Consider the following 72,089-nt stretch of genomic DNA (forward strand, 5'->3'; position numbering starts at 1 on the left):
ACAATAAGTTGCCAGGTGTGCTATATTGGGTGACCAATGAGAGGTTTATCAGGTTTTCACCAATGTGAAAGACGTGAAACCGTGTGTTACTTTTTCGCGAATTAGACTGTTGTAAGACAGACGACACAGAGCAGGATTATTTACCAGCTGCAGATCAATGGAATATCGTTCTTGTATGTGGATATTGATGGATACATTCCTGAACAAGGTAGTAGCCTGACATTGTTCTATAATATTAGTCTGTTTTACATTCATTATTTGCATTTTAATTTATTTGTTGTAGCATTCAGCAGAATCTATTTGACAGAAAACACACACTAGATCGCGTATGTGTGTAAAATAGGATCCACACTGGCAATCTATACAATGTATAAACGTTGCGGTCATGTTAGAAATTTATATATAAGTTTGTATAAGCAGACTGTGTGTTCTTTCATTAAATTTCAAAATCAAACAAATATGACAGTAAACTAATTAGGGTTATGAGACAAAATTTAGAGACGTGTTCAAAGTGTTTCATTTGTTTTCATAATACCTTTGTATTGAAGTAAAATTACTTGACCTTAGTTGATCTGTCTATAATTAAACTCTCAGTTGCGCATACGGATTGCGCAGCAGAGGTCACGAACCAGTCACGAATTCTGGGATATCATCCGGGTACTCACGGGAGAAAAAAAATAACAAATGTTTACACCAGTCCACGGAAATTGCTCCGCATCAGTGCCCCTTTAAGTTCTACTCCGGAAAAGTGCACAACCACCAAATTCAGTTGAAGTAAAACTTGTTGCCATAGGAATGCAAAACAATATTTCATTCAGAATTCCAAAACAACTAAAATGAATGAGTACACCACCAGACCTATCCATGTGCCAAGTTTGGTTAAGAAACTGTGAGTAGTTAAAGTTTGTTCCAGAAAAGACAAATGTGCATGGATGCATGGATGGATGGATAAACATTTTATTCATAAAAATAAGTGTATTCCAATGATTGGCAAGATTTAACACAACATATTACAGAACTGAGAGGCATTCTAGAAATAATAGGAATAGGCTTTTATGGATGATCAACTTCTTCATTGTGCAATAGTGAGATTTCAGTATAGATACTTATACCGCTTTCAAGTGTGATGCTTGAAAACGGTATAAGTATCTATACAGAAATATAGCTATTGCACAATAAAGAAGTGTTGATCATCCATAGAATTGTCGTTCCTAACATGTTACAGTTTCTGTACGCATGACTGATGGAAACATCACTGTTTAAATGCACCAGTCAAGGCAAATTTATAACAAAGCCTTATCAGGAGGAGTGATTGGGGCTTGAAGAAAGAATATCAAATTCAAAATTGAAATTATCATGTTGATCCTGACTACTACAGTTGATTGAATTGCATTGAATTTCATTATAAAAAACTGGCAGAGTTATATATTTTTTAAAAACTTATAAATACGGATGTTAGAGACAATATACCAGATAGTTGTCTGATTTCAGATTACATTACTTTTATTTATTTAAAGAACATTTTACAACCTCATTTCCACATTTACATACCTGATATAAAACTACTGATGTGACACTGATATGTATTTATGTATTTATCAAAAGGATGACACTCCCTGAAGTGACAAAACACTGTCCTGATTCAGGAGACTGTTCTTGATTATGAACAAAGTGAACATCTACAAATCCAAAGTTCCATTCTAAAGTTGTACTTGTATGTAAGAGGGCTTGCCAAGACACAAATAAGATTAAGTCTCTGTTGGATAATGCATGGATGGTGGATCTCTTCTGAGGCCATTGTAAAACTTCTATTTACTGAATGCACTCAAGGCTACAATATCAAGGCAAATACACTAACACTGTCTGAACTAATCATTTTTAAATCCAACTGTAATACGGAATGTGACTATGATGGTCTGTCTTTGGTTTGCTGGTCCAGGCGAGCTGCTTCAATACTGGAAAATGTTGGTAGGCCATGTGGCAATGCCAACATAACATTTTCTGTGTTCATGATGCTATCAGCCTCTCCTGAAATTTATAAAAACAGTACTGTAAAATGTATATTAAATCAGCTATGTTCCTCTTAATCGGTTAAATTTCAGCATTGTCAGCCAGTTTCATACAAGATGTTTTTAAAGTAGTTCTCGGTTTCCATGGAAGCCATGCCACCATGTCTTTTAAGATATGCTGTTTGTGCCAAGGAAGGGCATCCACTGACATGGTGTTGGACAGTCTCTGTGAATTCATTCCATAATCAACATTTCTTGTTAACATTTTGATTAAGAAGCCACACATGATGCAGTGGCTTCTCAGAAAGCTTCTCCACAAAGGACCGACTCTGGGCAGACTTGGTGAAGGACTTCACCTGGTTTACTCCCATTGCTGTACCGTCCAGTAAATACATCGCCATCAACAAAATCAACTTCAAATTTCAGATCGTGTCCAGCAACCTTGGCACACTTAAAATAGCTGTGGAATAACATGCTTTCATCATGAGTCTTGACATGCATCACCAGAGAGAGGATCATCAGATAAACAAATATGAGCGAACATACACAACAAAATTCTATCAGGAAGAGCTTCCACATTAATCAAACCCCCTATCTCCAAAATTGATTGGCATATATAATGATTAAGAGAGAGGAACGAGGGTGGTGTGCTCTGTTATCAGACATGATCCTTCTGGTCAAACGGTCAAGACTCTGGATGTCTTGTTTTGTCCAGTCAGCAACTCCAAAGGAAAAGGACAGGACTGGCAGTATTGGTAAATGTATTGGTGGCTTTCACCTTGTTTCGAGCATGTAGCTCTGAGCTCCAGATTTTCTTTAAATGAGATTTATTCTCGGCCCGAAGTTTATCTTGAATCTGGGCATTCTGGATCTTTATTATTGTATTTTCCATGATTCAGGTGAAATATTTAGACACACATCTATAATCTCATTCTGCATTTATCTAACTGATAAATCTCCACTATGCCCTGGGATGCATCTATGGCTCAGCCTGATAATTTTATTACCTCCCTTTGCTGGCTCCACATTCTCACAGTAGCCAATCAGCTAAGCCACTGTTATAAGTGCGCTTACCAGTGTCAACAAAGATAACAGTCACAACTGTCAGGTTTGTTCACAGTGAGAGATTTTTGGAAATCATACAGACAAATTGACAGGTTAAAAAAAATATATGCAAGAACTCCTTCTACCTCTTTCAGGGTACATCTGCATGATTTGTGTTGCCAAGTTTAATCAGATAATTAAAGAGGCAAAAATGAGTTGTGACTGGTATGCTCAACCTCCCAGTGTAGACATCTGCTTAAATGAAAAGCCAGCCAAGGGAGGTAAGAAAGGGCCGTAAATGTATCCTGGAAAAAGTGGAGACTTATCGGAGCGTAACCTGGAGACATCAACAATGTGCTCAAACACATGTCAAGGAATCATAGATGATTTTTGCATCAAGTCCATGTGAATGAAAAAACACCCTGCTGACAAACTAGTAGAGTTACTTTAGTACTTAGGGGCCATGAAAGTAAAGCAGTCAAGAAATCATCTGCCATATCATACACAGCCAAGTTGGTTTGAGTGTGAGTGTATTGCAGCTAAGAACATTAAGTATCACCATCTGAATGTTTTTCGGAGATTTTGCTCAGCAGAAAACCTAGTAAGGTACCTAGAGGATCCTACCATAATTTTACAAACATGTCCCTTTTCTTATGCCATATTTGGAACTTTTGTCTATTTCTGTATTGGATACTTGCATCTTACCAGACAGTTGGAACATAGGGATGATAATCCTGCTTCATAAAATGGTGATATGTCTGATCTGAACAGTTATCATGGAATGTCATTATTAAACACAATGGGTAAACTTTTCATATCTGTATTTGAAGAACACAGGATTAGAATATGGCTTGAACGACATGAACTGCTACATGAATCTCAAGCAGGTTTTCACAGTGATTACTCAACTGATGATAACATATTCATTCTACAGTCCTTTTATGATCTCATTTCACATTTACTGATTCTAAGATGGCATTTGACTTTTGAATAGAGACAAATTACCTTAAGGTTTATAAACAAAGGAGAAGATGTTCTGTCTTTTGGCAAATATGTATGAAAAGGTTTCTGCTTAGTTTAGAGTCAGTAATGTTAAAACTAAAGCATTTACAACCTCATCTGGAGTTTGCCAGGGTTATATTCTAAGCCCTGTCCTCTTATCTTTTTAATGAGTTGATTGAAGAAAACAAAAGCTTTGGATTAAGAAGGATATTTGTGAGAGATGGAGCTGATTATATCCTACTACTTTTGCTTGCTGATAATTTAACATTATTAGATGACACTGTTATTGGTTTGCAGAAAAAACTTGATTTGTTAAGAACATTTTGTGAAAAATGGGGCTACCAAGTAAACCTGGATAATCATGTATTGTCAGGTTTACAACTGGAGTCTATGTTAAATACAGTGGGGAATGGACATGGGAAAAGGTTAACGTTGTATCATATTACTAACATTTAGGAATAATTGTCTCAAGACTTGTGTGGTCAAAGGCATCTGAAACATTAGCCCTTCAAGGTATAAGGGCTTGTTTTCCCATTTACAAGCTTTTTAACAAATATCCTTAAATCCCATTGAATATAATTATTTAAGTATTTGATACCAAAATAACACCAACACTTTCATATGGTTCTGAAATATGGGGTTTTACTGTAAGAGATAATACTGAAAGGATACACAACTCAAGAAATATCTTGGAGTCAGTAAATTTGTGTCGAGTGCTGTTAAACCTGTTGAACTTTGAAGATCAAAGCTATGTATTAACTATTTTAACAGATGTATTAAATTTTGGACTAGGAAACTAAACTTAAACCAACCTTGGAACAAACCATTATCCAAAGGCATGATAAAGTATTTATTGCTTAAGTCATGTGACGCCCAGGGTGGTGTCATTTGGGTGTGACATGTTTGTACCATGTTAATGCAGTTTATGTATGGATCTCCCAAGTTTGTGGAGATATAACATGTTTCTGCATTGTTTTAAACAAAAATATAAAGATTATTCTGGATTAAATATGGTAAAGTAAATTAAGCTCATCACCATTTCAGCAAAAATAGTCTTATGAGACTGTTCTTGAAACAGAGCAGTACATTTTGACACTTATTCAGGTTAGAGACCTACTATGCAGTCTCTGAAAAGTTAAATACATGAGCCATAAACATAACATAGAGCATCATCAATATGATAAAAACTGAAGTGTACAAAATGTACTTATAATGTCATCCAAGATGAATTTCATTTTTTTCCCCGCTTGTCTATACAATGATGAAAACAGAAAATGGTTGTTACCAAGTTACTTTATGCTTAACTTTTTAAATGTAATTCCCAGAACATCAAATTCATTAGGGCCATTCATTATCCAAATCCTGACATAGTTTATCTCCACAACCTGCTTTGATCCAATGCAGATTGCGTTAGTTTTAGTCCTGACATCGTATGAAAGATATAATTCTGGGTTAACTGTACTGTGTTTGACGAAATGGGGACGTATACTGGTGGCTATATCAGCTACGGGTAGGCAAAGCCGATATATAACGTTAAATCTGTGGCTATATAACCAAAGGTATATATCCCTGATTCGTCAAACACAGTACAGTTATAGTCATTCTCATTCAACTCGTTTTATGCTGGTTTTCATGAAAAAAATTCATTATTTAAATCAGGTCAAAGTTCCTTAAAGGACCACTAAACTCAATTTCTTGGTACTCTCTTTATCACTGCATATGAAAGACTTTTGGTTAGTCATAAATGAAACACCATTTTCTTTTAAAAAAAACTTGTGGTTTTAAGTGCTTAAAAGTTGCTAGAAAGCCGTCTGTTTCTCTCTCGCCCGCAAACGAAACCTCAGACAGGTTACGTAACTCTGTCGCCAGAGCCCTACAGTGATGTCATAGAAGGAATGTTTTCCAGTTAAATGTATAGAAAATGTGTAGGAAGCTCTTCATTTTGCTGATTTCTCGATGTCACCAAAGACATGCCGAATTGTTGTGTTGCCGTCAATTGTTCCTTGGGGTCGGGTGATGGTGTCACTATGCACAGATTTCCACCAGACTTCCACAGTTTGTGCTTAAATTGGTTGTTAGTGTGTGCGAAGTGAGCTTTGTGGAAGCTTGTGGTATATACTAAATCGGATGGTTTGCCCCCTACCATGCTTCCGGGATAGAAAATGGCGTTCAAGTTTCATCGAGTTTATAAAATCAAGACTGCTTACTACATATTGCTGACCAAAAGGATTTTGCATGAATATAACGCTTTCTTCCTCGGAAACGAGGTTGTGGTCCAAGTGACAATATTATTGTAAGTAATATTATACTGACCCCTTATATTGACCGATTATGAAATTGAAATTGTTATGTTATAAGCAGTGTCATGTAAAATCCTAATGTCCATCAATAAAATACATATTTTACTACCAGTAGAAAGTAATTTTGATTTTGTAAGTCGGTGAAAACAAACTGAAATAGCATTCATCCTCAGACAGGGCGCCGCCAGTTTTGAAAATCGTGAAGTCACAGGCTAAAGTCCATTAGAATTATTGAGATTATGATTTGTTCTCATCCAGTTAGAAAATCAAAACTACTTTTTTCTGGTAGTTAAATATGCATTTGAATCATGGCCAAAAGCAATTTTTACTACCAGTAGAAAGTAATTGTCCTTTTGTAAGTCGGTTAAAACAAACGTAAATAGCATTCATCCCAAGACAGGGCGCCGTCATTTTTGAAAATCGTGAAGTCAAATCAATTTGAATTAATGAGATTATGTATGGTTTGTTCTCATCAAGTTAGAAAATCAAAACTACATAAATATGTATTTGAATCATTACCAAAAAGAGTTTGCATGACACAACCTGTTACATATCCTAAGCGAGGTCGAGGTCGAAGTGAAAATACTCCACAATAAATTTCTTCACTTGCTAAATTTACTTGGTTTGTAACGTTCACTCACCAGTATGTAGACACTTGTCAATATACATCTTTATAACTGGTCTCATAATCCTAATTACTTTATAATCATCTTTGTATGCATGTACAGGAATGTAATATGTAGACATTTCATAGTTTTCCTATATGAATCATAATTCGCACGCATGCCCTAGTGTATGTCGTCTGCACCATTACACTTAACGACAAAAACAATGATTCTGTTGAAACCTACGACAACTTCTTAAAAACAAAAATGCAAATATTAAAATTAAAGTTACAGGAGCAATGTCAGGCCATTACCTGACAAAAACAAGTGATACATAATTCATTATGATTTTCCAAGTGATGTGTCTTTTAACAGTCTAATATACGAAAATGTGATGTACCATTTCAGGTTTTTCACACTGCTGTATAGTTTCATTGGTTACCCAAGACAGCACACCTGGCAACTAATTGCATAATGTGTGTCATTCTTTTTAAAAAGTTATTTAGTTAGCCAATAATCAGCAATCAATCAATGTATTGGCGGTTAATCCTTTCAAAGAAGGGTGTTGTTCTACATAGACACAGACACGACAGAGTGTATTCAGTATAGATTAGTAAATGTACATACATAAACACTACCTTTTGACAAATCCCCCATTTAAATCCACATAAAACTAATTAATCAATCAGCGTGTTATCGGTTAATCCTTTGATCGATCCAGATACAAGAAATGCCAAATGGGGGCCTTTGGCAGGTAATCTAAGTGGGGTTACCACTAATTATACCTGTTATAAATTCATTAACTGAGCATCAAGTGAATGATGACAAATAACGTGTAGGTTTATACCACCTAACACGGATTACAACCTATTGACACCAAGTGATTTTGACAGAATCGTCTATGAAAACAAGGGTTGTAACTCGAAAACTATGCAAAGCAGGAGACAAAACTAAATGATAGTAGATTGTGAAAACATATAGCTTTCATTTTTCTCAACAGCTTTTGCGATTTCAGGTTTGTACAAACCTGTAAACGAAATAGTTTAACCCCTGAAATGTAGATGAATACTGCATAGACCCTCATTTCTATACCCACCATTACGTCAAAGAGACGCACCGCTTTGATTGATTGAAATTTTGTTTGCGGCTGAGAATTGTGCACCGTTGACAAAAAATTTGATTTAAGGTAATTAAAGATCAAAATGAGCAGTTTTAATGATGGGGTTTCATTTATAACGATGTCAGCGAGTGATATTGCATTTGTACCCTATTAGAGTATATGTGACCTTTAAGATCCAAGGTTAATCATATCACTCTTTGAACTTACACAATTGCCAGAGAAAAATGGTTCCTTGAAACACATTTGTTATGTGCACACTGACTAATCTTGCAATGATGAATAAACCATAGTGTTACAGCTAAAATGAATGGAATTAACATGAAACCGACCTGTGGTTATTAGAAATGAGCAGGAAGCTGCAAATGATCATTAACAGTTCTGTTGTCAAATGAGGTCACAACAGGTGAAGTCACACTCCACAGTGACAACATAAATCTTGTTCCATGATCTAACAGTGTTAGGTTGACAGCTCATAAGTTACTTGATCTTACAACTAAATTTATGATACTGTTCTATCTTTTTAACGCAAATTCCATCCATTTTAGAGAGATAGGGGAGTTAACTCACCTAGGGCTTCTGTGAATGACAATGTCTGGAAAAACAGTGTTACTCAAGTAGTGTAGGGATATATTGAAAAGTTTTGGTGAATTGGTCTTCAAACTGCGACCATATAAGTTGGATAACTTATACTCTATCCCTATCACATTTGTGAATAACATATGTCTAAATCAAATCAGTGGATCCCCTTCTTTACAACCCTGCTCATTTAAAAAGAAATCTGAGAGATGTCCATTTTGAATAACACAAGGTGTTGTATCAAAACTGGTATTTCCGTGCTACCTTTGAGTACAATAGTAAAACATCTTGGGGTCATCACAGACTCAAATCTGTCTATGGAGGACCATGTCACTAATGTTTGTCGCACATGCAACTTCCATGTGAGGAACATTGCTAACATCTGTCACCTGTTGACATGTGATGCATGACACCATTTGGCCTGGGTAATCAGGATCTTGTCACCAAATTACAGCGCATTTAGAATGCAGCTGCACGGACCATCACCAGAAGCAGGAAGCAGTTACCCATCACACCAGTCCTTGTAAAGCTCCACTGCCTGCCAATCAAAGCAAGGGTAGAATACAAGATCTTGTGTATCACACACTGCTGTATCAATGGCTCAGCTCCATCCTACCTGACCAACTTAAGAGTGAAAGAGTATGTTTCACCTCTCTGCTTCAGGTCAGCCAACAATTCACTGCTCTCTATTCCCACAGCCAACAATTCACTGCTCTCTATTCCCACAGTCAACAATTCACTGCTCTCTATTCCCACAGCCAAACTGGAAACCTTCGGACACAGATACTTCTCTCTCACATCTGCATCTCTCTGGAATGATCTGCCCTTCTTCATTAAAAAATCTAAAACACTCTCTATCTTCCAGTCAAACTTGAAAACTCTTTTCTCCTGAAAATATCACCCTGATGCTTAGTCTAGCTGTCTTATCAAAAGCACTGTGAGCGATCTCTTGATGTTTCAGAACTTTTTTAAATACCAAACTGATAAAATTTTCAGAAACAGTATCAAATGCCTTTCTTAATTCGATCAAAGATTAATAAACCAGGATTGTCACTGTTTTTATCTCAAATCTAACGTCACACTTATCATATGTTTTCACTTATATTTCTAGCAGGTATAAATCCAATCTGATTTTCATATGTAAGAGAATGCAAGGTTATAACTAAGTGACTAGAAATTAAAATGTTAACTATCTTATTCAGTGAATTCAAGACAAATATTGGCATGCAGTTCTTTCAAAGGGTTCTAATTTTATTTGGCTTAGGTTTTCATGTAAAGACACCACTTTTCAATTGATTCTTATGAGAAATTTCCGTAATAAATCTATACATCAAATATATAAGGTCTTAACATATTTTAAGAAATATATTGGAAATTCATCTATTTCAGGACTTTTGTTATTTTTCATATTCTTAACAGCTAATCTTCCATGTAAATATCTTTACTAATTTTTCTCTAAAATCATAATAACTTAAAGTGGGTGTTACATCTTGTAAAAAGTATCATCCTCATATTTCCTGCCAAAGGAGTGAACAATTTTGTAAAATGTTTTTACTTCACTTAAGGTAGAATAGTTGTCAATAATTTCATCACTGTCATGCATGACAATCTTACTAATTGATTTGCTGACAAGGTTTCTATTTTCTAGGTTGCAAAGATACTGTTGACAAAATCTTGTCTGGGTGAGATAACATTTCTGCCAGAATGTGGGCCATCCCTGTGATATGTCTGGCTGCTATGCTGCACTGCAGACTGTCCACAGATTGTAAAGTTCCCATAATGTACAGTCCATCTGAATCAAAATCTCCACAAGGAATCAAAAACTCAACTCAAAAACAAATAATTATAAATGACTCAAACGAAGGCCAAAAAGGACACAAAAAACACATCAACTCTGCAGAATTATGTCTAAGAAATAAAAAAACATTATTTTCATTAGCGATATCATGAATAGTGACAAGGCTAAAGCGACAGCTCAGCTAACAGCCAGGTGAGTGATAGACATGTGAATTTGTCACATGATGATTTATCTTACTGATTGAACAACTGATGTATCTCATGCAATGAAGTTTACTTGTGATGATAAAGCCTTTATTTATAAGGTCTATGACTTCTTCTATTCTGAAACTAAGCAGACCATTTTAAGCACTTGGCAAATTTCTTGTACTGTTGTGGTTCCAGAACTGCAGTTGAAAACACTATTAAAATGACAACAAACTCCAGCTTCAAACAGTAGCACATGTGGGGGTTGTATGAAAAACCATGAATAATGAAAACCTTATTCATTTCAAAAACATGTCAAGAATACAATTCAAAGTTTACATAGTGAGAGTAGACACTTATCCTTATGCATATTGCAAAAAGAAATGGAAACTCAACATTCCCTGTTTGGGAATTGCTTCATAAGTTCAGATTTTGGCATACGAAAAGTTAGTGGGAAAATGAGACATAGCCCTTGTGAAAGATCAAATATTGTGCGAATGAGCAATAATGTTTACACATCATACGTCAAAAGAGGGAGGATGAGTTTGAACCTGTTTATCTTGATGAAATGAGTGAATGAATTTAGTTTTATGCTGCACTCGGCATATTCCAGCAATCCAGTGATCAATAGCATGAGCACCGATGTGCACCATCGGGAACCGATGACATGTGGCAACCAAGTCAGCAAGCCTGACCGCCCAATCCTGTTAGTCGACTCTTATAAACATAATTGTCTTTTATGGCAAGCCCAGGTTGCTGAGGACCTATTTTATCCTGAATCTTCTGACATTCTGCATATAGGGCACCTAAAGTACTGTTGGAAATAGAAAAACCCGGGTTTTTTTTTTCGCATTTATATGTAAAATTTTCATTGTTGATATGTGAAATTATGATAAGCTAACTTCGTCCTAACCACAGCTTCAACGGACATAGGAAACGTCCAGAAATGACTTTACAGAGGAGAGATTAATGCAGAAATGAGCAATGTTTTTTTTTTTATAAGTCCAAAGTGACTTATCCAGACAGACAATGGCTTTATGCAAATTAGTGTGCGATAATATTGAATTACAAAGGACGCTTTTTAAATGCCCATTTGAAATGAAATTTAAACAGGAAATTAGCTTCATTGTGAATGAAAGCTGACGTAAGCAATAATAACTTTGATACTGAAACTATAAGGATGCAGCAGCTACCATGAGGTCTCACTATCACTACAGGCCGACATTCCAACCAAATGGACATACAGATAGGTGTGCCGGGCTCAGTTACTATTGTCCTATGATGTCATTAATGCCAGTTATCATTGTTTTGATATTACTGGGGTGGTGTCAGCTTACAATGAGTTTACCACTTATAATGCTTATTGCATATATTATTCACAAGTGAATTCTAGCTCATCATGATCATGGTTTAATAGCGAGATTACCACTTACTGCATATACCTTTCAAGTGTGAATTCTAGCTCATGGTTTAATTAATGAGGGCCATTTTAAAATTTGGCATGGTCGCCATTTCAAAGGCTAACCCATTCCTGTTTCAGGTCATCATATATTTTTGAAACGGGACCAAAGGAACAATCAAACCATCTTTCACCAGTACCGCAGTGGATGAAAGAGGCCTCCAAATAAGAGGAAATACTGTAATTTAAACACTCGGTTTTTGACTCTCACTGCTACTACAACTACAACTGCATCACTCCTATGCATTTCTTGGAGGAAGCTGCAGCATGCTTGTACTTTGCATGCATAAAATTATGACATGTGAATGAAATAAAAGTACAAATCTGATAGCAAAGATAAAGCAAACATATTTAATGAATATCCTGTTAACCAATCACAAGTTGATTATCCCGATAAGGACACTCCAACTCTTGTATATGAAGTAGAAAATTCTCTTGAGTCTATTGCATTGACTATGCAAGAAGTAAGAGACTTCCTATTATCAGCTTTCCGAAGTCAGTGAACCAGACAAAATAGGTAACAGATTTATCAAAATGATTGTTCCATCCCTTTTACTAATCTATTCAATTTATCATCAGTATATTGTACGTTTCCAACAATGTAGAAGGAAGGTACTGTTATTCCTATCCATAAAAAAGTAGTGTTAATGAATGCAAAAATTACAGATTAGTAGCTCTTACCAGCTGTTTGTCAAAGGTATTTGAAAAATGTGTTTTTAAACATGTGTTTAACTTTTTTCTAGATAACAATGCAGTGACCTATTTACAGTCAGGATTTGTGCCTGGGGATGGTACTGTATATAGAATAGACTGATGTAGAAAGCATAAATATACCAGATTTACTGGAAGCCAGACATGTACAGGTCTATACAATCAGTGAGGACTGAATAAAAAACAGTTGGGATAAGGTAAAGCCAGCTGACAAACAGTGAGGATAAAGACGTGCGATCAAAGAGAGTGATATACAGCTACTTAAGTACACAAAGCGTTGCATCTTGCATTAAGAGAATACCTCAGCATGTTTAAGTTCATACAGTGGCAAACTGTAGCGCAAATGGGTTGCGCAGAATAGAGAAAATGACCAGTGTTCTTACATGTGAGTGAAGTGAGCAAAGGTTGGCAATGTACTTTCCTTGCTTCAGTTTGAAAAATATTTTTCATGTCAAAATAAAATATCGCCACCATCAAAAGTATACACCCATTTCTTCACTGCGGTGTGCTCTCACATTTCCAACCCCATGTTGAACAATTACTCATGTGAAGCATGTTTATTCAACATTTTAAGCACCACTCATGGTAAATCAGACCGTTCTTCACCTCCATTACCCCTTCCAGCTTCCGGGTCAACGGAGTGAAGAAACAGAAATGTATTATTCTACATGGAATACTTACAGTTACCTACCCTGCTTCATTCACCTATTGCGCCAGAATTGTTCTTATGTAAAATAAATGTTACAAAAATTCTACCAATAGCGACGACAGATAAGACAAATAAACTCCAACAGCTTCGTGATAAAATTAAGCAATATGGTATGTCTTTCTAATTTCTGCTTAATTTTGTTCTGTCACTCTGTTCAACCAGAAGCTGGCAGGGGTAATGGAGGCGAAGAATGATCTGAATACCACAAGTGGCGCTTAAAATGTTGAATAAAACATATTTCACGTGAGTAATTGTCAAACATGAGGTAAGAAATGTGACAGCACAGCCAAGTGAGGGAATGGAAGTGTACCTTTGATGGTGGGGATATTTTATTTTGACATGAAAAATATTTTTTGCTCAGAAGCAAGGAAAGTACGATGCCAACCTTTGCTCGCTTTGCTGACATATAAGAAGACTTGTCATATTCTATATGCTCCGCAACCCCATTTGTACTACAGTTTGCCTGTGGTTCACATATGACAATCAAAGTTTCGGGTGTTCCCATACCTTTTGTTCATAGCACATAAAACATAACAGAACATACCCCTCATTCTGTTCATCTTATTTCCATATGCCAGGTCATACTGGTAGGCCAGTAGGAAAGTCAAAGGTAGCACTGGGACCAGGATTGCCACTTTCCGCTGCTTGCTGAACCTGTCATAACAAGAAGACAAAGTCATCAATATCTCCCGCAATGACAAAATACTCTTCATGAACATGTTTACGAGTTGTGATGTCTTGGTGTGTATATAGAAAAGTGGAAGTAGAGCACTGAAAAGTTCTGCTCCAGGATGGAGCACAACCACCAATTTCAGTTGAAATCAAACTTGTTGCTATGGAAACCACAAAAATATTTTATTCAGAATTCCAAAACTACCAAAAGGCACTACTACACCACTCGACCACTCCATGTGCCAAGTTTGGTGAGGAAATAAAAAACAGCTACCAACCAATTCAGTCTACATGCAAGTCAAATTTGTTCCCATGGAAATGCCTAACTACCAAAAGGCACCACTACACCAGATCAATCTATTTGCCAAGTTTAACTGCTTTAGAGTTCTGCTCTGGAAAAGGGCATCACCACCACCAAGTTCAGTTGAAGTCAAACTTGTGCCTGTTATTCATGATTCCAAAACTACCAAAAGGCACCACTACACCACCAGATCAATCTATGTGGCAAGTTTGGTATAGAAATATTTAAAGGCTTTATAGTTCTGCCCTGGAAAAGAGCATCACCACAACCAAGTTCAGCTGAAGTCAGACTTGTTCCTGTTATTCATGATTCCAAAACTACCAAAAGGCACCACTACACCACCAGATCAATCTATGTGCAAAGTTTGGTGAGGAAATAAAGAATGGTTCTGCTTTGGAAAAGAGCACAACTACCAATTTAAGTCTTGGTAAAATTTGTTGTTTTTTTTCAAGAGTTCTCCCTGCATCTTGTCAGTACTACTTACCTAACTTGTTTCGAGTCTCATGTCTTTTTCCTCAGTAATCTGTATCACATAGACTAGCATCTAACAAAACACACTCACTATTTCATATTGGCTCCTAACAAACAACCTCCCCGTTGATTTTGAGATGCGTTCGGTTCAAGAACTAAACTCCAATTTACGAAGATTTTATGAGGAAGTCCGGACTAAAGCTGCAAAAGAGTATCTGCTATGACTTCCATCCGTGCTGCTATAAATAGGCACATCACATCCCTCCCATTCAAGCCTCAAATAAACATTATATGCATGACAAAGAATTTATGACGTCAAACCATGTTTTCATTGGACTTGTCAAAGAGATGAAGCGAGCGAGGCCATTTCACATGGAGATATAGACAAACTGTATTCAAGTGCCACACTCTCGAATCAATCCACCATCAGTCCGGTCATAAAAGTCTTGTTCAAAGTAAGCCTTCATTTTGGCCGTCGTGGAGTTGAAGGTCTTCAGGATATGTGCCATGGTTCTTTTGTGTTGTCAAAAGATGATACTGGGGCTAAATATTACCGTATAGCATACAATGAGTCTGACAAAACGCATCATGGCATTGACAGCCGCGAAAAGTCTAAACAGCTATGGATGTACGAGACAAAGGATGCGAACTGTCCCGATCAAAGCCTCTGTCTGTATACCTTGAAGAAAGAAATCCATGAAATGCTTCTTTCTTTCAGCATCCTTTATCAAAGCGTACCACAGATCATTGGTATCCCCATTAACTCATGGGAGATGATACCCTTAAAACAATGATGTCAACAATCTCCAAAGCAGCATGTTTATCATAAACGTACACAAACCACTGTGTCCGCGCTACAGCACTTATTAAGTTGTCCGGGGCCGGTGTTGGTGCGCTGGGAATCATGTCAGTTACTGGTCACAGGAACGAACAGTCATTAAAAAGTTACAAAACAACACCCTCAGTTGCTCAGCAAAGGCCTGTCAGTAATACAGATCTACTCAAGTCCAACAACACGCCTGCTAATGCACTGCCTCCGCCATTTTCTTCACATGATCACGTTGCTTCACGTCAGGTTACCTCACCCCAGACCGATTCGAGTCAGTTGTCACAACAAACTGAAGTTTCATACAGTGCAAGTAACTCAGTTAGCACTCCATTTCATGGTGTACAGTTGCTCCAGTCAGCAAATATATCTGGTGGAAATATTACCATCAACTTTTTTGAGAGAAAGCACACCTCATGTTGACTCGACAGTCCCGTGTCAACATTCGTGGTATGGCACCTTGACCCAGATGTACTGATTAAAAGTATGTTAGAACTAAAATTGCAACCATAATGTCGCCCCGTTGGGTTATGAAAATCACAAATGTATTTGAAATATTAAAGAAAAGATGTTTGAAGTGAACGTGAACTATGTTGAAACGTGTTCTCGTTTGTTTCATGGGAAGTGTGTGCCTTAACATAGGGAAATCGGACACATCAGTAGAACAGCCTGATATTTTAGCCCGGAACATGGATGGTACATTTGTGTCTTCCACAACATCATTCTTTTTTGTGTGACTTACACTGATCGCAGGTAAGTATTAAATATGGCATATAAGAAAAGAAATATAGTTCGCTCTATCACCATGTAAAGCACACTTTCACCCTGAACTATTTTAACGTTACAGCACTTGGACGCAAATTGTTTCGAAAGTTGTTTATCGAGAGTGCTACGGTAACTATAACAGCATTGAGAGTGCTCTCCCCTTCATATATGTGGTGGCTACCACAATACATGCGGTTGAAGGTCAACAGTGTCCTTGTCCTGGACTATCTGGGACTCAACTTCTGAACTTCAACTTAACTTCTGAACTGTGAATACTAAAGAATAGCCGCTCAACGTCTCGTACTGACACTCTTGTGGTTTTCATGCTCGCCCGCCATTTTGTCTCAAAAAACTTCTCAACGTGAATCATCACAAACTGACATTCTTGAACTCTGCAACAGATATACGAGTTGCTGGAACTTTCTAAACGTTTGTGCTTGATATTCTATGATGATGCTTTGTGTGCATAACGCCTTGATTATCTGATACATGTATCATCAAACACTCAATCTACTGGAATACCGTAAAACTTCCGAAAGACTACACACAACTCAAAGTTAGAAAAGGTAGTGTTTTTCAACATCTTTATTGATTGACACGGGCTGTAAATTCTCCAATATGTTGGAAACTGAAGAACTCTCTTCAGCATCAGGTGGCTCTACTCCAACTAACTCTCAAAATGCACAAAGCTTGCCAGTCTTCAACAGTAATGTGCCATTACCTCCCAAGTTAGAAATACGAGGAAATCTCAGCAGTAACTGGAAAAATGGAGACAATTATGGGACTCGATTGAAATTGTAGCGAGAACACAAGAACAGGACCACAAGTATAGAGCAGCAACTTTTATTACATGTGTGGGCTCTGATGCACTTGAGATCTACAATGGTCTAATATTTCCAGATGCTGAATCAAAACATAACATTGACTGCATTCTCAATTTGATGGAACGACACTGTCTTGGAGAGACAAATGTAATTTATGAATGCTACATGTTCAACAACCGCACTCAACAGGAACACGAGAACACTGACACATATGCTACCCAGCTTTGAGCTCTTGCTCAGTCATTTGAATTTTGAGATCTACACTATGAACTTATCCGTGACTGGATTGTATGCCGCATTAGAGACAAAACTGTAAGAAGAAAACTTTTACAGGAATCATCTCTGTCTCAAAAAATGTGTATTGATGTTATTAGAGCATCCGAGTCAACATCTGCTCAACTTCGTGCCATGTGTGGAAAAGAAGAAATTCACAAGAACGTTCCACAAAACAGAAGTCGCTGAAACCTAAACCTGTGGTACTAAGCATGCACGCAACAGGGATTCTTTACCAGCTTTTGGCAAGAAATGTCACAACTGCGGTAAGATGTCTCACTTCTCTAAACAGTGCAAAGTAAAACCTACATCGAAAGGAAAGTCTAAACATGTAAAACAGCTCAGTTACACTTCAGATGAAGAAGTAATGACGTTGGATCTAGTAGAATCTGTTAACAGTGTAGGAGAGTACAAAGACAAAATCTTCATTCATCTTGAAGTGGATGGCTCTCTCAAAAAGTTTCAGACTGACTGAGGGGCAACTTGCAATGTTACCTCAAGTCTGACTTACCTGCGAATACCAAGCTTGAAGACTCCAATATCAAGCTACGCATGTACAACAAGACTATCATTCCTGCGGAAAGTGTGTCTACCTTGTCTAACTCACAAACCCCAAGAAGTCTAGATGTTACCAAGTAAAGTTTGTGGTTGTAGCAGACACTAGAACTCTGTTGATTGGTTCTCACAATGTTTAAAATATGGAGTTTCTCAAAGTCAAATCTGAAAATATTCTCCAGACTACAATGATAGGAGACTATGTTTCAAAGACAGACATTCTCGAAAAGTACCAAGATGTGTTCAGTGATGCAACCATGGGACTATTGGAAGAACAGAAACTAGAAATTGATCATTCAAGTTACTCCAGTGATGCAGGCACTACGCAGGATGCCACACTCAATGAAACAGAAGTTAAAAGATGAACTTCATGATCTTGAAGAGAAGGGTAGTTCTTGTCAAGAAACCCTCAGGTTGGTTGAGGATATGCATTGATCCAAAGCCTCTCAATACTGCTCTAAAGAGGAGTCACTATCCCCTGCCTGTGATTGATGACCTTCTTCCTGACATCTCCAAGGCAAAGGTTTTCTCTAAATGTGACCTGCAACATGGTTTCTGGCATGTGGCCCTGGATGAGGACTCTAGCTTTTTAACAACGTTTGGAACTCCATTTGGTCAGTACCATTGGCTTCGACTTCCATTTGGAATCTCACCTGCTCCTGAGATCTTTCAGTATCGTACAGATCAGGCATTCTGTGGTCTTGAAAGGACTTTCCGGATCACCGATGACATACTTGTGATTGGGGAAGGTGATACTATGGAGGAAGCTATATGCAACCATGACGAATGTCTCATCAAGTTGTTGGAACAGTGTCGCTCAAAGGACATTCGTCTCAACCGAGACAAACTCGTACTTCACACACAAAAAAGTTGCCTTCATAGGACATCTCTTGTCTTCAGATGGACTGAAACCGGATCCTTGCAAAATTTAAGCAATAATTGACATGCCAAAGCCAACTGATGTCCAAGGAATACAAAGGCTACTATGCATGGTCACCTTTCTCACCAAACTGATGTTATTATTCTGAAGTAAATTTTCAACAGACTTTTCCAGTATTGCATCTTCTCTATTTCTTTAAAAAAGGAAAGATGTTACGTTAGTTGTTTATCGAGAATAATACGGTAACTATAACAGCACTGAAAGTGCTCTCCCTTCATATATATGACAGCTACCACAATATGGTTGATGTTCAACAGTGTCTTTGTCCTTCCCTCTTATCTGGGACTCAACAGATAACAAAACTGAACTTATTTCATATTTATTATTTACTTTAATTTTAAAATTATGGATGGACATTTGCAGGTAGATAGTGATGTAACGAAAATAGGTGACACTTTTTGATGGACAATGTTTACATTATGTTTTGAGGAGCACCACAGTCTCTCGTAAGGACGTTCTCAACCGCAGCTCACGTCACTGAGATAGGCAACTAGTTTGTGAGAACCCGTCGGACGCGAACCCGTGACCTTCAGATTGTTAGCCTGACTGCTAACCGACTGAGCTACATCCACATTGTTAGCTAGTCATTCCTGTGACATCACGGAAATGAACGGAAAGAGTCGAATAGGTTACGGACAATTACGAATGTTACGGGTAGACTTGGTGTCTCGTGCTTTCAATCTACTGACGGTTGCCGAATGGCCCCCGATACCATTTGGTACAATCGCCCAATTCTGTAATCTACTAGATACCATGTTGTGTGGAATGAGCCGATATGGTTCGAACTGAAAACGGTTGTTGACGTCAGACATTGGTGTCGTGGTGCACGCATGAATGACATACTTGTATAAAAATCATTGGGTGCTTTCATGACAGAAAAGTGTTGTAGGGAACACAGTAAGGATAATGTGGATCGTGCTAAGGAATAAGTGAGACATGGGCATGTCTAGTGATGGCACTGGGGCAAGTTAGACTTCGAATCATTACTGAAAATATGTAGATCTAGAGGTGAAAGTGGCTGGAGTGCAAGTTCAAGGCCGATTTCTATTAGCCCAAAATTTCTACATTAAAACATTCAATCTTTTATTTAACTTTTGACATTTTTGGAGTCCAGGTATCTGTGGTCTCAAAGTACTTAAAACAGATGTGTGAAGAGGAAAGTGGTGAGGAATCTGGGATAAGTCCTGACAAAAAGAGAACTGATGGTGGTCATGTTGAGAAATCTAGTAAAGCGGTAGGCAGTGTAGGGGTTATGTGTTAATTGAAGACCCAGAAAAAATGGCAAAAGAACTGAATATTGAAATCAGAAACCAATTAAATGAAGATACTACAGACTGTATAATAATGGTGCACAATGTGCAAGAAATATACAAATTGATTCAAGCAGTTCAGTTAGTAGGTGTCATAATTTCTGAATTAAAACAGCTTCACAATCATAGTAAATGTAATGTTAAGCACATCAGAGTAACCTCTCCTGATGTAGGCATGTGAATGACGTCACGGGTTGTTGTGTACCCGCCATATGTCAGCATGTGACTTGTGATCTCATGGATTCTCATTAAACATCCCATCGAAGCAACAAACTCTCGGTTGTAACTAACAAAACATGGTGTCAGAAGTGAAACAGCGGCTGTGGAGACCTGGGATTACAAAAACAAGTGTGTGTGCACTGTAAACTCCTAAACTATTAGTGAACGGAAACTAGGATAACTTCGAAAACTTCGAAGCCCAGGAGAGATCGGTGTGCACGACTGCAATATGGATTGTTTAGTCTGAGGCGAAAGAAAGGTGATTTTGTTCTGAAATACCACCTTGAACCAAATACCTGAATTACATTCTGTGAACTTAAGACTTTTATCGCATTGATATTGTATAAAAGTGAACTTTTACAGTGAAAATCGTAACAGAGGTCAGTCAAGGTCAAAACAACATGGCGGCGCTATTTCAAATACAACCACCAGAAAAGTTTGATTTTAGGAATCCTTGTCAGTGGGAGCAATGGTACAGAAGGTTTAAACGTTTCAGAACAGAATGTGACGAGAGTGACGAATATCAAGTAAGCACTCTGATTTACTCAATGGGTCAAGAATCAGAAGACATTCTCTCATCATTCAACCTGTCTGAAAGGGACTCTAAAGATTACAGCAAAGCAGTAGAGAAATTTCAATCCTTCTTTGTGGTCAAAAGAAATGTGATATTCGAGAAAGCCAAATTTAACAGCAGAAAACAGGAAGTGGGAGAGTCAGTAGATTCATTCATCACATCACTGTACGCACTAGCTGAACATTGTCAGTATCAAGCTTTAAAGGATGAGATGATAAGAGATAGAGTTGTTGTGGGGCTAAGGGATGAAAAACTCAGTCTCGAGCTCCAGTTAGATTCAAGATTGACACTCCAGTCAGCTATAACCCAAGCTCGTCAGTCAGAGTCTGTCCAAAAACAACAAGAGGTTTTGAGAAATGGCTTCGCTTCGGCGCAAGTAGAAATGGTGAAACAGAAAGATAAACCATGCAAGCATGCACCTCGGAAGAAATGTGCCAAACCAAATAAACCTCAAGCTCAACTTTGCCACAGATGTGGAGAGACAAGTCATTCGAAAGCAAAATGTCCAGCTAAGGAGACTAAATGTAACATATGTCACAAGAAAGGTCACTGGGCCAAAGTTTGTCGGAAGGCAAGAGCTCAAGAGGTTACAGAATCTCGAGAAGATGGAGAATTTCTGGGGTCTGTTGTCAGCGAACCAGTTGACTCCGTGATAAACACTATCAAGGAAGATTCAGGTAAGCCATGGCTTGTAAATATTCAAGTATCTGGATGTTTGGTACAGTTCAAGATTGACTGCGGAGCAGATGTTACACTTCTGCCGTTGTCTGACTTCAGGAAATTGGCATCTCAGGTTTCTCTCCAAGATTCAGACAGAAAGTAACAGGAGTCGGTGAATACAGAATGAAAGTCTGTGGGCGATTCGATGCAGATCTTCGGTGGGAGGACAGACAGACTCAGCAGAGGGTCTACGTAGTCGAAAACTCAGAAGTGCATGTCCCGTTGTTAGGGCGACCAGCAAATTGAGGCACTGGGTCTGATCACTAAGGATGCCAGGCTAGACGCTGTATGTGTGGAAGAGAAAGAGGAATTCAAACTTTCCTATCCTAAACTATTCACAGGCCTGGGTAATACTCATCAGGAATACAACATTGAACTAACGTCTGATGCGATACCTTTCGTGCTGTCCACTCCAAGACGAATAGCACTTCCCCTGATGCAACAAGTCAAGGAAGAATTGACGAGAATGGAGGGCTTGGGGGTCATCTCTCCAATATCAAAGCCAACAGAGTGGTGTGCAGGCATGGTGGTCATACCCAAGCCAGGTAACAAAGTGCGAATTTGCGTGGACCTGACAAAATTAAATGAGAATGTACTCCGTGAAAATCATCCTCTCCCATCAATAGATGAGACTTTGGGACAATTGGCAGGCGCCAAGTACTTCACTAAACTGGATGCCAACTCAGGATTTTACCAAGTCCCTCTAGCCAAAGAATCATCCCATCTCACCATTTTCATCACACTGCTTGGGCGGTACTGCTTGAACAGATTGCCATTTGGTCAGCCCCTGAAGTATTTCAAAGACAGATGACCCAAATCCTACATGGAATCCCAGGAAAGACGTGTCAGATGGATGACATCCTAATTGCAGGCCAAACCATAGAGGAGCATAACACACGGCTCAAAGCTGTGTTCGAGAAAGTGCAGGCTGCAGGAGTGACTTTAAACTTTGACAAATGTGAATTTGCTCAAACTCAGATTAAGTTCCTGGGTTTCATCATTGATGAATCAGGTATCAGAGCTGACCCTCATAAAGTCAAAGCTATTAATGACATGCCAGAGCCTTCTTCTATTGTAGAGGTTCGTCATTTCTTTGGAATGGTCAACTTCCTTGGAAAATTCTCACCAAAAATAGCAGAGAAGTCCAAGCCAATAAGAGATCTACTCAGGGCCGACTCTGCATGGTGCTGGGATAAACCACAACAGGAAGCATTCCGACAGATCAAGGAAGAGATAAGTTCTACAAAAGTCCTGGCTCACTATGATGCATCGAAAGCCACCAAGGTATCCGCTGATGCGTCATCATTTGATCTGGGAGCAGTACTTCTTCAGCTACATGACAAAGCTTGGAGACCAGTTGCTTACGCATCAAGATCACTCACAGTGACAGAAGAGAGGTATGCCCAAGTGGAAAAGGAAGCTTTAGCTACAACATGGGCATGTGAAAAGTTCTCAACCTACCTGATCGGACTGGACTTCATCATCGAGACAGACCATAAACCATTGGTAGCATTGCTGGGATCCAAGGATCTTGACTTGTTGCCACCACGAGTACAGCGGTTCCGAATGAGGTTGATGAGATATCGCTACTCTGTCAACTACGTACCCGGAAAAACCCTTGTTGTCGCGGATACACTCTCTCGTGCACCTTTAAAGTCAACAGCCTTGAAGTCAGAGCAGGAGCTCAGTCAGGAAGTTGATGCATATGTGAAACAAGTCACCTAGACGATTCCAGAATCAGAAAAGCGTCTCGATGAACTGTGCAGTGAACTCCAACAGGATGAAGTCTGCAAAGAAGTGATGAGACTCTGTCAACAAGAATGGCCTGACCAGAGAAAACTGCCTGGAGCTATCAAACAGTTCTACCCCTTCAGACATGAATTAACCGTTGAAAATGGACTTCTTCTCAGAGGCAACAGATTAGTCATCCCCATTTCGATGCGTCTCGACATGCTAGACCAGTTGCACAAGGGACATCAAGGCGTAGTCAAGTGCCGAGAACGGGCGAAACAGTCGGTCTGGTGGCCTGGACTGTCTTAGCAAATATGTGCGTTAGTAGAAAATTGCACGGGGTGCATCAAGGAAAGGGTAAATCGTCCTGAACCCCTCTTGGCATCACGTCTACCAGATTGTCCTTGTCAGAAGATTGCAATGGACCTTTTCCATCTACAGAAGACAGACTACCTATTAGTTATTGACTACTATTTAAGATACATTGAGATAGCCAAACTACCTCAAACTACAGGCTCGGATGTAGTGATGCATCTTTTCGCCAGACACGGTATTCCAGAAATAGTCATGTCCGACAATGGACCACAGTTCTCGAGCAATTACTTTGACGAATTCTCAAAGGGGTACGGATTCACTCATGTAACAAGCAGTCCTACCTTTGCTCCAAGCAATGGAGAAGCAGAAAGAGCGGTGAAGACTGTCAAACTTCTGCTGAAGAATGAAAAGGATCCCTATCTAGCACTCTTATCCTACCGGACGACGCCCCAACAGAACGGTTAAAGTCCAGCAGAACTTCTTATGGGATGGCATCTACGTACAACAGTTCCTGTACTTCCGGAGCTACTCAACCCACAACTACCAGATGTCAGCAAGTTGAGGTTAAAAGACCAGCTTATCAAAGCAGACCAGAAGCGACACCAAGCAAGAGACCTATGTCAGCTTGACCCAGGACAGACAGTCTATTCGAGGACTCTTGGTCATGGCATGATTGCTCATCAGTCACACTACCCTAGGTTGTATGTCATCGACACCCCAGCAGGTCGCTATAGAAGAAATCGACAGCAGTTGGCACCCATGCCAGCACTTGCTGATCCAGAGCCGCCTGCATCACAACAATGCTTCAACAATGCCGATGCTTCAGTGAAAGCACAGCAGCTTTCAACATCGCCTTCTTCACCACTGAAGACCAGATCCGACAGATGTGTAGTGCCACCCAAAAAGCTCAACTTGTGACTTTTAAATTTACATGTTCTTTCATGTCGAGCTTAACAATGACATTTAAATTTTAAGCACCTCAGAACAAGTGCATATCAAAGTTGTGACTTTGAAGTTAGAATTTGTATTGCATCAAAGGTTAGTTTCAAGACTTGTGTGTGCCAAAGAGACTTAAATATGGCAAATAACTTTTCCCTTTGTCAAAGTTATATAGGAAAGGGGGATGTAATGTTAAGCACATCAGAGTAACCTCCCCTGATGTAGGCATGTGAATGACGTCACGGGTTGTTGTGTACCCGCCATATGTCAGCATGTAACTTGTGATCTCATGGATTCTCATTAAACATCCCGTCGAAGCAACAAACTCTCGGTTGTCACTAACAAAACAGTAAAGATTTTGCAATACGGAAATAATTTCTTAAAACACAAAAACTCTTATAACAAATTTCTTTAAAACTCAATAATACAGCCAAACAAAGATACAATGTATTAATCAAAGTAAATTATTAGGCTGGTGAACACTAATTAATGTAGGTTTTTTAACAGTCCAGTGAGAGTGAGACATGACAGACAGACATATAAAATGTTAATAGTATCAGTTTAAAGTTTAGACTTGACAGATGACTTGTGTCTTCATTTCACACATCTAGTTACGGTTGTGAAGCATACAGGTTATTGATTCGGCTAGTATTTTTAGGGTTTTTGTTTAATGAAATTTCATTTAGCACTTAGCTTAAAAAGTCAGTAGCAGTCCTTGGCTTGTGCTTTAAAAGGTTAAGCTCTAAACCTGACCTGACTATGAGAAGATTGATGCCTTGACTTTTAGTATGGTTTCAGAAAGTGCCAGTGTATCTCTTAACCTTTTACTCTCTGGATCAGGGGACCCTTTCACAAAACTCTCGTAAGCCTAAGATCTTGTAACCACTGTACCTCCTATACTGTAACACAGGAGCTACGGATGTTACGAGAAAAGTTACGAGATCTTAGGCTTACAGGAGTTTTGTGAAACAGGGCCCAGGGGTGGAAATAACTTCGCTAGTGTATCTTGGTACAGTGGCACATGTAAAGTCACTTGCCCTGATAACTTTTCAACTATATACCAGTAGATTTTCATGTGATCAGGTGATGAAGGAGTAAGCATTAACTCCGAAACGTTGTGTTCTCATATAAAGAAGTTGATATCCATAAAATCTTCAGCCTCATGTACCATTGTCAAACAAAATCATATACACCAGAAGAAGTTGTTATCCATAAAGAATGTATATAGAGATGGTGGGTTTTGTAAATACATGTTCTGTGAATTTGCATTCGATAGAATCAAAACTCGTGTGAGTAGAGATGGTGAACTACTGTGTGGCTGGAAACTGTCATTCGTTCAAGTACAAAGCAGGACTTGAAACTGACAAGAGTTTGCACCAGTTTCCATCAGATCCAGTCATCCGAGAAAAATGGATGTAGTTTGCAACCCACAGACAAAAAACATGTCATGTGTATAAGTATCACACCTGCCTAATTACATAATGTGGCAGAAACAGGACTTGGGTGCATGAGTCACAAGCTTTCTCAGTGATAGAGGCTGCCTACCACAATCAACATCCAATATCTATCCACCATTTATCCATGCACTGTCAGATACAGTCATTACATATTTCATGCACCACAACCTCATCCAGATATAAAGAAGTAGATTTCAATTAGGTCCACCTTTAGTCATATTTGACCATTGGTAGGTAATGATTGACATAATTCGTCCATTACTGCTCTATTACAATTTCTTAACCATTGTTTCTCACTTCTCTATGTACCTGCTAAATACTAGTATCTGTGTTGTCATAAATCCCACTATGTACAGCTCCACAAAATTCACACCTTGCACAAGACTTTCATATTTGATGCACTGCCACACTGAATTACATGAATGCAGCTGAGTCAGCCATAATACAAAAGAGATTCAAGTACAAATACAATGAAAATACACTGAATGTTTAAAAGTGTGTTATTCAGACATCTAGTGTCAAACTTAAATTAATGATTGTTAAACGCCAACAAAATGCAATAACTTGACCTGAAAACGATCAGCTGATTCCATCGACTCACTTCACGATTCAATTTTGCAACATGGCTATCCAAGGTATTTCCAGGAATCATTATGACATGAGCTGTCAGTTTAAGATTGGACTGTCCAGATCAGTGCACCTAGTGAATTAGTACAGGGAAGATAAATTAAAAAAGATCACCCATTCAGATTGGGATTCTGAGCTGAAACATGCAAACTGCATAAATCACAGAACCTCATATTATGAAAATAAGACAAAGTCATCAATATCCCCTGCAAAGGCAAAATACTCTTAATGAATATGTGTAAAAGTTATGATTATGAAAATGTTTTAATGAGTGCATGGCAAAGTGAAAGGAGAGTACTGACAGATTTTAAGTTCTGCTCCAGGAAGGAGCACTACCACCAAATTAAGTCGAAGTCAAACTTGTTGACAAGGAAACACCAAAAATATTTCCAGAAAAGACGAATGCACACAGGCGCATGGAGTGCATTTTAAGTCAAACTCTGTATCAAAGTGTGTAAAAGAATTATGCCAAAATTGATAAATAAAATATAGGATGAAACATAATGGTTAGAAGAATGTAATCTAAGCAACAAAATTGTTAAAAAGGGTTGATCTTAAAGATTTTGGCTTGGTGTAGGGGACTGTAAAAGCTTTCCCAACCACCCTCTTGGCAAGAAATTGAGACTGTAATGAGTCACCAGCAATGTCACATGCTTTCAGTGCGCACAGAAAGCTGGTGGTGCGATTGGGTTTAATGTTTTTCTGTTATTGGGAAATAGTGGCACTGGAGTTTCCACTACCATTTGGAAATAAGATGGGCACTTAGTATAATTCAGGATAAGGTAAAACAACACATTTACAGGAATTCAATCAAAGATCAAAACATCTGAATTAAAATGGCACAAGGTTTTTCACTTCCATGGAGAATACAAGACAAATAATTTGAGCGCATCTATTTCATACAAACCCTGCAATCATTCCAAGAGAAGCCAGTGCATAAAAGGAACCAAACCAGGCAAACATGTCCCGTGCTCTCGCAATCTGCATGGCCATCATTCGCTCTCGCATCTGGTTTTGCATCTGTATCTGGCGTTCCATCTACAGCAGGAAGAAAAAGATGAATGATTTTTTTTTAAAAAAGCTCCTATTTTGAAAGCTTGTATGACAATTTTGTGACATTTTTAGCGAAATAGAAATATTCTAATAATCCATTTAAATGTGTCATAACACAGATGTCTCAACATCAGAGTGCCAGCAATCTTGGTGTCATCCTTGATTACAACATGTCCATGGATGCACACATCACTTCCATCAGGAGAGCCTGCCACTACAACATGTACAATATCTGCCACTGTCTCGATACTGACACCCATAAACTTCTGATGCACTGTCTTGTCACTCACCTCAACAACTGTAATGCACTATTTGACAACCTCTCCACTAAATCGATCCAGAAACTACAAAGAATCCAAAATTCTGCTGCCAGAATGTATCACCTACACTCCTCGACATGACCATACCACACCATCTCTACACTTTCTACACTAGCTCAGCAAGAATTTCCTTCAAAATCCTCATTCTAACTCATCACTATCTCTACAATGATAACTTTCCCGACTATCTCAACCAACTCATCTCTGTGTATGTACCCCATCAGTCTCCAATCCTCCTGTAATTCTCTCCTCACCCCAACCCCCTTTCCAAACCAACTGTCTGATTGAGCCTTCTCCTTTGCCAGCCAAGACCTGTGGAACTCTCTTCCATGAACATGCCATCATAAAAAGCTATAAATCTCTGTTAACTCACACCCTTAGAGTCAGGCACCTAATCGCCAGCACACAAAGTCAACCGCCTTGCCTGCTTAGCCACCGTGACTTCCACAAAAATGAAAGTCTGACAACTGGTACTCTAGACTGCGTACTTTGTGTACCCCTCTGAAAAGTGTAAATTGCTGGCCAACAGTTGCATGATTCTGAGGGTGCGAGTTCAAATCCCATATGGGACTCAACCAAAAAAGTACTAGAATTTGTACTTAACTAAGAAAGTGAAATCCCAAATATGACATATGTTGCATTGGACCTCTTTCTAAAATGGTATCGTGTAATCACAGCGAATGGGACTTTTTCCAAGAAATACTGCCTAGTTGAACCCACCAAGAACTTTCCGGAGAATATGAAGGCTCCCCAACACTGCAGCCCTCTGAATTACCCAGATTGTCAGAAGGGCTGTGCTCCCGGTGGAGAATCATGTTTTTCCTGAATCTTGTCAATCACAGTGCTGTCAAAAGGGACAGGAAATTCAATGATACAAATAGATTCATTGGCGTTATCAAAAAGGACAAGATCAGGCTTGTTGGCAGGAATTTTTCCGAGGTTGTATATCGGCCTATTCCATATGGGGCTATTCCATAGAAGTATCATTTTCCAAGATGCCCTGGACATGTTCAGGTTCGAACCATGGATGGTTGTTGGGGTCAAAGCCACAGGCATGGCGGAGACAGTCGTAAAAGCAGTGAACCATGCTATCATGTTTTAAGATATGCTGTTTGTGCCAAGGAAGAGCATCCACTGACAAGGTGTTGGACAGTCTCTGTAAATTCATTGCAAAGATGACATTTCATGTTCACATTTTGATTAAAGTAACGTATTCTTTTGCACAATTTTTTCGTATGACATTGTACGACAGATTTCGTTCACGTTGAAATATTAGTAACTGTATCCTTTTCTGTGTTTTTGACGCACGACGTGGTACGATGGCATTTTCTATTGCTACATGTAGCTATCTGGTCGTGTGACGGAGCCCTTCGTACAGGTTTCAAGGGGCAACTGTGCTAAAAATAATCCAGGAAATTCCAATTTTCAGTTTTGACAATGAGCTTCGAACTCTGTAATGGCGAATGTAGAAAAATTCATTGAACAAAAATATTCATGAAATTTCATGTTATCAAGGCTCAGCTCCTGTACCAGATTGTGATACGCCCCCTGCTCTCTTCTTCTCATCAAAAATTGGGTGAACCCAAAAACGGTGCGTTACTTTTTTTTTTACTTCTTCCTTTTTTTCTGCGAATACTTCTTTTTTTTTTTTGACCGTGAGATACAATCCAAGAATTGCAATCAATTTCTGCTTGTACAATGGAGAGTGACGTCTTGAGACAGGTGAAATAATTGCTATGTCAGATCCGGCGAATCGGACAGCTCAACCAATATCGTCGGATGGCAAAATGAACAAATCGTGTATCGTTGTAGACGTCGCACGAAACAATCGTGTAAAAGGAAACGTAGCTTAAGAATCACATTCTGGTGATTGGGAGAGGGAAGTAACTGGTCCTGAGCAGCAAAAAGGAAGCTCTCAGTTTCACACTTGAGACCAGGCGACTTCATCCAGGCGAAGGAGTCGGCTGGATTGCTGTTCTGTTTCACACACTGCATGTACACATGATGCAATGGCTTCTGACGGACTCTGGGCAGACTTTGTAAAGGACTTCTATTGATATTATTTTTATGACGGTCTTTAGCCTTAAGTTTTGTACTTCTGGTTTCGGTTGTGTTTGGGGTTCTGCAGTCAACATATATTTCTGCTCTTATGAACACATTTTCATATTTTCTTTAACCTTCATTAACAACCAGTATTTGTTTCAGGCTTTCCCTTTTTGTTACATTCTTTGATTTTACTTAAGATTAGGTTTATATTTTGGGGTCTTTATTGCTCTTATTTTTTTTGGGTTTATTCATAAAACAAGATTAACAAAATGGAGGAACAAAATGGAGGACCAACACTCAATAGCACACAAAAATCTGTTCTTGTCTGGAAGAAAATTTACACCACAGGGTTAGAACTGTTTAACAGCAACTTAATCAGAAATCATTTTTTACTGTATAGGAACTAAATTAGGGAAAACAAACACATGGCAACCTAAATAAAATACATTAAAGAGAAAGTATATGCTGGTCAAAACAGATCAAAGTTTAAAACTTAACAGAACAAATTGATTCAAACTTCATAATTCACAACATAAGAAACAAGTTCATGACATTATAGACAAAATGGCAATGAATAAATGTAATGGACAATAATACAGGAACTTTTAACTATAAAATTGTATATTTATATACTTATCCTATCTCACGTCTTGTACTCCCTTCAATTCGACCTGCTGAGTGAAAAAAAATGTAAGTAAAATCCTAGGCCTCACTTGTCCATACGTCCGTGCACTCTATGTACTTGTTTACTCTCACGTCATGTACTTATGTCACAGTCTGATGGCCAATTGCTGATTACCCTAGAGCAAACAGCAAACGATGTACAGTCTGAAGTCAACCATTACAGGTTGACTGCGTTACACAAGGAAGGCCTATCATGGAACCCACATTGACTATGCTTGTGATGCATCCTCCAGAACTCCATGGTCTGCTAAGCACCCTTGGAGATGGGTATTCCTGAGTTAGGTGTTTCACTGTAAACTTCGTATGAGATGAAAGGATGCAGCTTGGTCAAAAAAAAGCTCCCGCAGTCACAATTTAGAGATGATCGAGCGACCAACGCTGTTTAAAACAACTTAGTTGAGGCTGTGTCCAGCCAACAACTTGGGAGCAACTAAATCTACTGGAATTTGAGAAGGACCCAATTCACTAATGTAATTCCTCTGAAGACACACATTACAGTAGGATATTGCATGACCTGCAGGCACTACTGAAAAGTCAGCCTGCTTCCCACTGGAAAATGCTCAAGGGAAGAGGGATTATTTTTCAATGCCCTGCACATGCGCTGCCTGCACTATCTATCTTGCGAAAAACATAGGGTTCACACTGACAACCAGTCACATTCTTCACAGCGATCCTTCAAAGCTGAGTGGATAAAGCTGCCAAGTCAGTAAGCGAAGGGTTCCGAGTTCAAAACCGGGTGTCAGCACAATATGTCAATATCATATTTTACGATCATATTCAGTGATGGCAATTTCAAGTTATATCATCTTAAACCAGGTAATCATTCAATTCAAATGAAGATTAGCCATATTTTAAAGACAAAAACATGCAGCCTGTAGAAGGGGGTTGGCTTATCTACAGGTAGCATTTTCATCAAAATCTTTTTCTGGTCACTACTAAGAAAATCACATTGTATTGTTTTGAATGAACAAAGAAGAGAAAACTTTGCCAGTGAAGACATCTTGGTACAATTAAACATCTCTAAACAAGATTATTTACCTTTTCAGTTCTAATTTGTTTTTGCTGGGCATTGTATTATATGCAAGGATAATTTGGATAAAGATTACCAAGTGTCTTTATCTCGTATATAGATCTGAAAGTGTCTGTGCACAAGCCTCCCAACACAAAGGTTACGGACCCTCACAAACATGGATTGAGGTGAAATAAGCATGCCATTTCACACTCATTTTCACCAATGCTACTGTAAACTAGCAGTCTGTTGATAACAAGGAGGTAATCAGTTTGTGATTGTTCATAATATGATGTGAAAATAGTGCTACTGCTGTTCAGTTACTTCCCAGCCTATTGGGATTATTCATTTTTGCATATAAGGCTTCCTGAATTACGAGCGCCATTGTGTTCATCCTTGAGCGGCGTGGAGACATCATTCGCTGTCCAGTTTTGGCTTGCCAGCCTAGACCGTTTAAACTTGCATTTAGATTATCAGCTGTCCTGACAGTGTGATGATAGAGTGTTGGACTCGTAATCCAGCAAGTGGTATCAAGGCAAGTTCAAGTTGAGCTAGCATCGAGAACTTTTGCAAGGGAGGATCCATACAGCTTGCTAACAACTAGCAACAGCAGTCTGGATTTCACATTTCGGCAACATGGTCACTGAACGTAACAATGAACCAGCTTCGTTATGTTAAGTTGATCGCAACAAAACAGTTTAATGGTAATCCTTTATGAAAACTTTGTGTTTGGTCATGAATGATTTGCTTTCTGGCTTTTTCTTGTTTTTCTCGCCTTTGCTGATGTCGGCTTTTTTCTGAGTCTTGGTTCGAATATCTTCTTTCAGGCGGGGCTATTTGGAGAGTTTGACTTGCACCAAACTGAATTCTTCCTTTCAGATTTTTCTGTTTGTGAGCACTGAGGAAACACGATCTTTGATCGTGTTCAGTTTGGTTTCGGCTAGGACTCTGATCTCATCTTTTTCAGAGGCTTTATGTTGCAACTGACATGAAATGAATTTAAGAGCTATTCCTGCCAATCCCGATACCCCAGCGACTGTTTCTAATCCAAGGTCGACTGGGGCAGCCATGATGGTTGATAATAAACCAGACCAGATGCAGCGTGACACTGAATGACACTCATCATGATCTGCTGAGTTGACGAACAATCCTTACGATCAGTGTGCTTACAAAAGGATTTCCGGCGAAATCGACATCAATCCGAGGCCAGATTGGTGTAGAGGGGACACAAACTGCGGTTTGGGGATTCCCTATGGTGGAGCAAAATCTGTGAAAGCAATCATTTATTGAAAATAGGCTGGCTATGTCAGGACTTTGCTTTGTTGAGTAATGAATGGCAAGATGATCGCATGAATTTTAAGGGGATTTTTAAAGATGATTGGTAAATATCTATGTTCATTTCATCGAAGGCGTTTACCGTATGGCTGTACAATTCAATTCAAAATGTAAGTATGGGCCTTTCTGGGTGTCCAAGCAAACGCATTCAGACATCATGGGTAAAGTGACGGTTTAAGATTGCCAGAAACAGTTTGTGGCCAACAACGGTGATACCATCATATCTCCGGGCGATTTGCCAGGGGTCATCCAATGCTATCAACCATGCTGGAAAACGCCTGGTCAAAGATTAACTACGTGTTCAACATGGGACTGTCCATGGCTCCAAGCATCATGTGACTGAGGATCCATAAAGCAGTGGGCTACAACAATGAAATCATCATCGCAACCAGTGATCAGAAGTTAGGCATCAACCCCAATATCAATGTGAGTCAGGTTGCACCACCCATGACTACCGTGAAATAGAGATCATGATGCCACCCCAACACTGGAAGTCGTACATCCACAACAGCAGCAGCCTCAGCCTCATCTTCCAAACGTGCAGGCAAACAATCAGTGCCAAGGCGCTTGTGGTCGGCAGGATTGCAATGGGTTGTGCCTCATATGGATAAAAATACTGGAGGTCAGCTGGCCACATTGATGACCGCCCACAAGTTTTGACCCTGCCACGTGACCGTTTTCGATAAGAAGCCTAATAACCAGGACACAATGCTGCCAAAAATGCCAGGCACGGCTTCAGTGGCTTTGCTGGCCAATCTCGCCAATTCTGACATCACTTTTGCTGTTTGCCCGTGCTGTCCTTGAATGAAGTTCCCGAAAGGTAAATTCGAAATAGGGCAAGGGTTCCTTCCTCTAGGTGGCCAAAAGTTTCTGGATATCATTCGAGACGTCTTGAGTGTATTGAGTACATCTCTCAAATCATCTTGACAGACTGCACCTGCCAAGGCATCAAGCTCGGTTTTCACTTCTCAAAAAGTCTTCTCGAATTTTCCGATTATTTTTTGGTCACTTGCTGGTTATATTTACTTTGTCTCGGATAAAGTTGGCACCACTGCAACTTCTGACAAAGCGAGAAGTTTTCTCATACACGAGTGAATGAGATTAATGTCCTGAGCCTCTTTAACAAGCAGTATCCTTTATGATTGTGTTCAAACTTGCAATAATCACGATAAAGGGGATATGATTTTCTTTTTGCCTTAGGGCATTGTAATAAGCACTGACAGTTGGTTTTGGCAGATTATCGCCCAAGTTTCCTTCCAAGAACGACATGTCCACATCACTAAAACACCACCCAAACTGTCTGTTGGAATATCATCATAACCATTTTCGGCCATGGTTCTGTTATAATAAAGATATAAAAGTGCACCTTCAATTTATATGTGATATCACAAAACAGAAACAAACTTAGCCCTTTCCGACGACTGAGGAAGCCCTTTGGTTCAAAGCCGTGCGTCAGTCGGTGACCATCATCAACAATCCAAGCTTAAGGTTTATGTGCATGAGTAGTATAAGTAATAGTGGCACGAGACCAGTTCAAAACAAATAAGTATTTAATATCAATAACATAGATCTAGATCCCCATTTCAAACACTAAACCCAAAATGACACAACTCGTCTCCCTTTCACACAAGCTCACAGTGGAGGCAACATCCACAGTGAGCCGACCTATTACCTTTACTACTCAAATGTCTAAATGGCAAATCGATTGATAACTGGGTCACATCAGTGCACGGTGACGTCGGCTGTCAACCTATTAGAGAAATGATTTACATAAGGTATGAATCCTGCAATATGCCTACAGTACATGAATTAAGATTGAGGGCGAGGGGCCTTGGTTTGCGGGATTACTCTCGTATGAAAAAGGCTGAATTACTAACTTTAATACTGGTAAACACATTATAAGATGATCCATGACCTGACAAATGACCCCAATTTGCATACTTGGGAACGCCCCACAGAACGATCCACTTGAAACAAGAGGGGGACAAGTTGTCTGATAAATAATGGGCCCCCCATTGAAAAATTCGTACCAAATTTGATGAATAAAACAAAGTATATAGTTCACTATCGTAATTTACAGCTGTATCTATCACTGGGTATGAAGCTGACTAAAGTACATAGAATACTTGAGTTCAATCAAAACCCATGGATGGAACCCTATATCAGGATGAACACGGACTTGAGAAAGCTGGCCACTAACGACTTTGAGAAAAATGTGTACAAACTCATGAACAACTCTGTAAAACGATGGAGAATTTACGAAAACGTGTCAGTGTGAAGCTAGTCAGGTCGAACGAGGAAGACAAGCTTAGGAAGCTGATAGCAAGCTCTGCGTATAATAGAAGTACTATATTCGGTGATGACCTGGCGGCTATACATATGAAAAAGAGCCACATTAAACTTAATCGACCGGTCTATGTCAGCATGAGCATTCTAGACCTTTCCAAACACCTGATGTATGACTTCTACTATAACAAGCTAAAGAAACAATATCCGGATAGGGGGACTTGCAGTCAGCTATCCGCAGGATCCCCCATGTGTGAGGTGTTGTATACGGATACTGACTCACTGCTGATGGAAATTCAAACTGTGTATGTGTATGAGGATATGAAAAACAATATACACATGTATGACACCATGTGACTACCCGAGATACCACCCTATGCACAGCCAAGACAATAAGAAAGTCATAGGCAAGATGAAAGACGAATGTGCTGGCACACCAATTGCTGAATAAGTGGGGTTGAGCCCTAAGATGTTTTTCTATCAAGAAAGCAGACGACGCTGAAATAAGAAAGGCTAAGGGTGTGAAGAAGAATGTGGTGAAACGGCACATCAAGCATACCCTATACAAACAGGCCCTATTCGAGAAAGAAACATTCAAGCACCAGATGAACACACTTCATAGTGATGGGCATAAGATTTTCGGATTGACATTAAACAAGACATCTCTATCACAGCTGGACACAAAATGTTGGATATCCCAGGATGGTGTCAATACCTATGCCTACGGCCACTCCTTAATCGGTGGGGGTGACTTGCAGTCAGCTGTCCGCAGGACCCCCCTACTAGATATTAAGTAATAGAAATATAATGGAGAAAGTTTACTACAGCCCACGGGGATACTGGAAAGGGGCAAATGCTATAAAAAAATTAGCTAAAGCCGTACGCATTTCGGAAGAAAAGGCTAAAGTCTGGTTAAAAAACAAGCTATATGGCAAGTATACTTCCCACCACTGAGATATATACCTAGGAGAAAATTCGGTATTCATATCCCTAATCAAGTTCACCAAGCCGACCTGTTGTTTCTTCAACATGATAGGGTCAGAGGTAAGACCTATAAGTACGCCCTGACCATTGTAGATGTAGCCAGTCGCTACAAGGAAGCCGAACCCTTAAAATCCAAGGACGCGACACAAGTAGCACATGGTTTCGAACATTTATATAAACACAGTACACTGACGTGGCCTTCCGAGTTGCAAGTCAACCCCGGTAGAAAATACATGCGTGCCGCATCACAACTGTTATCCAAACACAATGCAGAGATAAGGAGGGGTGCGGCTGGTGAACATCGAAGTCAAGCTATAGTCAAGAGATTCAATCGCTCCTTAGCCAAACGTTTGTTTTCACACCAATTTTCACGTGAACTGCAGACAGCCGGCCGCAACAGAGAATGGTTAGACCCCCAGGCACTCTCTAGGCCGTCCGCAGGACCCCCCATGGGGAAAAAAAAAAAAAATCCAGATCGCGCGATTGTTAGATATTTATATCAACCAGATGAATATGAGGGAGACACCCATAAACGTGCAGATACAGATCCGATCTGGTCTATGAGAACGTACAATATCGATCGAGTGGATGTCAAAGACAGGGAGCCTAACCTGTACTTCCTTGTAAATGGGCCGCGTTGCTTATCTCTAGCACGTCTGTGAACAGACCAAAAATATATTAAGAATTCTGCTTCAGACAAATTAATACAAAATTCACAACGAGTTTGAGCAGAACATAAAGATTTACATGCCGGCAAAGTAAATGTGGGTCAATCGCCGACAGCCGTAACCTGCACTGAAAACACGATTTCATCAACTGAGACTAAGTCTCAGTTGATTAAATATGTGTTACAAAAAGGCACAACAATCACAAATTTATATAATAACAATATATATATACAAGCCAAAAAATGCATACAACACAAATTTAGTTACAAAAACCAAAAGCATGAAAGACTTATCACCGTATACGGAACCCGGGTGCCTCCAGCTGCCCTCGTCGGGCAACAGGGAGAGAGTGAAGCATCATGGCCGATCAGCTGACCATGTGCATAAGAGGGGAGGTAATATATGGCTGAGTGTGAATTTTACGTCCTCTTCTTTTAGAATGGGAACTTCAAGGGATTTCAAATGTTCCACTACCATCACCAGGAAGAGGAGATAAGCAACTGAGCATGAGTCTGGATAAGGAAAAATATATTAAATAGTATTTGAGTTCTGCTCCGGAAACGAAGCCCATCCCTCCATTTTGAGACAAAGTCTGAATCGTTTCCATGGAAACCCAGAAAATGATAAATCACAAAAACCTGCAAATAGCAAAAGACACCACTTTGGGATCTGCCTCACATATCTGCCAAGTTTTGTTTAAAGATATTAAATAGGTTTCGAGCTGTGCTCCAGAAACAAAGCCCATCAGTCCATTTTGAAACTAAGTCAGAAACGTTGCCCTGGAAAATGATAAATGAAAAAAATCTGTAAATAGCAAAAGGCACCCCTTTAGGGTCTGCCTCACACATCCTCCAAGTTTTACTGAAAGATACTAAAAAGTTTTTGAGTTCTGCTCCTCAGAACCACTCTAGGTTCTGATTGATATATCTACCAGGTTTTGCAGAAAAATATTGAACGGTTTTTGAGGTCTTCTTCAGAAATGAAGCCCATCCCTCCATGTTGAGACTAAGTCCAAAACAGTTTCCATGGAAACCGAGAAAATAATAAACCACAAAAATCTGTAAGTATCAAAAGGCACCACTCTAGGTTCTGATTGATATATCTACCAGGTTTTGCAGAAATATATTGAACGGTTTTTGAGTTCTGCTCCAGAAACGAAGCCCACCCCACCATTAGACTAAGACCAAAATGTTCCATGGAAAAACAAAAAAAATAAAGATGCAAAAAACCTGTAAACAGCAAAACTCACAACCATAGGTTGAGATTATTACATCTTTTAATTTTGGTCTAAAAGTACTGGATGGTTTTTTGTTTTATGCTCCGCAAACAAAATGATTATGGATGGACAGACAGACAGAGCGTCGACTATCTGTACAATTAAGCAGGGCTTTGACTAACTTCAGATGCAGTTCAAATAATTAAGTTACATAGCACAAACATTCACAACTGTAACTTTGCTGATTTCTACAGGAGACAAATATCATGTTTGGTTTATAGGTCCATATTACACACACATTCGGGAACAATACCTACCCATGTATGACTATAGCCATCAATATACTCCACACTTCATTACCTTGTAATCAATAACAGACAGTAATCTGTTGCTCTCCTTAGTTACCTACCTGTGCAAAATATTCAAATCAAGATTATAAAGTAAAATATGCTGTGTTTGGGATTGGATTCTCTTGGCTGGGTGTGGACTGTGGTGCTTTTGTTGTGCTGGGTCCCCTCCAAGATTAGAACCCACACCCTAAGGGTGCCTGGCTCTGAGAACCGGCAAGCTGTAGCGCAAATGGGGTTGTGCAGCATACAGAATATGACATGTCTTGTTATATGCGAGCGAAGTGAGCAACGATTGGCAATGTACTTTCCTCGCTTCGGATCAAAAAAACATTTTTCATGTCAAAATAAAACATCGCCACCATCAAAGGTACAGTCCCATTTCCTCACTTGGTTGTGCTGTCAGATTTCTATCCCCATATTTATTAATTACTCATGGGAAATATGTCTTATTCAACATTTTAAGCGCCTCTTGTGGTATTCCGATCATTTTTTGCCTCCATTACCCCTGCCAGCTTCAAGTTGAGCGGAGCGATGGAACAAGAATAACCAAAAATAAAAATGAAATGCCATGTTACCTATTTTATCATGAACCTGTTGGAGTTTGTCTTATCTGTCGTCACTATTGTTAAAATTTTCGTAGCATTATTTTACATAAAAAACGTCTGGCATTTTTGGCGAATGAACCAGAGGAGGTAACTGTAAGTATTCCATATGAAATAGTACCCTCCTGTTCCTTCACTCCGTTGAGCCGGACGCTGGAAGGGGTAAAGGAGGCAAAGAACGGTCTGAATGCGCTTACAATGTTGGATAAAAAATATTTCACATGAGTAATTCATAATATGGGGTTGGAAATGTGAGAGCACACCCCAGTGAAGAAATGGGTGTATACCTTTGATGGTGGCAATATTTTATTTTGCCATGACAAATATTTTTCAAACCGAAGCAAGGAACGTACATTGCCAACATTTGCTCACTTTGCTCGCACGTAATAAAACTTATCATTTCCTCTGTGCTTCGCATCGCATTTGCGCTACAGTTTGCCTGTGCCCTGAGGGTGTAGGTTTGGGTCCAAGCAGGGGTGTGGGAGTCTGTAACTTGCTAAGAGGGCATGGTTCCAAATAGAATATGTGTTGCATTTGAGCATTCTCAATGGTATTGTGTATTAAAGCACATATAGTTAAGATAATTGTGTTCTGCAAATGTTATTTAACAGTTGTACATCCCAAACTGTATTCTTGGCCTCAAAAGACAATAAACTTCTGTTCTTGTGTTAGACTGCAAAGGTTTTCAGCATTAGATTTGGGAGTTACCCAGTATGTGCACACACTTTGCTTTGTGTCTGCATGTCTATCAATAACTGTTCATACATGACAGAAAATTTCATTGTAATTAGGGGCTAGGCTAACTGCCCCCCGGACAAGTGCCCCACGCCAACTGCCCCCTGGCTATCTGCCCCCCATCCATTGTGCCCCCTGGACAACTGCCCCCTGGGACAAGTGCCCCCCATAATAACAACACACCAACTAATACAAGTAATTGATAGCCCTATATACGTAAGGCTAAGGTTAACGTTAAAGACGGGGAAGTAGTGGCTAAAGTAAGAAATGACATTAAACGTAAGGCAATTGACACTTTAGAACCCCCCCCGACAGATTCTCACACAGAGTGTAACAGCCATAGATGAAGCTTCCGCCTCCCAGCTTGTTGTGTTGTTGTTGAGGTATATGACTCCATGCACATTTTGGAATTTTTAAGAGCCATATCCCACAATCTGTCCTTTTAAATGAATTGATACTAGTATTGAACCTAAAGATGATGTGTTGTGGTATTATATAGTGCTAAAAATAAAAATAGCATCATAACATTTAACCTTTAGTTTGTGTGTTTTGTTATGATGGGTGGGGGGCAGTTGTCTGTGGGGTTATTAACCCGGGGGGCAGCTGTCTGGGGGGCACAATGGATGAGGGGCAGATAGTCAGGGGGCAGTTAGCCTGATACCGTAATTAGATGTTACCCAATGGTAGTGTAAATTATATAACACAAAAGTGGTTAGATTCCAAATAGATTAGTAGCCTTGTTCTTTGTTGGCAATATATCTTTCATATGAATTATCAGACAACTGACATTAGAGAGGAGTATTTAAAGATTTACTTACGTGGTAACATATTGTGTAGGCTCTGATGTAATATAAGTAAGGTTTCCAGTGGAATTATGTTCATATGCTTTGATCACTCATTACTTCAGAAGTCTCGAAATTGATAAGTTATTTTGAAAATTACCCTGATATTACCTTCTTTGGAGTTGTTCTAAGATCTTAACACCCAGAGTCATCATATTAGATAAAACAAGATGGACAACACCATACCCCCTGCATCATCCATCCGTAAACTATATCGATGTATTTTTGACACTGACATCACCTGAATCACTGATGTTTTCAACATGAAATCCTGCTGCTTCTTCAAATTCTCGTCCATGGTTTTGCCCAGCAAAATGCCCATTTTGTCTTGATGCTGCCTCTCAGGTCTTAATGCAAATGAGTTGATTTCTTCAGTCCAGACTTGTTATTTTTCTAGATAAAGAAAACATTAATTACAAGAGTCATCAGAAAATGATGCAAAAACCTGTACATAGCAAATGGCACCACTTTAGGTTCCAATTGACATATCTGCCAAGTTTTGCAGAAGAATATTGAACGGTTTTTGAGTTCTGCTCCGGAAACGAAGCCCATCCCTCCATTTTGAGACTAAGTCTGAAATGTTTCCATGGAAACTGACAAAAAAAATAAATAAAAATCTGTAAATACCAAAAGGCAACGCTCTGGGGTCTGCCACACATATCTACCAAGGTTTATGAATGAAAAGCATCATTCACAGTCAAATTGTCCACCAGTTGCAATGCAATTACAGTAGAAATTATGTTGCGTTAGTGTTTTAGATGTTTGGTAGATACTTTTCAATAATGGACTTATGAACAATGATAGATTTTAGTGTGTGTGTGCGACAGAGAAAGAGTGTGTGTGTGGTGTGTGTGTGTGCAAAAAGAACAAAACTCGTTCTCACTGTGAATGTTGACAGATGCTGATATAAGCTGTCAGGAATATGGAGCTATTGCCGTGTAGTTGAACTTATCAAAGTTGAATTTTTAATTGTTTTTTTCCAATTTTGGTAATGTTTGTTTTCTCTGGGAAAAAAGTAAAGACAAAGGTGAAAACTGACAGTTATATTTTGTCAGTATCGTATGAATGGCATCTGTCAAGCCCATAAAACGGAGATGGAAATTTAGGCAAATTCAAAGTTCAGTGATTGTATGTTGACATTATGAGTGAGTAAGTGAGTGAGTGAGTGAGTGAGTTTAGTTTTACGCCGCACTCAGCAACATTCCAGCTATATGGCGGCTGTCTGCAAATAATCGAGTCTGGACCAGACAATCCGGTGATCAACAACATGAACATCGATCTGCGCAACTGTGAACCAATGACATGTGTCAACGAAGTCAGCAAGCCTGACTACCCGATCCCGTTAGTTGCCTCTTACGACAAGCATAGTCGCCTGTTATGGCAAGCATCGGTTGCTGAAGACCCATTCTACCCCGGGACCTTCACGGGTCTTAATGTCATAGATTCACAACACAGCCAGAATGACTCATTCAGTTCTCAAGATTTATTAAATTTATGTCAACTTACTAATGTTCACGTGACATCCCCCCCAGCTTGTTTGGGTCTAGTCTTCTGAAGGGATTCATATTTTGTCTACAGTGTAAAATACTTACAGTGATTCTAACTCTCATAGCCTATTGCTTTTGTGATGTATCAATGTGTGAAATAATACTGAAGTACAAGTGAAGCTCTCTGAGCAAGCGCTACAGCCAGGTTTTGGTGATAACTGGTATGCAGCGATAGCTGGTCGCTAGCCAGTACTTCTGTATCCAGATTTTTATTCACTGAAGTACACCTCAACACTTCCATTTCAGAACGCAATTTACATGCTGTTTCTGCATTAACTACTCCTTTGAGCATCATGGCACAGTATATTTGGTGATATTTGTTGACCTTCAGTTAAAGGTCACATGCAACGTAAAACACAACTTTGCAGATTCTGGTACCTTTTGGTATGCAATTACCGAAACGAATAATAAAAATTGCCAATTCAATCTATAAAGTTGAAAAAAACGCGATGAAAAAAAAAGCCCGCGAAATCGGAGTTCAAACGTTTCACTAAATTCCCCCCAGCGCTGGGGGGAAAACTGGTTTCAACAGCTGTGCTGCGCTGCGTCCATAACGCATGCGCAGTGAATAGATTCGCGGAGCTTGAAACAGTATGCATACTGAGGTCGTGAGCAGTAGTCTAATCTTGGTTGTGTACACAAACAAGTAAATAATCTGCTCGTTACGTAAAAAAAACATGTTGATTGTGGTGAGCAGTCTCTGTCACAGAGAAAGCTCAGTGTCTGGTTTATTCACACCTATATGTCTGTCTGTCTGCTAAAGACAACATGCAATACACAGCTTTAGTCATTGACCACGTGCGATTTGAACTTAACACCTATCAGACTATACAACATAAAGAAAATAAGTTGATTTATGACTCGTGCACCCGAGTCCCGTGTCTGCCACATTATGTAATTAGGCACGTGTGATACACATGACATGTTTTATGTCTGTGGGTTGCAAACAAACTACATCCATTTTTTTCGGATGACTGGATCTGACAGAAACTGGTGCAAACTCTTGTCAGTTTCAAGTCCTGCCTTGTACTTGGACGAATGACAGATTCCAGCCGCGCAGTAGTTTACTATCTCTACTGACATGATTTTTTTATTGGATAGAGCGCAAATTCAGAGAATATGTATTTTCCAAACCCAACATCTCTATATACATTCTTCATGGATAACAACTTCTTTTAGTGTATATGATTTTGTTTGACAATTGTATATGAATCCATACTGAAACGACGGATCAAGTACACTAAAAGAAGTTGTTATCCATAAAGAATTTTACTTTCTGGTGACTGGCTATACTTCTAAAATGCCCATCAAACAGATCATCTTTCTGTACACACAATGAAACCTAGCATATCAGCAAATGAAACAGCCAATCGGAAGCCGTCGTTTCACTTGAGTGCATATCCACCCGCCATGGCTGGGTTCGGTCTCCCGAGGGCTTCGTTTCGGGGGAAGTAAGCACAAGTACAAAATATTGCACTTTTGAATCGCGATTGTACGCTTATAATTGTGTTTATCTGTTTTTTTAAAAGGAGCAGTGTATATTATATGACATGAATAAGTGATATATGTGTTTTAATTATGTTTGATTTTTTGGTTGCATGTGACCTTTAAATTGTAGGTACAATTAATGTGCAGACTGTGCTGACACCGTTCCCCCTCAAGATGTTGTATCAGATTGTGATTACGAGGACTGTGACTTAGCACACTACACAAAAAAAACACAAATCAGTTAAACATGTTGTTGAAAACTACAAATCTATCAGCCAAATTATCTATGCAAAATGAAAGTTTACAGTAATCAACTTTGCCTTAGAATCTATAAGGAAAATAAATGACAGCATTTCACATCTAAGTATTTACCACATTGGACAAACATAAACATTTCATTTAAGGTGCACTGAAAACTGGAGTGTATTGAGACTCCGTGCCGAATGGTGACCTTAAGTCAAGGATCTGTGACTGATACCCAAGTCTGTTTAGCTGAACCAACATCGATAACCTGCGCTTATCAAGTGCTTTGATGACGCTGTTCGCAGTGCACTAACGTGGTTTAAGATCCTATAAAATATGCATATAATTAAAGTGCTGCGAACTCCTTACGATACAAAATATGAAGCAATCCGTTCGTGCTCAGGGCAAAATAAGCTGCTGGAGTGATGTCCCTTGGAAATCGCTGCATCAGACTGGTTTTCATATCTTAGAGCGCTTGCGCTTCGGTCCGTTCTATACTAACAGGAGCGGATGGCGCGACTTTGACGACGCACGCAGGGACCTTGGAATCTGCTAAAGTTTGCCTCAAAGTCCTTAACCCCCTGGATGCCGTGGCTTTTTGGGGTTTTTTTCAGACGCATATTTTCATAAGGTTTAAAAAGTTAACATGAAAACCTGTCATTGAAGGACAGTAAAAATACTAAGGTAACACAAATATATCGTACTCTAGTACATTATCGTAAGATTAAATCGATCACTACATACAGTACAAAATAAAAATTGGCTACAGATAACTTGCACCTGAAGGGAAATCAGGATCCATGGGGACCTACAGTACCTTTGTTACCTGCATGGGCCCTAGCTGGATTTACATGACCCTTCAATCAATGGCGGTTGGAGTCTAAATTAGCCATACTTTAAAATAACACATATTCCACGATTTAAAAACCCTGAACGAATGAAGAGAAACCCTTTAAGGAAATGGATCTTACTTTATATACAACATAAAAAAATAAATATAATGCCAGAAAATAATACAATAATAAAAAAAAAACTTTGTAAAAGTTAATCTTACATGTTTTTTACAATAATTTTAGTACGAAATAGGAGAAGCTAAATGTGGAGGTTTCTTCTTGTAAACATCTTGGAAATACCATCTGCTAAGTTATACTGGTATTTACACAGCATTAACGAATTAGATTTTTCTGTTGGTGTGAGATTTGTAGAAATACAATCTAAACAATTCTTTGAAAGTTCACACCTGATGTCCTTGTACATTGGGCAGTCAATGAGAAAGTGTTTCATCTTCTGTTGTGTCGATACATAATTAAGGGACAGTGTCTGGCTTCAAGCGGTGTGATAGGCCGGGTATAACGCCCTGTTTCAATTTAGGGCGGAAGAGTGCCGAGTGACTGTATGCATGAGGCGAAGATGCTTTACGTTTCGTGTTCTTAGATGCGTATGAAAAGATGCGTCCTTTGGCGGTCATATTGGATCCCAAATGGCATAACACAGCATGTACCTCCATTACCATTCACCCAACTGCCTCCATATTTGGCATGTGTCTTGGTCATAAGATGCCGATCATTGGTGGGCAGGGTCAAAATTCGATATCCCTAGCCGTTTAACCGCCATCTTGGATTTAGGCCTTTCGTTTTCCACGGCTGCCATAGCAACACAAGTTAAAATCCGAATGACTTGATTTTTACGGCATAAATAGGCACAGTCAAGGGGATGTTGTGTGCAAAATCTCAACTCTGTACGTACAATAGTTCCGGAGATAATGGATAAACAGTATTTTGTATTTAGCTAAGTTTTACCCAGAGGATATCTCCTGTGCTGTCATCCAGTACTGAAACAGTGAAATATTGTAGGATTTGTGTTTTGATTAGAAATCCAAAACCACCTGTGCCGTGAAGGCATGAACATAGTTCACCCACGTCGTTCACATAAAATGTCACTAATGTCATCAGTATCATCAGGGTTATCATATGAGTCATTTTACAATGATGAACACAGGCAGATTGCATTCAGTTTCGAAATGGCAAATGACACATTTGAATCAACGATTTGCGATACATCTCGTGGCGGCAGATACCTGTGTGCTGGTAGTTTTATGTACCGTGTAAATAAGAAGACGCGAGATCGGATGTCGTGGAGGTGAACAGAGAAGAACTGTAACTCCACTGCGTCAACCGTCAATAACACAGTGACGAAGGTAAAAGGTGACCATAATCATCCCAATGTCTAAGTAGGCATAAACGTAAGCATTTTGTCAATGCCTAATATCAATATATTAAAAAGAAAACTATAAAATGGAAAATAAATATATTTGATCCGAGCCATGATTTGCATATTTAACATTTGATAATTGTTCACTTGTGAAGGAAAGCCTTGATAAAATGAAAGAGAAAGCAGCATCTACCCTCGCCCCGATGCCTTCTCTTTGTTATAGTGTCTACTTCAAGACAGCCATGTCCAAATATTTCGAAAGACCAAAAACTATGTAGTCAGGCCATGATACATTTTGTTATTATTATTCAATCTGCGGTCTTAATCTTAATCACTACCACAGAGTGTATTCCGACTGTCTTTGTAGGGACGACCGCAAGCAGGATTATGCCACTGGCGGGAAAGGCCCTGGGTTGAGCTGGATGTCCGCTCACCGCATTCATGTATACTTGTTTGTCATGTCTTGTGGAACCAACTAGAGAAGTTCGAACTAAACTATACCTTCGTCTTCGTCAACGTATTCATTCGTTTCCTTCAGCATGTTGTTCATCTTAGTTATGAGCTAATCCCCATCGACGTAATCTAATCGTTGACAACTGGTGTTAAAATCTGGATGGAGTAACTTTTAGCTTACTCCCGATCTTGAAACCTCTCTATGTGCCTACAATTAACATTATGTATCAAGGATGATTCCCCAAGTTCTACGCCAGAATGAAGAGATAGCAAACGTCTTGATCTACATGGACCCTCAACACCTCCATCTTGAATGAAGCATCACACAGCAACCACCTAATAATGGACAACCTACAAGTGAAGGATGGAACAGCGAGATATGACAGACCAAGCATGAAGGTGCGTCTCTCCCACAGAGATCTTTTCAAAGCCATCAACGCGGAGATCGTGTATTCATACAGAAACCACCTTACGGACATGTTCATGGTGGACATTGTGTACAAAACAGCTCATCAGGACTTACTTGCAATCAGATTCTGATTACAGCGTCCAGTGAGCAACTAGTCAGATGGATACTAGGCGCCATATAAGTGAACTATTATTATCATCACTATCATTATCACATATCTGAGTGTTCTTCAGTTGAGTCTGTTAAGGATATATTATGTGTTATTGTTGATAAGTGCAATCATGTCTGATCAGAGCCCAGTACATTTTTACCTTCTTACGTCTATACCACAATGTATTTTTGTGTCTGAAAAATGTGCTCCAAAATACCTCTGTAGACTGAAGTCAGGATATTCTTGGGTTCATCCATCCACAAACATATACTGAGTCCAAAACAGAAACTTCGCATTCTGTCTTCAGGGTACTATAAAAGAACAAGAGATGGTAAGATGGTTAAATTGTTATTTCACTGCTGAGATCTATGTGATGTACTCGATACACTGACAGTGCCACAGTCAGTTCTATTAGGCTACACAGTCGTTCCAAAACATGGTTATACAGAATGTCAAGTCACAAGAATAAAAATTCGAAATTTCTCACTTCAGTATTGTGCATGGCCGCCCCGCGCATTCACCACTGTCAAACACCGTCTCCTCATCGACTGCCTGATGCTTGTGAACACGTGGCTGGGGATTCTGCGACACTGCCCTTGCAAGGCAGCGCAAATTCTGAGGTTGGTTCTTAAGACCACGAAGGCTCCAAAGTGATTCCCATATGTGCTGTATTGAACGTGTCAACATCACGGTATGCGGTCGAGCATTATTATACTGGAACTGTAGACCTGGGCCACGAGCTACCATGAAAGGATCGAGTTCATGGTTGAGCACCCGGTCGCGGTAAGCAGCCGCTGTGAGGTTTCCACGGATGACCAGAAGTCGGGAACGGTTGTTCCCAGAGAAACCACCCCATACCATGCAACTTCCGCCCTCGAATCTGTCGACTTCCTGTACGCAACATTGGGCATACCGTTCACGATGTCGTCTCGAGACTATGCGTGCCGTTATGGCGCCAGTATTGGTCCACGATATGGACGTCGAGAATTGAGATTCAGCCCGCAACCGATTTCGAATGGCCTGTGAGGACAGTTGACCTCAAAACATCTCAGTCTCTCATGTCTCATGTAGTCGGCAGAAATCTGTCACGTAGGTGACAGGACGATTTGACTGTTTTCGGCTCGTGACGTCACACGTGGACGACCCGACCTTGGGAGATCAGAAGTGGTGCCAGATTGTTGTAGACGACCTCGCAAGTACGACAGTACACAGTACGACGTCAATAACTGATCTTCCCGCTTGCAACATGCCAACGGCACGGTCACGTTGCACATTTCACAATCGTGGCATTTAAAGTACTGCTGGAACTGAAATTTAACGGTGTTTTTGTTTTCAATTCTTGAGGCCAATGCAAACACGTGCAAATGAAGAAAACTTCGATGCGAAGATCACGTGATCGACTGCACGTTCAAAACCTGATTTGGCACTAACGTCATTTGCACGACGAATGGATGGGTTTGAGTGGGTTTTGCTAACGTTTTTCTAGAGTCGAAAGATGGGGATCCCATTTCGGATCATCAGCGAAACATTATTCATTATTTTTAAAAATTACATTTTGTGAAGTTTCTTTTTTGAGACTCAGTATATATATATCATGTGTTAGTATTAAGACGTTAACAGCAAAGCATATTCAGCTATTCAGAATTTTGAAGTCAGAGTATTGGGCATACCACCCGCAACATATTCTACAATCTCTAGCAAAGACACAGGAATAGCACTCATTTTAGGATTATTATTTCAGGAGGGAGGGGGGGGGGAGGGATTGTTACTGCATAGCACACACGCTTTATGGGCAAGCTCCGTCACAGACACGGGAAGAGCACCCATCATACTTAAAAGGGCAACAGTACCCGCAAGTACCGCCTGAGACTCCTGGTTTCAAATTTCTTTAGAAATAATTGGACGATGGTTGTTCTAAATTGGACACTATAACAGTTCTGTAGTCGATATTTGTGAATAATTTAGACTTAATGCAAGGGAAAGTGTTGGCACCCATTTTATTCTTTCTGTTCATTAATGACTTTGAAGAGCCTTTTCTGCAAGATAATTGCGTTCCATATGAGTGCAAACTCTCAGCTTTTTCTTGCTGATGTACGCTGACTATCTTGTTCTATTTCCTGAGTCAGTAGATGGCCTCCAACAGGTGCTTAACATACACGCTATTAACATACTAAAACATGGGGAATGCAAGTTCACACTCAGAAGACCCAGATTGTTGTTGTCCGAAACGGTGGCAAAATTCGGCTTGATGAGACATAACGTCATCGACGTCCAAGATAGTTTTACATATGTAAGCATCGTATTTAACTGTAACAATAGGTTTACAAATACACAAAAAAAGTTATCTTGTCAACGTAGAAAGGCCTCATTTGCACTTAATAATCACACACGATCCAAGTATTTTAATCCTCAAATGATGTCCGTTTTCGATTGCTATGTTGGAAGTGTCTTGTGGGGCTCTCATTAGGTTGAAGACATCGAAACATTACATTTGAACTATTGTAAGCATTAAACATATTTGAATACGCATTTTTCAAACACCTTCCCAACACAGCTCGTAAGTGCAACGGACCTGTAATTGTGACATTCATACCCTTCTTATGCAACGGAAATACTGAAGCTTCTTTCCATATAGTAGGAAAAATACATTCATGCAAGGACGCATTAAATATATAGGTGGGAGGCAAAGAAATTGATTCTACAGTCAACTTGATAAACGTATTACTTATTTTGTCAGAGCCACTTGCCTCGTTCATGTCAACTGATGAAAGAATATCTTTAACTTCATTTCGATTCAAATCAATTTCACCCAATTTTCTTCTCTATAATTTATATCTGGTAGTTGTTAGTCTGGGAAGTCAATTCTGGCTTGATCAACAAAGAAATCATTGAGTATGTTTGCTTTCTCATTTGCGTCTTCATAAATGACACCATTGTGCTGCAGGAGGTGGGTGGGGGTGGGGGGAGAAATTGTCTCTGTTGTAATTGCTTCTCTTTTTCAGGTAATTGTTAATTTCCACCATAGTTATAAATTATTATTGTTATTCAATTTGTCATCAAGTTTGGAATAATAATCTGATTTAGCTTTCCTTACCGGTGATGTCATCTTATTTCTAAGTTTCCTAAATTTTGCCCAATCATTATCTTGATTTCTACGTTTGGCTGTTTTGTGTTGGCGATTTCTTTGCCTTATTATTCATCCATGGTGAGTCGCGCGATCTTATGGGTACAACCTTATTAGGAATAAAGGTGTCACAAAGATGAACAATAGTTTCCGTTACTAATTCAGTTGCAATGTTGATTTCATTTGACAGGAGATTTAATCAGTCTGTATTTTAAAAACTTACATTCAAACCATCAATGTCCGCTAAGTCGTAGTAGTATATTTTTCCTTCAAAACAATACTGGCTCGGCATTGCATCACGGATAGTAACGAAAACAGGACAATGGTCACTGCAAACAGGATCAAGTACACCCGAGTTCAAAACAGAATCAGAATTTGTTACAAAGATTAAATCAATCAGTGTACGTGATGTTTGAGTAATCCTAGTAGGTTCTGTGATAAGCTGTTTCATACCATACATTTGTTCGATATCACTTACTTTCTCACTAATTCTGTTCAATGTATCGATACTGAAATCACCAACACCAATGCTATCCATATTCATGTCGATAGCATTACCAATTTTGTCTGATCCCTAAAAAGTCCCTAACAGAATTCTTTTCTTTAGTTTAATCTGAATCCATATCACCTCAAGATTGGGTAGACTTAGATAGTCTCAACATGTTGCATAAAGCTATTTCTTTACATAGACTGCTACTCCACCAGCCCTTGTTGCCCTATCTTTTCTGAAATGTAACTGAAATCCGGGAATTTCCAAATCAGAACTTTTTATTGAATCATTTAAACAACTTTCTGAAATACAATAGCGTCACAATCGTTTAATTCACTTTCGGTTAAGTCGAGCCTTTTTCTTAGACTTCGAACATTTATATGGACAATTTTCAGATCTCTACGTATTTGCCCAGGGTTTGGGTGAATATCCCCGCAGCATAAAAGTAAAACGATTTTGTAAATTCAAAAAGACGGATTACACAAACCAAGAGATGAAAATAGCATTTTCAGATGGTAGAAGTTTTCAAAAGCATTAGAGTGCAGTTGCAAATAGAAAACACCAACCGACCGCCTGTACGTTATTGGATCAACTGGCATCGTACATTGTTGGAGAAGTAAGAAGTACATTGGTACATTCATTGGTACAGAGGGCGGCTAAAAGACAAAATACATCAAATAATCTATTGAAAAACTGCATACCATTGGTGGAAGTTAAAAGAGACTGTGTTATAAGAGGGGCATACACATCTTCTTAAAATTTGGCTGAACATTGGAGATGGAGCGGGGGAAAAGAGGGAAAGGAAGAGGGAGAGAGAGGACGAACATGACATATCATATTCTGTCGCACGTGCCGCTTGCCTTTTCGTTTACAAGTTCCTAACGTCAGGGTTATGTATAATAAGTGGCGGTAAAAAAGTACGAAACCATGCAGACAAACTTCTTACAATGTGAGAAATTCAGAGATCCTGCAGTGGTGTCAAAAACAGCTAATAACTGTTTGTGGAGGAGAAGATCAAGCATACGTTGGAGTTATGCAGTCTTATAAAGAAAACGAAAGACCACCTAACAAACCCAAGAAATAGCAACAGTTCGGAGTGGACACAAAACATTTAAGGACAAGTTTGGGAAGTCAGAGACTAAGTGGCAGTGTTGATTTGTGATTTATTATACAATTTGAACCCGTCAAACCTGGATGCGAGAAAACACACACTACATGCTTTTGCACGTGCAGCATGCTTCCTCGTTATCAAGGTCGCCACACAAGTGATGTGTAAAACGTGGCAATGAAAAGGTCCATTACACATGAAAATCAGACAAACACGTTACAGAATAATAATGGAGAATATTAATGAAGAGGTCCAGTAATGGTGGCAAAGACAAATGACAAGTGCTTGTGGTGAATGAATGAATGGAAGAAATAAAGAAAACGAACAAAAGAAAGAGACACACATGTGGATGAATGAAAGAATTAATGACACACTCAGGTCACCAGCCCCCAAATCTCAAAGAGCAGAAAACCGTAACTTTTACAACAGCTTTTACAACAGCAATTTCTTTCCTTAAATCAACTTTGTGACGTTTTTTACATTAATAATATAGCCTTCATCTATCTGTCTGCATGTGTGGAATGGCATGGGCATAGACAGAATGTTAATTGACACTGTCACTCACCCCTCAGAGGCATGCCCTAAGAGGCTTTTCCTGAGTCCCCAGGCGGCCGTCTTCTCTTCTCCTGGGTACCGGCTCCAAACTTCACGGTTGAGTAAGAATAACTTTCTATTTTAACTTTTTTCTGCAAAACATGTTCATCCCAGAGACTGGTTTTTAGTCTAACGGTCCGCAAGCTTCAGCTTTATAAATTAAAAAGGGGTTCTGAGACAGAGCAATTTCCACGGACTGGACGTTCCTTTTGTTATTGTTTTTTTCCCCGTGAGTACCCGGATGATATCCTAGAATTCTTAACTGGTTTGTCAATATAAAGCCAGATTTATGGATGTCAACTTGTTTTGCGTAGATAACACGACGTGTCGGAGCGAAATACATGTCCTCAAGAACAAGGACCGTAGCATCATATGGGAAGCCACCTAAGTCTTGTCCACCACCACCACCAACTGGCGCCAAAGGAAGCCTCATGGAAACCACAGATATACGGAGACAACAGCCAGGCATCAGCCGTGATCATTGAATCCACTTACCATGTGCTCATATAACACACGTCCCATCCTATGTTCTTCTCTCAACCTTCTTTGTATTGTGCATACTAGCCACCACACTATTTTCGGTACTCTCTGCCCCATCATTACCATGTTATTTTAGTGCATCACTAACCTCGTAATGTTGGTTTTTCAGAGTAATTTGTTTTACCCCATCATTACCGTATTATTTTAGTGCATCACTGGCACCTTCTTATTTGTGTTGTATTCCATCATCCCATTACCATGTTGTTTTAGTACATTACTGGCCCCATGTCTGTATTATATTTTCAGTCTTCAACGTTGTTAAACATGTTTTCTTACTGACACCTGTAATGAAGGTGGTCTGAAATGAGCCCCAAAACGTCGTGTGTAAAAGATTAAAAGAAGAATTATCCATAAAACATCTTGGTCATCTATAACAACTTCTAAAAGACAACCTGAATCATAATACAGGACATATTTTACTGATTGCAACTTCTTGTTTAATTTACGACGTTTCGGCTTATGTAATAAGGCGGCTTATCCTAGCCCCCTCATCAAGTTGATCTGAACTGAACAGTAAGATTCAAGGTCTTTCACATTGGTGTACATATAGTCTCATTGGTCACCAACGGTAGCACACTTGGCAACTAACTGTATGGTGTCCACCATTCAAAGTAATTCTAAGAAATTTAGTTATTGTTTAAACTAGTTATTACTGTTATGCTGTTGGCCAGTAACAAGCAATCAGTCTGTCAGAGTATTGGCGGTTAATCCTTAGAAGCAGGGACCCTATGTAGAGGGGGAGAAGGAACTCCTCGAAAAGCCGCTGAACGTATGTCTCGGGTCGTTACGCAACCAGTGTATACAGCCAATATGGTGGCAGCGTATTATTTAAGATTGAGCCCGGTTTATTTTCAACAGCTGATTACGTTCGCTGAGTGTTGTAACAACTGAAATCCAACATGTAGAGGATAGGTTAACTATTTTGTCACTTCAGGTTAAGTCAAATATTTGATATTAGTGTCCGTATTAGGACAGTAGATTTGTAGTAAAGTTTCAAGTCGCTGTTATCGCTCACTGGCTTCTATTCTCGATTCACCGCGAAGACTAAATTGTGCCGATAAAAACTTTTTTTCAGACATTCGTTTAATTTTTAGAAGGAGAACATACCTTTAGTTGAAAGGTTTTTGCAAGTAATAGTGACAGTTTTAAGACTTTAAAAAATTGTTAGTGTGTAATTGAGGTGTGTGAAAAATATGACATTTCGCCATTGAAATGCTATACGCCGTTGTTTGAGTATTCCTAGTTACTTCCTCAAAAACATCTTTCACATACACCTTTAATTCCTATGAGGGGAATATACTATCAGGTGAAATGTGTTTACAAGTAATAGTGGTAGTTCCATAATCTAAAACAAAATGGTAGGGGGTATTTGAGGTATGAGAAGAATATGACATATTGCTGATCTGATCTGATTCGCCATTGATGCCTGAGGGTTATAGTTTCATAACTTCTTTCTTTCTTGTTGATCTTATTATTTGACAAAACTGGAAAGGTTTTTTAGAATGCTTTGTGAGAGTTTTACACTTTATTTTTGAGGGCAGTGTGACAGTGTCAGTTAACATTTTGATAATGCCCATTCCATTCCCCACATGCAATAAGACATCTGAAATAATTATTAATGTAAACAAAAATTTCAAAGTAGATTTTTTAGACAGCTGATGTTAACACGTGTTCTCGTGATACTTTTGCGTTCTTTAAAATGTTTTGGGAGGGAAGGCCGCGGTGTATCATTTATTCTTTCATTCATTCACATATGTACTTATTTCTTATTCTTCTTCTTTATTTCGTTCTTTCATTCACATACTTCTTGCTCTTAAATTCTTACTATAATTCATTCATTCATTGTAAAATTCCGACTGATTAAATAAACTGGCTGAAGTTCTGTTCTGTTAATCAGGGATAATCTATATTGTATCCCTGGTTAAACACAACTGAAGCTGCACTGGGAACGAGCCAATTCACTGTGTGCGCTGGAGCATGACAAGCCACACGTTAATTAGTACAAATGGTAAAGAAAGCAAGCGAGTGACCTATCCCTGTTATAGAGTATCCTTGTTAGAAGGAAGGACGTTGTTTTCACACAGACACTTACGACAGAGTGAATTCACACACAGACACTACCTTTTGACAAATTAATCTATAAGCATATTATCGGTTAAATAAATAGATGATTGCTTTTGTAACTTAGCTGATAATTCCTCTTGCTGCACTTACATGCACTTATTACATAACATGTGATATATTTGCCACATCTGGTCTATTTTATAATGTTGAGCATTTACTCCAGACAGGAAAAATGCCAAATGAGAACCTTTGACGGGTAATCTGAGTTGCGTTGCCACTAATTACATCTGTTATTATATTCATTAACTGACCATCAAGTGAATGATGACAAATAACGTGTAGGTTTATACCACTAAAAGTGAGGATACGAACGGAACTTCATTGTTGCATAAAAAACCCTATAAGCATTTGCTGTGTACTTAGGTAAACGGGTATAATCAGTTTTTATCCTTGGAAATTTTTTCAGATTTTTCTAGCAGTGCAGAGTTGTTGCTAGTAGTTTACGGATGCAGATAAAACAAACGTTTGTTTTTATTTATCATGGGTAACAGACCATTGCCCCTCAATACTGTCTAAATAGAAGGCTTTGGAATCTATCGCACTTTAAACAAAACAAATGGGTTAATAAGTGCCTGGAGTCATCATATCTGTACACAAGATGATTAAATATCGAGGTGAAAACACAGAAATAAGGATCAAATTGGATCAGTTACTATGCCATCCACGAAATACCAGGGACATTTTCAAAAGAACGGTAAGTGATCCACCCTTCAAATGTCCCACTGTTTAGGTCGAAGACATTCTACCAAGGTGGACTGAAGCCCAGTCCCCATGCCCGTCATGGTGCTGACCAACTTGCAGTTTGGTATCGAAATTTGACCGTTGGCGAGAAACATTAATTAAAGGTCACATAAAACATAAAACACAACTTTGCAGATTCTGATACCTTTCGGTATGCACTTACCGAAACAAATCGTCAAAAACGCCATTTCAACCTACAAAGTTGAAAAAAAATGCGAAAACGATTCACCAAATTTCACCCAGCGCTGGGGGAAAAAGTGGTTTCAACAGCTGTGTTGCGCTGCGCCCAAAACGCATGCGCAGTCAATAGGTTCGCGGAGCTTGAAACAGTATGCTTGCTCGGAGTATGAGGTCGTGAGGAGTAGTCTAATCTTGGTTGTGTACACAGACAAGTATATAATCGACTCGTTACATAAAGAAACAAAAAAATTTGTTCATTGTGGTAAGCAGCATCTGTCACAAAGAAAGCTCAGTGTCTGGTTTATTGACACCTATACGTCTGAAGGCTTATCTGCTATAGACAATAATATGCAATACACAGCTTCAATCATTGACCACATGAAACTTGAACTATACATCTATCAAGCTATACGCCCTAAAGAAAATAAATTGATTAAGGACGCGTGCTGTCTCTGCCACATTATGTAATTAGGCAGGCGTGATGCTTGTACACATGACATGTTTTATGTCTGTAGGTTGCCGACAAACTACATCCATCTTTCTCGGATGAGTGGTTCTGATGGAAACTGGTGCAAATCTTGTCTGTTTCAAGTCCTGCTTTGTACTTGGACGAATGACAGTTTCCAGCCACGCAGTAGTTCGCCATCTCTACTGAGATGATTTTTTTGTTGGATCAAACGCAGAGAACATGTATTTGCAAAACCCACCATCTCTATATACATTCTTTATGGATAACAACTTCTTCTGGTGTATATGATTTTGTTCTGACAACAGTGTATGAATCCATAGTGAAACGGTGCATTAAGTACAAAAAAAGAAGTTGTTATCCATAAAGAATCTAGTACTTTCTTGTGACTCGCCATACTTCTAAAATGCCCGTCAAACAGATCATCTTTCTGTGCACACAATTAGCCCTCAGCGTATCAGCAAATGAACCATTCAATCGGAAGCCGTCGTTACACTTGCACATCCACCCGCCATGACTGGGTTCAGTCTCTCTAGCGTTTCGTTTTAGAGTATATAAGCCCAAGTACAATATATTGCACTTTTGAATCGCGATTGTACGCCTATAATTTTGTTTATTTGCAATGTATATAATATGTCATGAATAAGTGATAATTGTGTTTAAATTATGTTTGATGTTTTGGTTGCGTGTGACCTTTGATCGTTGAGCCTGAAAGCAGAATACCATGGGTCAGGACAGGAAAACCAGTCAGCCAATTTGACTGGCGTTGTACTTCGAATGCGCAATACTCAAGTCAATGTTTGTGCGCTGTAAAACAAAGATGGCGCGAGAACAGGTGTGTGTAGCTGTCAGATGAGGCGCTTCGAGGACTACTGAGGTTTTAAAAGATTTTTGTCGAGCCATTATTTTAGTCTATTGTGCAGCTAGTGTGAGTGATTCGTTGTACTTTTAAGGCCCAATTATCGTTCTGCTGTCAAATTTAACGTTGAAATCTCATTGCTCACGAGCTACGTTTGACTCTCTAATTGTAACATATTAGTTATTGCCAGTTGAAAATATCACAGTGGATTTTTCTGTAAGAACAGTTGTTTGCAGAAAGTGTATACAGACTTCCATAAATTTCACTAAATGGAATTGCGAAAAGGTAGCCTGATGCATTAAAACGGAATATTTTATTGCAAGTTCCACCAGTATTGGAGATGTCAAACTACTTGTCGCTCGTGTTATTTTGTTTTTCAATGCAAATACGCTCTAGCATATATTTTACAGGAGATAACATTAACAATCGCGGTGATGATGAATCCATTTCCTTGGGCGAAGTGGTGAATCAAGTTCAGAGACTTTGCTGGTTGGCCCTGTTCCAGTTCTTCCAAAGTTTTCTGAAGGTATTTTGTTTTGCGGAGGAGAATGATTATCACAGCTATGTTCAATGATTTTTCTAAAGATATCATATTATTATAATAAAAAATGGCATTGCCTCATGTGGATCTTAAGAAAGGTAAATATATTTTTTTATGGATTTTTAATGTCTGTCTTAATTTTTAATAGTTTTCATATGATCAATTCTACAAAAATAGCACCATCAGGATCAAAGAAATCAAACAAAACAGAAAAAGTGACAACCATACATAACATATTCACTTTTGATGAGAAAAATGAAATCTTTAAATCACAAATGTGTCCTTATCAATGCTGATTAGTGGAGGAAAAAATTAAGGTCAAGGGTGTTAATAGTGATTTTATGAACTGCAAGATAGTGGAGAAAAAGTTGGTGGAAATGGATGAAATGTTCAAGAACATCCATTAATGTTCTTGCACACAGTATTAAAGGGGCACTGATGTGGAGCAAATAATGTTTCTCGCCAACGGTCTAATTACGAAACCAAACTGCAAATTGGTCAGTGACCGCTCCCTCGACCGTGACGGACGGAGAGACTGGGCTCCGGTCCACATTAGTGGAATTTCTTCACCTAAACAGTTAGGAGGCCGGATGCCCATCATATGCCAGTGTAGTTTTTTTCTGATGCTTGGATGGTATAGTGACTGAACCAATTTGATCCTATTTCTGTGTTTTCTACCTGTGAAAACATGATGTCTACAGGCACGTAGTAAGCCATTTGTTTCAGTCCAAAAGATTGCAAAGCTTATTAGATAGATATTAGATATATTTAGATAGTTTAGAGGGTTGGCCCAGTTGTCATAAAAAAAATCATACATAAATTTGGGTAGCAATGGTAGCTACCCTGGTTTATTATCTATGATAATAAAAACACACAGTTGATTTATTTGAATTCGTAAACTAAAATAATGACTTTGCCATTGGTAGAGAAATCTGAAAATTTTCTTACGTAAAAATACTGATTACACCTATTTACCCAAGTACACAGCAAATGCCTGTATGTATTTCTTATGTAACGAAGTTCCATTGGTATCCTCAAAACGGTTTCGGCCCATAAGTGTTTTCAAGCTGCATGTGACAGAGATTACGTCTTCCTTGCTGCAACTCAAGTTTGATGGTATAAACCTACACGTGTTATTTTTCATCATTCTCATGATGGTCAAACTAAAAAATGCTTTATGGTTCAACTTCTTTATTGTACAAGGTCACAACGTTTTGAGACAGTTCCTAGTCTCTTCTTCAGGTGAAGTGATGGTGAAACCAAAGGGATGTAGTATATATACACATAACAGTAGACAGATGACAATGGGTAACAAGATATACAGGTTTCTATTGATTGATGTACAGGCTTCTACTGATGTACAGGCTTAACTGGTTGGCTTAACTGATTGGCGTGCAGGCTTCTATTGATTAGGTTAACGAATTACAGGTGAAGATGTTTAGATAGATTAGTCACTGAGGATAAGGTTCCATGCATTGGGTAGGTAAACACCACCGTCTCTGTTGATTGAGGGCTTGTTCCACTTGATTGCAATGACATCTAGGAGCTTTCATTTTTTGAGGTCATTAGCGTTCCTAACTAATGTGATGGTGTTGTCCCAAGCGATCTTATGATTGGGGTTGTGCATGATGTGTTCACATACAGCAGACTTCTGATCCAAATTTTGAACTGATGTTTTCTGTTGTCTTTTAACCTGACAGCCAGTGGTCGACCAGTTTCTCCAATATATGTCTCTTTACAACTACATTGGATCTGCGTCCTGCTGGATTGTTGCATTGGGGTTTTGTTGTCCTGCGTCCATTAGCTGATAGTGTTTTCAGGTTGATCTTGCTATGGAAGGTGACGTCTATTCCTGTTGTTTCCTTGATGAGACGGCTGATTGTGATGACTTATCTGGCCTTGGTATGGTATGTTAATTCTGATGGGGGAAGGTTATGGTTTAGCTGACTTAGAAGTTTCTTTCAGGGTCTTGGTAATGGTGTTGTTGACTAGATGGGGTGGGTACTCATTAAGGTCTTAAAAGGTTGATTTTAGGTGTTTTAATTCACTTTAGAGGCTGTCTGGGCTGCAGACTGCTTTTGCTCTTCATGCCAGGGTAGCTACTATGCCTGTCTTGATCTGGGGGTGATGGTTGGATTGAATGATGGTTAGATGAATATACTGATCAGTATGTGTTGGTTTAGTGTGAAGAAGTTGAACCATAAAGCATTTTTAGTTTGATTCCACTGACATCTAAATGCCTTTCAAACAACTCTCGATGGCCAGTTAATGAATTTATAAGGTATAATTAGTGGTAACACCACTCAGGTTACTAAACAAAGGTTCCCAAATGGCATTTCTCCTGTCTAGAGTAAATACTCAACATTATAAATTAAGGTCTGTAGTGGCAAATGTATTGTACAGTCTAAGTAAACTTATCCTCAGTACTTTTTGTTACACTCCACTACTGAGTCTAACAAAACCTTATAGGAGGTCGTGTCAGGTAACCTTTGAGACTGACCAATCAGAACAAACCTTACCAAATTGCGAAAGTGCACATTCACACATACCTTTTGAACTTTTTATCTCAAAAAGGTTCGTACCCCAATGATTCCGAATGCTATTTATCGTACCCTCGCTTCTGGATGATGCCCACAGCGTACGTACAACCATGACAACAGTGAGTAAACAGCTGCTGAAAAAGGTGTTTGGGCAATATTCATGGATGAATGGAATATCGTTCTTTAATGTGGCTATTGATGGATACATTCCTGAACAAGGTAGTAGCCTGACGTCGTTGCTATAACATTAGTCTGTTTTAAATTCATTATTTGTATATTGTTTTAATTTATTTGTTGTAGCATTCAGCAGAATCTATATGACAGAAAACACACACTAGATCGCGTATGTGTGTGAACTAGGATCCACACTGGTAGTCTATACAATGTTTAAATGTTACAGTCGTGCTAGAAATTTACTATAAGTATAAGCAGACCATGTTTTTTTTATCAATTTTCAGAATCATACAAATATGACAATAAACTAATTAGGGTTATGAGACAAAATATAAAGACGTACATTGGCTTTGTTATTTTTCCGTCCTAACAGTTTTTAACCATTTCTACCACTGGCAGATGATTAACCTTCAGAGTGTTTCATTTGTTTTCATAATACATTTGTAATGAAGTAAAAATGACTTCACCTTAGTTGATCGCTTAAATATCTTCTCTAGATCATTTTAATATCTGTGATTCTCTTAAACCATACAAGGCAATATGACCGTCTCATTTCTACTACCAACAAAAGTTTAGATCAGTACATTCAGCTGAAGCTGACTAGTCATGCCACATTCCACAATTGCATTGTGGGAATGTAAACATTGCAAACATTACCATGTCTGTAAAATTTTGAGTAGAACTGTGCGACATTTTATCCTTCGGGAAACATAAAATGCAATGTTTCCACCAGTGATGTTAGCTATGTGATGCAACTGCAAATCAAGAAGTGGGATGTGACAAAGCAGTTTACTGTGGAAGGCTGTACGAGGCGACAGCAACTGACATCCATCATGACGTCGGAAGCTTTACATATGCACCAACAAAGTATTGCACCCATGCCTTTCGATGATTTCATAAAAATTATTTCCATGGTTAGACTTAGAATTGTTTCCAGGTTAGGATTTGTTTCTTGGGCAGATGAAAGAGTTTTAATTAGGATTTATGTGGAACTTTTAGGGTAGTCATCTTTTGATGATTTTTGTTGTCACATTGGTAAAACAACAAGTGTTAAAAGAAATATCAAATATTTGTGTATAAGTTTAACATGAACTCGTGAGAAACTAAATGATGAGGTACTAAAACAGGCAGGCCATGACCGCTTTAACAAGCAAACACTGATTTTATTTTATTTTTTATTTTTTATCCCCCGGGCATGTAATGCGAGGGGATATAGTCGACGCCTTGTCTGTCCGTCCGTTCGTCCCCTGTCCGTCCATAATCAGTTTGTTTCCAGAGCAAAGCTCAGAAACCGTTCAATATTTTTAGACCAAACTTGATAGATATAGTAATCTCAGCCTATGGTTGTGACTTTTGCTATTTACAGATTTTTGGCATTTATATTTTTTTCCTTTTGCCATGGAACAGTTTGGTGTTAGTCTTATGGTGGTGTGGTGCCTTTTCCTGTTTACATGTTTTTCTGATTTATTATTTTCTCTGTTTCAGTGGAAACGTTTCAGACTTAGTCTCAAAATGGAGGGATGGGCTTCGTTTCTGGTGCAGAACTCAAAAACCGTTCAATATTTTTCTGCAAAACTTGGTAGATATATCAATTGGAACTTAAAGTGGTGCCTTTTGCTACTTACAGGTTTTTGTGATTTATTATTTTCTTGGTTTCCATGGAAACATTTCGGACTTACTCTGGAAAGTGAGAGGGTGTTCCATTTCCAGAGCACAACTCAAAAAACGTTCAATGTTTTTCTGCAAAACTTGGTAGATATATCAATCAGAACCCAAAGTGGTGCCTTTTGCAATGTACAGGTTTTTGTAATTTATGATTTTCTTGGTTTCCATGGAAATGTTTTTGACTTTGTCTCAAAATGGAGGGATGGGCTTCGTTTTCAGAGCAGAACTCAAAACCTTCTTGATGTCTTTCTGCAAAACTTGGCTGATATATGAGGCAGACCTTAAAGTGGTGCCTTTTGCTATTTGCAGATGTTTGTGATTTATCATTTTCCCAGTTTCCAGGGAAACAATTCTGCCTTAATCTCAAAATGGAGGGATGGGTTTCGTTTCCAGAGCCTAACTAGAAAACTATTTCATATTTTTCAGCTAAACTTGGCACATATGTGAGGCAGGCCACGAAGTGATGCCTTTTGATATTTACAAAGTTTTGGCATGTTTATTTTTCCTGGTTTCCATGGAAACAGTTTGAACTTTGTCTCAAAATGGAGGGATGGGCTTTGTTTCTGGAGCACAACTTGAAAACCATTTGATATCTTTCAACAGATCTTGGCAGATATATGAGATCTTGAAGTGGTGCCTTTTGCTGTTTACAGATGTATGCTATTTATATTTTTCAGGAATTCCAAGGAAATGATTCAAACTTAGTCTGAAAAACATTAAGTAACTGTCAGATGATTTGTCCTTTCAAATATGTGGGGGCCGGGGGATATGTTATCTTCTGATGACTCTTGTTTAACAAAACTGAGTTACAGTTTGAATATTGTAGATGCAACTTAAGGAAACCCACACTGCTTTGTTGCAGGGTCTTTGCATCTTTAGCTAGACATGAATCAATCTATGCTTGTGGAGGTGGCAGAGTCTGACAGAGAAGTGTACAGCACCCCTATAGTCCTTGAGGAGAAAGGACTGGCACAGATGTCAACTGTTGACATATCACTGGGGGTCATCTTCGGCATTTGTGGGGCTGTTATCTTAGTGGCTGCTGCTTATTACTTTTGGAAGAATTATCAGAGACGTCAAAGAATACTTCGAGTTTTTGGGTATGTTTTTGTTCATAATTAGTAAGCATTGGTGATTGCATGGTATTGTGACCTTGTTTGACAAGGTTGTAAACCCTTTAAAACTGTACTGTGTTTTGGAGACAGTGATATTGGTACCAGTGTCATTTATACTGAAAACAATATTGACCAAGCATGGTATCTCACCTGGATATGTAGTGAAGCATTGATAAAACAAAGATGACCACTGAATGTTGATATGGATGTTTTCCGCTTAGGCACTTAATGGGCGATCTTTTTGTTGGGGGGATAACTCTCCTTTTAAAATTGTTGTTCCCAACTCAATGTGCACAGCGACAACTTGCTACATGTAAAGACAGAATCCAGCTTATGCGTTGCCGTGTTCACCTTTACGTTTACGACGTAAAGCCATTAACTGACACATTTTGTGTTGATTTTTAGTTGAGAAAAGCATCGTTTGTTTAATTTGATTTCCAGAGCAGTAGGAATTGACACGATATAGATAAAGAGGGAAAACCCAATGAAAAAATGGTTATTTCCATCAGTAATTCTTTAACTAAAAAACCTTACAAATAGTTCCCATATTATCACTGATCGCAATGTAAAACATCGGAAATATATACACCTCCAACCAATGAGTATGCCCGGGAACGTCCTCATCGCAAATTTGTGATTATTACACATCCCTGGCAATTGAAGAAATTCCGTATCGAATGTAACAGTTAGTTAGAAATGTATTAATTACATTTTGAACAACAGTTACTCATCTGAATCCATTTTGGTTTTAAATTCTGACACTGCTGTATGTATATTTTCATGTATACTTATAAAAGTGCTATACACCTATTACCTAAGCAGTTAGTCAGAAACACCAGTCATCATAGTTTGCAATAAAATATTTCCCCCATGAAAAATAAGCCCATTAGTCAGTGTTGTGATTCATTTTATATATGTGAATCTATTTCTTCATTTTCTAAAAATTTAAGACAACTCAAACCTCTTAATATATAGTCATTTACAGAGATTTGTCTCAACAAACAATATATAACTCTGACTTCCCAAGAGGATATGTATGGTATGTATGATAGAATATTTCTACAAATTTAAGAGATCATATGTATGATGAATGAATAAAGTCATGTATGTGTAATTTAATGTTAAAGTACACATGCACCATCATACAAAACTCAGAATTACAAGATTGTACAGTGCAGCTATAATGTACAGTGAGTCAAAATTCTCTTTTTTTTAAATTTGTGTTTTATATATATAAATATATATATTACATATATAAATTTATTGCAAGAAAACATGAAGAGCTAGATCTAATAAATACACTATCAGCTTTTTCATAACTATTATAATAATCTGTTTATTGTGAAGGCAAGTTATATGTACACACTGCTGTAAAATGTAAAACATTTGTTGCTTACAACACTTAACACTTATTACTCTAGAGATTGGAGTTTATTATCAGTATGAATATATGTACTTTTTTAGTTATGTAATAAAAAAATTGGAAAGTGACCTTGAATATGTACTTATCCTAGTAGTAGTATTGCTTTTTCTGTGTCTGAAATATATTTGATAAATAAAAGCTTGCATCGAAGAGGACGCACATGTAAAACAAAAATGTGATTCCTGTCATATTTCATTGCATCAGAGATATGGGATGTGGGGGTATATTTATAGCTGGCTGGGCAAGAGGCTAGAATATGAACTCACTTTCAATGACCATGACACAAAGAACGGTGATGCCGGCAGCTACGCGGTCAACAACATATTGCTAGAGTTCAATATGGTCCTAAGTTGGGAGCTGCCAGGCAGATTCAGAACCTGTCCATCCTGTACTACCAAGTCCTAAGGCACCAAACGATCATTGTGGACAAGAGCAGCACCAAACCTTTACAAACTCATGAACAACTCAGTGTTTGGGAAGATATGGAGAGTTGGAGAAAATGCATCAGTGTGAAACTTGTGAGATCGAGGAAGAAAACTCCAGAAACTCATGGCCAGTCTGGTGTTCAACTGGAGCAAGATATTCGACGATGACTTGGCAGCGCTGCACATAAAAAAAAAACACATCAAATTCAAAACACACATCTAATGCTGTACTTAAACACAGATACTTTGCTGATGGAAATTCACACCAAAGACGTGTATGAAAAGACACATGCATTGGAACCACACCAGTGCTTACCCCAAGGATCACCCTATGCACAGCCATGTCAACCAAAAGGTGCTCAAAAAGATGATTGCCTGTATGTCGACTTGAAACCCAAGATGAACTCCATCAAGAAAGCTGCCGCTGCTGAAATCAAGGAGGTGAAAGGTGTGAAGATACGTGATGAAAAAGCACTTCAAACATGCCAGATTCAAGGAAGCCCGGTCGAGAACAAAATGTTCAAACACCAAATGAACATGCAGAGAAGCCATAGAAACAGAATGATCAGCAAGACCTTGCTGTCTCCCATAGACACGAAAATGATGGATCGCCGTCGACAGAGTCACCACTTACGCTTACGGACGTATTTGCATATCTACCAGTTAACTGAACTCTCATACTCACACATGAATACATGGAGAAATTTATTACAACATGAGGGGTACTGTAAAGGCGTTTATGCCGTCCTGAAGCTTGCCAAAACAGCTCGAGTCTCAGAGGAGAAAGTCAAAGCATGGGTCCATAGAACGAGTCATCTGGCAAGTCTACCTGCCAGCGCCTCAGTAAATCCCAAGAAGAAAATTGGGCATTTCGACGCCCGAATCGCGTTCACCAGGCCGACCTCCACTCTCTTACGCATGACAGGTGAGGCACAAACCCTACGCCCTGACCTTCGTTGACGTCGCCAGCTGCTACAAGGAAGCTGAAAAGCTGATGACCAAAGATTCAAACGAGGTCACCAAAGCCTTGGAATGCATCTACAAACAAGTCGCTTAACCTGGCCCACCATGTTGCAAGTCGATTGGGGGCACAAGTTCATCATAGTCGGATTGCATCTGGCCAAGCACATCCAGGTGAGACGAGGCATGATGGGACCTAGCTACAGTCAAGCCATCACTGGGAGATTCAATCGCACCCTGGACGTACACCTGTTCTCACACCAGCCATCAAAATGAAATCCTTCGAATCATCATCAGTGGCAGCATGTTACAACAAAACAGAAGAGAAACCATTACTGGACTGCATCAGTGTGAGGTGCCACTGATTCGATATTGTCCATGAAAACGTATGTCAACCTGGTCAACATCAAAGAAACCCAACTTGTACTGCTTGAAAAATGGGCCAGCGAGAGTGTGATAGTGATCGTGCCTCTTGACACAGACCACTGTGTGAGAATAGTTCCCTTGACTGTTCAAGCTAGCACTGTCTCGATACATCAAAGTGTGCGGCTTGATCTGGCACAGAATGATTCTCTTTTATCAAAGTCAATCTGATAAAGTTTGTCTTCAATTCTTGGCAACCAAAGACATTTCCACCACCGACCCCATGCTCACTTTGAAGTCCGTATCTCAAAAACTATTCGGCTGATTTTAAACAAATTTTGCATTCACATCTGTAAAATAGTATATACAGTGATGGCTTTGGAGAAGGGTCCTTCTTCTCAAGGGCCTAATTCTTAAACTGGAACCTTGAGAAGGACATGATCCCAAACCATCACTCTCTATACTACTGTGACGCAACGTCAAGCCAAGAAACGTGTTGCAGTGGGGTAGGTTACTGTGGGAGGCAGTACGAGGCGAATGCAACCAACACGCACTGTATCGTTGGTTACATCGTGAATGTGTGCGAAAGTGTTCGATTATGAGAGGGCAGACTAGAATGGCTAAGGGACGAAGATGCAAATAGTGCACATTATTGTCTGATCAAGTACTGTCAGCACCTTTGATCTGTCACTGAAGCATCTTAGCTGATTACTCCCAGTTTGTCAAACCTTTGAAATAGACCTAGGGAGAATCCAAGAGCCTTCCTATAATGATAAGAAGCCAAGTGGGTTAACTCCTATACTTGGATTAAAACTGAAACTCATAGTACAGGTTGTTTGTTTTGAAAATTGGACGTAATCCCTCCAATTTCCATTCAAGCTGTAAACTGTAGATTGCAAAAATATTTTCAGTTATTTTATTCATTGCGATTATGTTGTAGAATTTATTGCCCAATGGAGCTGTTAATGCTATCTTCCTGAATCAATTTAAAATCATGATAAACCCAACAGAAACTCACAATTACTTTGTTTTAAATTTTGGGACAAGATATTGTCAGATCATCCATTGTCTCCTCAAGCACGGCTGTAGTGACCTGAACACAGACAGATACAATCAACATATATAGGAAATATCTAAGTGTTCATGTGGTCATTATACTTAAAACGTTATTCACTGCCTTTTACGTGTCGGAACTTTCAGAATTTTTTCAAAACTGTGTATTAATTTTTATTGTTTGTACGATATGTCATGTTTGAGAACCATACTTTCATTGAGCTATCCACCACAGTGTTTACAAAGTAAACAAAATATTATACAGCGTAAAATAACTTTTTAATTCACTTGGTGTATGTGATATGTTATGTAACTCAGTGTATGTGTATAGTTCTTTATACTCTTCCACAACATTGACTTAAGTAATTAGCTGGAAAAATGTTGTATATACCTGTTTTTGATGACAAGGAATGCGTTCAGAAACTGTACATAAATGTTTAGGATGTTGATGTTTCTAATTTACGTATATATATATATATATATATATATGGTTGCAAAGCCATCAGGTGGCACACCCACCATATATATGGTTGCAAAGCCATCAGGTGGCACACCCACCATATGTATGGTTGCAAAGCCATCAGGTGGCACACCCACCATATATATGGTTGCAAAGCCATCAGGTGGCACACCCACCATATATATGGTTGCAAAGCCATCAGGTGGCACACCCAGCATATATATGGTTGCAAAGCCATCAGGTGGCGCACCCACCATATATATGGTTGCAAAGCCATCAGGTGGCACACCCACCATATATATGGTTGCAAAGCCATCAGGTGGCACACCCAGCATATATATGGTTGCAAAGCCATCAGGTGGCGCACCCACCATATATATGGTTGCAAAGCCATCAGGTGGCGCACCCAGCATATATATGGTTGCAAAGCCATCAGGTGGCGCACCCAGCATATATATGGTTGCAAAGCCATCAGGTGGCGCACCCACCATATATATGGTTGCAAAGCCATCAGGTGGCACACCCACCATATATATGGTTGCAAAGCCATCAGGTGGCGCACCCAGCATATATATGGCTGCAAAGCCATCAGGTGGCACACCCAACAAATACCATCCTAAATATAATTCTTGGTTTGTATGTTTCAGGCAACCTCATGCTGACCCATTTGAAGCATTACACAGCAGCGTTGAGGAGGAGTCCTCCATCATCAGTTTGTAATTGTACATCCATCAGTCATTTCTACGGAAATTTACTATAAGCACAGTGACCTTCTTTTTATACATTTATAATGTTCACTTACACAAACGATAAAGGAAAGTGATGTTTCAGCGTGTCAGAAAAGACCCAGCCTCCCTTATATACTGTGAGAACAAGGCTTAATGCAGAAGACTCGAGTGACCTCTGATTTACCAAGATATATTTTACTACTATATACTATGAAACATTGCACATAACTCAAGTGGCATGTTTTCCAAAATCATTTTAAATACGAAGGTACATTTACGGCATTGTCAATAGGTTTCACCGTTGGCCAAACAGTGTGATTGCTGTGCATCTACTTGGAGGAAAAATCTCAAAATATCTGCGTAACATGTTTATTATTGACTCTGTCTACTACATAAATGCTGATGTTGTATCATCTTTAGTTATCCCATCAATGTGATGAATCAATGTATGTCAAGAAATTTCTTTTCTTTTTTTTCAGTTTTATGAGTCAAGGAATCTGTCAAAATGTCAAATGTGTGTATGCTATTGCAAATGTTTCATGCCTCTCTTTCGGGGAATCGGGATGAGCTTTCCAAGGTATAAAATCTGAAGCTGCAGGAAGAAATTGGAAAAGTAACTAACAGGGCTATAGAACAGTTCAGAGGTGCCATATAAAAAACAACTTCATAAAAGATATTACTACATTAATATTTATGTTGGGAAATCATTGAAATATCATGTCATGCTGAATGTGATGTTTCATCAATGAGACCCAAGATGTTTTGATTGCATGAAACGTAACTTATACACTTTCATAGTCATTGTGTACTCCAGTTCTCATGTTGATGTGGTCATTAAAGAAGGGACATCCTTCCAACAAGCTATTGTTGTTTAATTTGCACATCAGTAACCTGTGTGTAGCAATTATTGTTGTTGTTGTTGTGGAGAGATGCATCTGGGAGCTGTGAATCCTCTCGCCTCAATCTTTAATAATGCTCGGCAAACCCCTATGATCTGTCGTTTCTGGAGACTTCTTTTAATGTGATCTTAGTATACTACTTTGTTTCATCACGGTTTGGGCAATTCAGAATGATGTGGACAAATGTTCATCTTGAAAGAGCTTGCAGACTTGAATATACAAAATGAGGCAAACTACCAGTGTAGAAGAGAAACGTGTTAAGATAACTCTTTGAAAAACCCAAAACAATAATTTATAGTGTCTGTTTCCTTATCAGAACAGTTCGGTTCTAAGATTGTACCTTGTTTCCTTTCAAGCAAACCTTCTATTTGGTGTTTTCAGTGTTGATTTTATTTTGAACTACTTTACAGAAGCTGTACTGTAAGAAACAAAAAAATGAACATTAGAATAACTAGCACGCAAGTGGTGAAAAATATTGGTTTTAGATAAACTTACACAAGATCTGACATGAGATAGGTGTGAAATGACAGAAAATAGCATTACACTGATGAGACTGAGAGAATGATTACTTACATGATTGTGATTTATTTGGATGTAGCCAGATTGAAGGCCTTGAAGAATTTCTGATGTTTAACCCTTACTAGTCCAGTCATCCTGGTCAGATTCTGACCCAACCCACCACAAATTGCAACAGAAATGATTTCAACTTTTTTTAGACCCAGAATCTATCCTTTATAACATATAAAAAGTCTAGGAAAATCTCAGTGGTGGAAGAAGGTCAAATTCGATCCTCAAGGTCATAGGGGTCATCTTCGCTTTTGAAATCTTTGACAGCAATGCAAACGTTTTGGATTCTACTCAGTTGTGTCATGTTATATATCAAATGAAAGCTCTCATTACAGGCTTTTCAAAAATATATATATTTGTCATTTTTGCTTTGTTTTCATCCGAAACAATTCTGAAAAATATGAAGATCGTTTGCCAGCATCCACTTGGACGTAACTACTATGATTATGAAAACAAAATTATCATTGTTCCCAAGTTTTGCGTGATGAAATATTGTGATAAATCTGTATCTATCAATAGGCATTCCAAATAATGATGAAATAGAATAAAGAATGAGAATGTTTTGTCAACACCTTTCCATCAGATACAATGATGAAAAACAAGTCATTCTGTCAATTATAATAGAATTGTCTACTACTCAACTCCATAAATGGTATTTCATTATGAATTCCTTAACTAATCTTCTTTGACTGACATGGCAATGTCCTTTTCCCGTTTACTTCACAACAGTTCTCTGATTGCATCATTCATCGCTAAGGTCGAGCTTTTGAGCATTCAGACATGCACAGCCACGACACACACTACACAAGTGAGTGCATCTCAATCCATGCTTCTTACATGTGCATCTTTGAGAATTGCACATATTTGTTTTACAGTTACATCTGATCACTGTCAACAGTTCCTTTGGAGCTGGGGGCAAATCTGTTTGCAAGGGTGGGATCCTCTTGCCATCTCTCTTCCACCCCCAATCTGTCAGTGGATGAGGGTGTCCTTTCCACTCTTGAATCTGAAAGTAAACCCGGAGGATGTGATACTTGACTGCTGCTGAGGTTGGAGGAAGATTCTGGGGATGAACATGCATCTGGCTTGAGGCTACCTTCTCACAAAAACGCCTGTGTGGAGAAAGTCCAGACTTTCACCTAATTCTCCATTCAGGGGGCAAACCATGGCCTTCTCTCCAGCTTCAATGATCTCTTCTGCTGTTATGGATTCAATGGGCTGGTTGAATATTTTCCCATAATCTCTGAAACATACATCTTCCTGAAACTTTTTCATGGCAAC

General features: G+C 39.0%; 1 protein-coding gene and 1 long non-coding RNA gene across 5 annotated transcripts; one reads left to right on the forward strand and one right to left on the reverse strand.

Moving 5' to 3' along the window:
• Positions 1-941: 941 nt before the first annotated feature.
• Positions 942-44,891, reverse strand: LOC137291213 (plasminogen receptor (KT)-like). 2 transcript variants are annotated; one of them, XM_067822503.1, is made up of 5 exons: positions 44,815-44,891; positions 41,409-41,560; positions 27,945-28,075; positions 14,063-14,172; positions 942-2,028 (listed from the first exon to the last, which is right to left on the reverse strand). In XM_067822503.1, exons 2-5 carry the CDS (start codon positions 41,487-41,489, stop codon positions 1,907-1,909), a joined length of 444 nt encoding a protein of 147 aa, XP_067678604.1. In that variant the 5' UTR covers positions 41,490-41,560; positions 44,815-44,891; the 3' UTR covers positions 942-1,906. The 2 variants fall into 2 exon arrangements, with proteins under 2 accessions (XP_067678604.1, XP_067678605.1); XM_067822504.1 differs by lacking the exon at positions 44,815-44,891 and adding an exon at positions 42,674-42,734.
• A 12,935-nt stretch (positions 44,892-57,826) lies between these two features.
• Positions 57,827-70,199, forward strand: LOC137291517 (uncharacterized). 3 transcript variants are annotated; one of them, XR_010957263.1, is made up of 4 exons: positions 57,827-57,913; positions 58,306-58,421; positions 63,678-63,915; positions 69,262-70,199. It is a non-coding gene; the product is annotated as an uncharacterized lncRNA (long non-coding RNA). The 3 variants fall into 3 exon arrangements; XR_010957265.1 differs by having other exon boundaries at positions 57,827-57,871; XR_010957264.1 differs by having other exon boundaries at positions 57,832-57,964.
• The last annotated feature ends 1,890 nt before the right edge of the window (positions 70,200-72,089 follow it).

This window comes from Haliotis asinina, chromosome 7 (genome assembly GCF_037392515.1).
Source record: "Haliotis asinina isolate JCU_RB_2024 chromosome 7, JCU_Hal_asi_v2, whole genome shotgun sequence".
In the NCBI taxonomy this organism is placed as follows: domain Eukaryota; kingdom Metazoa; phylum Mollusca; class Gastropoda; order Lepetellida; family Haliotidae; genus Haliotis; species Haliotis asinina.

Excerpts from the sequence above, each read along its gene's own strand:
- LOC137291213 (XM_067822503.1), bottom strand. The coding sequence starts at position 41,489 with ATGGGCATTTTGCTGGGCAAAACCATGGACGAGAATTTGAAGAAGCAG. Across the intron at positions 14,173-27,944 it reads TCTCTTGGAATGATTGCAGG|GTTCAGCAAGCAGCGGAAAG; the intron begins GTTTGTATGAAA and ends TTGTTATGACAG. Across the intron at positions 2,029-14,062 it reads TAAGATGAACAGAATGAGGG|GAGAGGCTGATAGCATCATG; the intron begins GTATGTTCTGTT and ends TATAAATTTCAG.